We start from the raw sequence: 72,089 nt of genomic DNA, 5'->3' as shown, positions 1-72,089 counted from the left end.
GTCATCGACTGGTGTTTTACCATGGTGAAAACCAAAAGATTCCCCGCTCCCTCCGCCTTCCCGTAGATTGCATTGCCTTTCAGCCATTTCGCCCCCTTTGCTTCCTCTCCCCATTGCTTCTACCTGGTGCCATGGCGGCGCAGCAGATCACAGAGTCCAAGGTGAGGCTCCTGACATAGGAGCTCCATGCCAAGGATGCGGAGCTCAGGGCCAAGGATGTGGAGCTCCGTGAGCTCAAGGAGGAGAAGAGTGCCATGCTCCTCCCGTATGTGCGGGAGTTCACGGAGCTTCAAAAGCGGCTGGCGTCCACCACAAAGATGCTCGAGGCGTCGGCGGCGTTGCTGCAGAAAGCGAGAGATACGATAGGTCGTCAGGGGAGCCGGCTGGAGCGCGAGCGAGCCGATCGTGACGAAGTCCAGGATCGCTTGAGCCACTTGGTGAACCAAGTTGCCACACACGTGTTGCGGCTGCACGATGCCTACCGTTGTGCCAGCGCGATGATGTCGGCCATTGGGCAAAACCCATTCGACCACCCGGTCGACTTCAATGAGCTACGGCTTCCTGACCTGGTCTCCTTCTTCACCTATATCTCCGAGGAGCTGAGCCGTCTCCACGTGATGGTGGGGGCTGAGCTGGACAAGGAGGGTGAGGGAGTCCTGGATTAGGGGGTCTCCGGACAGCCGGACTATATCCATTGGCCGGACTGTTAGACTATGAAGATACAAGATTGAAGACTTCGTCTTGTGTCCGGATGGGACTCTACTTGGCGTGGAAGGCAAGCTAGGAAATACGAATATGTGTATCTCCTCCTCTTTAACCGACCTTTTGTAACCCTAACCCTCTCCAGTGTCTATATAAACCGGAGGGTTTTAGTCCGTAGGACAACATACAATCATACCATAGGCTAGCTTCTAGGGTTTAGCCTCTCTGATCTCGTGGTAGATCTACTCTTGTACTACCCATATCATCAATATTAACCAAGCAGGACATAGGGTTTTACCTCCATCAAGAGGGCCCGAACCTGGGTAAAACATCGTGTCCCCTGCCTCCTGTTACCATCCGCCTTAGACGCACAGTTCGGGACCCCCTACCCAAGATCCACCGGTTTTGACACCGACATTGGTGCTTTCATTGAGAGTTCCTCTGTGTCGTCGCCGTTAGGCTTGATGGCTCCTACGATCATCGACGGCGATGTAGTCCAGGGTGAGACTTTTCTCCCCGGACAGATTTTTGTATTCGGTGGCTTTGCACTGCGGGCCAATTCGCTTGGCCATCTGGAGTAGATCGAAAGTTACGCCCCTGGCCACCAGGTCAGGTTTGGAAGCTTAAACTACACGGCCGATATATGCGGAGACTTGATCTTCGACGGATTCGAGCCCCTTCCTTGTGCGTCACACGGTCACGACGAGTACGATTTAGCTCTGCCATCAGACAGTATTCGAGAAATTGCACCGGCAGCCGCTCCGACCCTTAATTCGGAGCCAGTTGCGCCATCCATGGACGGGTGGATGGACCCCGCCACGGAGGCCTTACCCTCAGCGGCGATCGAGCCGAACATCGACCTTACCCTGCACGAGAGCCGTGTTGTCAAACTGCCGGATCCTTCTCCAGCCACGGACTGCGAACCGCTGGCACCCGTTCCTATCGAATGTGGCTGGGCGCCGATCATGGAGTTTACCTCCGCGGATATCTTTCAGCACTCGCCCTTCAGTGATATACTGAACTCATTAAGGTCTCTCTCCTTGTCAGGAGGATCCTGGCCGAACTATGTCCGGCGGGACTGGGATGCGGACGACGAAGAAATTCGGGGCCCACCCAGCACCCACTTAATAGCCACTATCGATGACTTAACCGACATGCTCGACTTCGACTCCGAAGACATCGACGGTATGGACGACGATGCGGGAGATGAAGAGGAACCACTACCCACAGGGCACTTGACATCCACCTCATCATACAATATATACATGGTGGATACATCCAAAGAAGGCGATGGCGACGAGACAGTGGAGGATGACCCCTCCAAGAAGCAACCCAAGCACCGACGTCAACGGCGCCGCTCTAAGTCCCGCCAAAGCAAAAGTGGTGATACCGGCACAGGAGGTAATAACACTCCGGATAGTGCCGAAGACAACAACAACCCCCTCCAGCAAGAGTTAGAGTAGGAGAATGGAGGAGGCAGCCCTCCTGAGAGAGCGGCAGATGGAGAGGCGGAGGATGATTACTACATGCCCCCTCCTAAGACGAGGCAAGCCTCGGTGATGACGAATTCGCCGTGCCAGAGGATCCCATCGAACAAGAGCGCTTCAAGCGCCGGCTTATGGCCACGGCAAATAGCCTTGAGAAAAAGCAGCAGCAGCTTCAAGCTGATCAAGATCTGCTAGCTGACAGATGGACTTAAGTACTCGCGGCCGAGGAATATAAACTCGAGCGCCCCTCCAAGAGTTACCCAAAATGCAGGTTGCTGCCTCGACTAGAGGAAGGAGCGTATGACGCGGCTGATCGGCCACCTCGTGGCCGTGATAGAGAGGCATTCCAGCCAAAAGCTCAGCCTGCACCCCGACGCCATTCAAATAAAAAAGCATGGGGAAACACACGAGACCTACGAGATGTATTGGCGGACAAAGAAAAACATGCAAGATCGATCTACGGATCACGAGGGTGTTCCACTATGCGAGACGATAAACGTCACGCCGGATACAGTAAAAGTAAATCGGCCGGGACGAACACAGCGGGCAAGACCCATCCGAGCTACGGCGCGATATAGCCCAATATAGAGGCGCCGCACACCCCTTATGCTTCACAGACGAAGTAATGGATCATCAAATCCCAGAAGGTTTCAAAACCGTAAATATTGAATCATACGATGGCACAACAGATCCTGCGGTATGGATCAAGGATTTCCTCCTCCACATCCACATGGCCCGCGGTTATGACTTACACGCCATCAAATACCTCCCACTAAAGCTCAAAGGACCAGGGTGGCATTGGCTTAACAGCTTGCCAGCAGAGTCCATTAGCTATTGGGAAGATCTGGAAGCCGCATTCCTCGACAACTTTCAGGGCACTTATGTGCGACCACCAGATGCCGATGACTTGAGCCACATAATTCAGCAGCAAGAAGAATCGGCCAGGCAATTCTGGACTCGGTTCCTAACAAAGAAAAATCAAATCATCGACTGTCCGGATGCAGAGGCCCTAGCAGCCTTCAAACACAACATCCGCGATGAGTGGCTAGCCTGGCACCTTGGTCAGGAAAAGCCGAAATCTATGGGAGCCCTCACGACACTCATGACCCGCTTTTGTGTGGGAGAAGACAGCTGGCTGGCTCGTAGTACCAAGGACGGCAATAGTAGGTCACGTCACAACAAACATAAGCGCCACATTAATAGAGATAATACTGAAGATACAGCAGTCAATGCCGGATTCAAAGGCTCTAAACCAGGTCAGCGGATAAAGCCATTCAAAAGAAGCACTACGGGCCCGTCCAGTTTGGACCGTATACTCGATCGCTCATGTCAAATACACGACACCCCCGACATGCCATCCAACCACACCAATAGAGATTGTTGGGTATTCAAGCAGGCTGGCAAGTTAATTGCCGAAGACAAAGATAAGGGGCCACATAGCGATGACGAGGAAGAGCCCCGGCAGCCGAACACCGGAGGACAGAAGAGGTCCCCCCCACAAGTGCGGACGATGAACATGATATACGCAACCCACATCCCCAAGAGGGAGCGGAAGCGTGCGCTCAGGGACGTATATGCGCTGGAGCCAGTCGCCCCAAAGTTCAACCCATGGTCCTCCTGTCCGATCACCTTCGATCGCAGGGACCACCCCACTACTATCCGTCATGGATGATTTGCCGCACTGGTCCTAGACCCATCATTGACGGATTTCACCTCACTCGAGTCCTTATGGACGATGGCAGCAGCCTGAACCTGCTTTATCAGGACACAATGCGCAAAATGGGTATAGACCCCTCATGGATGAAACCCACAAAAACAACCTTTAAAGGCGTCATTCCAGGTGTAGAGGCCCATTGCACAAGCTCAATTACACTGGAAGTGGTCTTCGGATCCCCGGATAACTTCCGAAGCGAAGAATTAATATTCGATATAGTTCCATTCCGCAGTGGTTATCATGCATTGCTCGGGCGAACCGCATTTGCGAGATTCAATGCGGTACCGCATTATGCATACCTCAAGCTCAAGATGCGAGGACCTGGGGGGTCATTACAGTTAATGGAAACACTGAGCGCTCTCTTCGAACGGAGGAGCACACTGCGGCCCTCGCAGCAGAAGCGCAAAACAGCCTCTCAAGGCAATCCACCAGTTCAGCATTTCAAGACCCGGACACCTTCAAGCGCGCTCAAAGTAATCGGCAACTAGACCGCCTGGCACAATCTGAGCTCGCGTAGCAATGCAGCCCCCACCCCAGTCCCAGCCAAACGGCGAAATCCGTGCCATGTGTACATAATTACGCATTAAAAATACCATGGGCACAGGTCGGGAGGGGGGCACAACTACGGCACGCCCCAAGACGTGGCTTAAACCGCACTAGGGGCTTCCGGCTTTGCTATTTTCTCTTTTCAGGAATTTAATCTCTGGAAACCCTGTCTCGCAGCATGATTGCCGAACACATGATGCAGCAACCAAGGAGGCACAAAGCTAAGTCACACCACGGAACTCCCAGATGGATTACGATAACGAGTGAAATATTTGCTTTAATACTATTCCTCAGCTTGCCCTTGGAAGGGACATAGTCCCACTTTTTGCTTATCGCACTATCTGTATCATTCTGCTTTAACGCACCTTTTTAAATAAAACAATGCATAACATTACGACTATTATTGCATTCTATGGCTAAGTGAGAGTGATAAAGCATTATTAGTCCGGTTGCCTTGTTCGCTGTGCTGAGCACCTCCCTCGAAGGACCCAAAAATGGGAACAAGAGTGCTCAGGTTTATCCCGAACACCCCAGCACTCGCGGCATGGGGGCAGAAACCGAGGACTAGCCATCTCTCAGATTGGATAAACAGCCAAACAGAAGGTAATATTTTAAATTCAAACAAGCGTTGCATAGCGCATATGAAACAAGTTTTCATCATACAGGATCACACGAGCAAGTTTATTCAAATATTACATATTTGGAACATTCATCCGCTACAAGAGGGGCACCCTTCAGGACAACCTCGTAATAAATTTCGGGGGTGCGATGCTCCTTGCCCTGCGGCGGTCCTTCCTTGATCACCTTCACGGCGTCTAGCTTGGCCCATTGCACCTTCACACGGGCGAAAGCTTGGCGTGCACCTTCGATGCAGACGGACCGCTTGACGACTCCCAGCCATGGGCAGGCATCCACAAGCCGCCTCACCAGGCCGAAGTAGCTGTTTGGAAGGGCGTCGCCAGGCCACAGCCAGACTATAAAGCCCTTCATGGCCTGTTGGGCCGCCTTGTGTAGCTCAACCAGCTGCTTTAGCTGGTCGCTCACAGACACTAGGTGTTCGGTCCCAGTATACTGGGCCGAGAACAACTTCTTCGTTGAGCTTCCATCCTTGGCCCAGTAAAACTTCGCGGCATCCGACACGCTGCTGGATAAATCTGCGAATGCTCCTGGAGAGCTCCGGATTCAGGTAAGTAACCGGTAATTTACTTTTACATGCTTGCTTTGCATATAGAATGCCTTACCCGCCACTATTTTCTTCATCGCGTCGATCTCCTGGAGGGCCTTTTGGGCTTCGGCCTTGGCACTCTTTGCGCTCTATAGGGCCACGGCAAGCTCAGACTCTCGCCTCTTCGAGTCAAGCTCCAACACCTCATGCTTCGTCATGAGAGCCTGGAGCTCTTGCTGCACCTCGCGCACCCGAGCCTCTTGCCTTTCTCGCTCGGTGCGCTCCTTGGCCGCTTTATCTTCGGCCTCGGAAAACACTTGCTTTAGGGTCGCCACTTCGGTCGTGGCCCCTGGCAAATTCATGATGATCATGTCATTTTGCAATCGCATTCCTTTTATACATATCCAAAGACTAGGTACTACTTACCTTTGTTCTCCTCGAGCTGCCTCTCGGTAAGGCCGAGCTCGTCCTTGGACCCTTTAAGGTCCTGCTTCAGTATGGCGACCTCCGCAGTCAGTGCGGTAGAAGCCAGCAGCGAAGCCTGCATATGCATATTGACATACTTATATTAGACTCCTGCGATATTGTTTGATCCTCTGTTCGGCTTTTCTTTGTGAACACCGAACAGAGCATCAGGGGCTACTGTCTATGTGGTAATATTTTTCCTATATTTTCAACACGTACCTCAAAGCCTGTTAGAAGGCTGGCACAGGCTTCAGTCAGTCCGCTCTTGGCGGACTGAACCTTCTAGACCACCGCACTCATAATACTACGGTGCTCCTCGTCGATGGAAGCACTGTGAAGCGCTTCCAGCAGATTGTCCAGCGCCTCTGGATGGACAAAGGTCACCGGTACAGGCGTCTTGCCCCTCTTGGAAGGAGGCCGCCTACCCGAGTCCGGAACGACTGGAGCTTCTGGCGCGGTGTTCGGCTGAGGGCCGAACTCGGAGCCCTCAGGGGCCTTGTCCCCTCTGCTCCCAGAGTCCGGAAGGTCGCCTTGAGGCGCCTCTGGGACTGTCTCCCCTCGACTCGGTGCCACTTGAGACAATACATCGGCATTGTCCGTAGGGCCAGGGGAGGTGGCGGTCGGAAGTGGATCGCTATCCATATCCGACGAGCCCAGGGAGCCGTCCGATGATACATCGATACGGGCTCGTGGCAGTGTGCTTAATCATATTCGACGTTAGGTGAAGCAGTGCGACAAAGGAATGCTATGAGTTACTCTGGTATCCGAATACTTACGACTTCCCCAGGGGCTTGGCCCTGGGCAGCCACTCGTCTTCGCCATCGGCGGCGGTGGTAGAACTGTCCGGAAGGAGAGTCCTTCCCTTCTTGGACCCTTCGGCCTCCCCAGTTGGGGCGGCCTTCCTTTTCTTGTTTCCCCTGTCTGGAGGGGGAGCATTTTCTTCTGCCTCCTCGTCTTCAGGGGAGGAGTGCACCTTAGAGTCATCAGATGGTTAGTCCGATGACGCCTGGCGTCGGGAACTCTTTCAGGTTCCCTTGGCCTTCTTGGTCTTCTCCAGCAACGTGTAAGGAGCCAGAGTCAGCATCTTCGCCAGGAGAGCGTCTGCTGGGCCTTCGGGCAAAGGAGCCAGACAGTCGATTTGTCCGGTCGTCTCCTGCCAGTCTTGTGAAAGGTACGGGAGCTTAGATCCCGCATAGAGTCAAACTATGAAAAACAAGTATCATGTAAAAGGTAAAACAGCTTACCGCACTGGCTTGGCGCTTCCGCTGAATCCGCGATCCTCGATAGTGGAAGGGGGAACCTCGACACCCTTGAATATCACCTTCCAGGAATCCTCATGTGTTGTGTCGAAGAGCCTGTTTAGAGTTCGGTGCTGGGCTGGGTCGAACTCCCACAAGTTGAAAGCCCGTTGTTGGCACGGGAGGATCCGGCGGATGAGCATGACCTGGACTACGTTGACGAGTTTGAGCTTTTTGTTCACCATGTTTTTAATACATGTTTGGAGACCGGTCAGCTCTCCTGAATTACCCCAGGACAAGCCCTTCTCTTGCCAGGAGGTGAGCCGCATGGGGGTGCCAGATCGGAACTCGGGGGACACTGCCCATTTAGGGTCACGCGGCTCGGTGATGTAGAACCACCCCGATTGCCACCCCTTTATGGTCTCCGCGAAGGAGCCCTCGAGCCATGTGACGTTGGGCATCTTCCCCACCATGGCGCCTCAGCACTCAGCCTGGCGGCCGCTCACTACCTTCGGCTTGACATTGAAAGTCTTCAGCCATAAGCCGAAGTGGGGCTTGATGTGGAGGAAGGCCTTGCACACGACGATAAACGCCGAGATGTTGAGGATGAAGTTCGGGGCCAGATCGTGGAAATCCAGGTCGTAGTAGAGCATGAGCCCCCGGACGAATGGGTGGAGAGGGAATCCCAGTCTGCGAAGGAAATGGGAAAGGAACACTACCCTCTCATGGGGCCTGGGGGTGGGGATGAGCTGCCCCTCTTCTGGGAGCCGGTGCGCGATGTCGTCGGACAGGTATCCGGCTCTGCTCAGCTTCTTGATGTGTCCCTCGGTGACGGAGGAGACCATCCACCTGCCTCCCGCTGTGGACATGGTTGGAGAAGGTCGAGGTGGGAAATGCGAACTTGGGCGCTGGAGCTCGAGTATGCAAAAATGGATGGGCAAAGGAGGAAGAAGGCATGGATGAAAAAAGGTGAATCCTTATCCCTTTATATGGGCGGACAGAACTATGCGTCCCCACTAGCCTGGTAAAACTGGCTTATCCCCCAAGCGCCATAATCGATGGCGCAGTTGGGTTACCCACGCCCGTATTGATGAGAATCCCGTGATAAGGGGACATGTTCTCTGCTTTGACAAGACATGTCAAAAAACTGCCTCGCGTTATGTGTGGGGCTAGTTAAAGGAAACTGTTCGAATAATCACCGGGCCGTGACATAATGTCGTGTTGCCAAAACAAGTCAGCAAATTAGATTTGCGGAAATATTATTCTCTCTGAGGTGGTATGTGGAACTTATTTTGCAGGGTCGGACACTATCCTTGTATTCAAATTCTTCTGTGGTATATTCGGAGGACGAACCCGGCTTGCAATGCCAAAGACAATACTGCGCGCCGGACTCATCGTCATTGTAGCCTGGTTCAGGGGCTACTGAGGGAGTCCTAGATTAGGGGTCTCCGGACAGCCGGACTATATCCATTGGCTGGACTGTTAGACTATGAAGATACAAGATTGAAGACATCGTCTCGTGTCCGGATGGGACTCGGCGTGGAAGGCAAGCTAGGCAATACGGATATGTGTATCTCCTCCTTTGTAACCGACCTTGTGTAACCCTAACCCTCTCCGGTGTCTATATAAACCGGAGGGTTTTAGTCTGTAGGACAACATACAATCATACCATAGGCTAGCTTCTAGGGTTTAGCCTCTCTGATCTCATGGTAGATCTACTCTTGTACTACCCATATCATCAATATTAATCAAGCAGGACGTAGGGTTTTACCTCCATCAAGAGGGCCCGAACCTGGGTAAAACATCGTGTCCCCTGCCTCCTGTTACCATCTGTCTTAGACGCACAGTTTGGGACCCCTTACCCGAGATCCGCCAGTTTTGACACCGACAGAGGGGTTGCGGGCTGCCGTCACCGTTGCTGGGCGAATCCTTTCAGGGCTCCGTCACCGGAATCCACTCGTGCCATTGGACGCCGTCTTTGACGAGCTGGCTCCCGTCGACCGGGAGCGGGCTCTGCGGGCGGTTGCACCCTGCATCACCAACCTCATGCGCCCCGAGAAGCAGAGGGACTTCGGTGGTGTTTAGGCGCCCTCTGCATGGGCATGTCCATGTCTCGGTGCAACATGACCGTTGGATCAAACTCAGATGGTGCAGATCAGTCACTGTAGCGCAAAGCGTGTGGGTGTGCTTGGTTGCATTCTCATCTCAATATAGTTGTTTCCTGTTCATGTATTTTTGTCAACCTACTAGTGTGGACTCATGCACCCTTCATGCACTCTGCCAAACACCCACAAGTGGGTCGAGAAGGGAACTTTTGCTCCCATCCTGTGCACCCTTCATACACCCTGCCTAACACTATTCGTGCTTCATATGGTTCATGTTTCGTGGAGTACTGTAGCACCATACTCTCCGTGCGCTGTGGACCATTTTGTTAACATTGATCTCACTGTTCATTCTCGACCGGACAGTCGAAAAAGCGGTACTATGTTACATATAGGAGTAGTTGACATGCGCACAACATCATTTGTTAACGTCATATCTTACTACACTAGCAACAAGATTGTGTAGTACTGACGTATGAACCACTACACATGCCTAGTAGTAGGAGCACTATGTATGTTCAAGTGGCTGTCGTGTTTCGCACTCCTCCGTCGTAAGAGTGGAAACGCTTGCTGTAATCATTTTTTTCTTCAGAAAAATAGTGGACACGCTATACCATGCGGATCCTCCTCCAGCCATGCACTAAATTATTCACTTTCGCCGACATGTGGGACATCCAGCACCTGGGTCCACCAGCCATGCACTAAATTACTCCGTAGTAGAGTGATGGTAGACTACCCTGATCAAACCACTGCAATAATGACCAATGAGCCATCAAATCACAAAACCCCCTCCTTTCCAAAAGTAAGTTGGATGGACGAAGCAACCATCATTTCACTCTTCTCTCTCAGCTTCCTCTCTTGAAGAAAACCCCCACTCACTTCGCTTCTCCCTCATCTCGTTCCTCCTTTCACTCTTCACTCTCACCTTCCTCTCTTGGATGGACGCCGGAGCACGGTCCGACATGATGTCGATGGCTCTGGCCAAAACTATCGAGGCTCATGGTACGAAGAAGCGCAAGCACCCCGCCGAGACTACCGCAGACAAGCTCAAAGCACCCCGCCCTGTCCAAGCCCCCCTCTCCGGGACCCCTCATTAAGCAAGTCCAGGTAATGTCTCTTGTTGACGATCTTTTTCTTGATCTTGATCATGTTTTTTCATCTAACATGCAGTACTAGTACTGGCAGTACAACTTTCTGGGTGATCTTGCATGTGATTTTAGTGTGCCAAATGACGGTTCTAAATTCCTCTTTTGAACAAAACATGCGAGAGGTTGACACTGATTTCTTATAGATTACTTTCAACTACTCCCTCTGTCCCAAATTTCTTGTCTTAGATTTGTCTAGATACGGATGTATCTAATACTAAAATGTGACTTGATACATCCGTATCTAGACAAATCTAAGACAAGAATTTTGGGATGGAGGGAGTACTTTATGATCATCAATGCTACCTTTTAAGAGGGTATATTTGCCTCAGTAACTTGTGTTATGGATATTGCATGTAATCCCTCTGCTCTCATGCCTTTGAAGACATGTTCTAGTGTCTTTGTTCACTCATTTATGTGTATATATGTAGTCATATATGGAGTATAATATCGAAAATCATCTTATATTTCTGAACGGAGGTGGTAAAAAAATATGGTTTCTGTTTGAATTAGTACCAGGTCCGCGGTGGAGATGAAGTTCTCAAAGTCATGCCGTTTGAACTGGAAGACCTGATGATGAGTTCTACTGCTGAACTATCCAGCTGTTGTCCTTGTCGCCACATGTCCTGAACTAGTGTTTTCCTGTAGCATTGTTGTCAGGCGTGTTCTCGAGGCTGTACTTGACCATAACAATTTCCTGGCTGTGCCTTTGATTACGAAGGGTGTGGTTCTTGTAAAGCTTACCAACAAATCTAATGCGGCCTGTCTTCATCATCATGTTTATGTGTGGAAAGACAACTCTGTTAGGTTCTCCAAGGTTGACAAGATGGTGATGGTGCATGTAGACATCTCACATGAAGTCCATGGCCTAGTCAGTTATGAGGGGTTCATCCCGTAGGTCGGTGGCAAGAAATAGTCTGCAGAGTTTAGTTAGTTCAACTTTGCTTGCCTCTAGTAAGTACTATTGTTCAGCACTTGATTTGTGTTTGTGAACCCTGTATTGTTTATTAGTACTGCCGCTTTTGGTGTGTGGTCAATCCTGATAATGGTCTATGTTAATGTCTGTCCTCTCAATTCAGTCTGTATATTTTGAATTATACAGATCATATTTTTTGTGAGGACGGTTTATCAATTATGGTTACACTCCAATATCTATATGCATTGCAGGGTTTATCGCACCCACCAGGATTTCCAGTCCCATGGATGTTCGGTCCATACAATTTGTCACGACCTTTGGACTGTCCTGCTTGTGGGAGTAGGCGGGGCCCCTGCATGCCACACATAGTTGGACTATCAATCTTCAGTTTAGTACTTCAACATAGTGATTTCCTGGTAAGGATTCACTCGTGTCACATCAAGTAAATCTTATTGATTTGCTGTCTAAATATTATTGAATTAATGTCATGTTTTCTTTCTTTTCCTGCAATTTGACGATGCAGATTTTGCCATGTGACATTCATCACAGAATAAACCGTTTGGTTTGCTCTACGATGGCTATTTTTTCAGGTTTCACTTCTTATGTCGTGTCAGTAATGAAGGCACTATGCATCACTTATATTACTGGAAAAAATTGGATCAGTCTGTTGTCTGAGTACAAGCTGAATCCCTATGATGAACTGCAATTTGGTTTAACAAAAACGCCACAATTAGTCCTTCTCGCATTTAAAAGAAATGAAGAAAAAAACTGGATCACGGTCACGGATCCTAGTCAAGTTAGAAAGCTGACCATAGTAGACCAGACACGATCACCGCTGTCTCGCACAGATCGAGCACAAGCAGTTTCTCTAGCACTTATAGTGGCAGTAGCTCAGTCTGATGCAGCTGAGGATTGGGCACCGACCGCGTCAGCGGATCAGTCTGATCTACCAGAGGATCGGGCATCGACACCGGCACCTGCTCCGACACTGGCACCAGCTCTACAGGGAGCACCATCTCCGGCAGCAGCAGCAACTTCGGCACTTGCACCAACACTTGCACTTGCATCTGCACCGGCCCGTGCAGTTGCACCGGCAACAGACTAGGCTGCAGTTCGCACTTCATATACCAAAGTCTTTACAAAAACCTACATGTCCACCTTCTTGGTAAGCATTGGCCGCCCAAGTGCTTCGTTCTTTTTTCTTTCCATGTTGTTTCACATGATTCACTGTGTTGATCTAAATGTTTGGGTATGTCTTCTTGTTTGCAAACAGAGAATTCCGAGAGCATTGAGGGAGTCATTCAACAATCCGGGCGACGGCGGCCAAGTTTCTCTTACCATGCGCAGCCTTGGTGTGAATGAACCCACTCAATATACCGTAAGTACAAAGGATGGTCGCATGATGATTGATGCTAAAGGATGGTCAAGGTTCAAATCTAAATCATATCTTGCGGTAGGGAATGATGTCAGAATCGAAATTTCTCGGCAAGGAGAGCTGGTCCAAATCAACTTTGAAATTCTTCAATAGCAGCACGCAACTGCCGAACTGATGTATCCCTCGAGAGATTTTGATGTAATAATCTGGCATGGTGAAACAAGTGTCCTGTGTGTATAAGTAGTACGACAGTATTATTTATCACATGGTATATCGTTGATAGATTTGCAACTCTAATTGCTAGTTAGGAACTGTCGTTCGATTTCATTCCAATAGCTGTCGTGCTTTATTCAATTTTGTGTATTCGCCTTGCGACAACATCTAAAACCAGCGCCGTACCGATCGCTTGCAATATGAAAAGCGCTGAGGTAGAACCTATGGGCCCCCAAACATGCAGGGTCAGCCTGCGGCCCAAAGTCCAGAACCGTGAGCCTATCTGAGTATTATATTCTCAGTTGAACCCCCATAAAAAAGCTGAACCCCAATAATGCCCATGCGTTGCAGAGGGAGTATATTTCTCGGAAAGGTGAGCCTATGATATAAAAGATTTGTATATTTCTTTACAGAGTGAGTATCTCTCTGTCAAAAATATATTTATGTGTAACTAGTTACTCCTGTCTTTCTACTTCCTTTCGCTGATATGTGGGGCAACCGGCAACGGGGTCCACGTGCCATATGCACAAATTAGAGTGCACAACTTCACGGTATACACACCCCGGTCGTAGCACCGCAGCAATGCCTAATGAGCCGTCAAATCACAACCCCCCTTTCCAGCTGTAGAAGTAAGCGGGACGGACGAAGCGGCAATATTTCACTGGGCCTGAATCCCCTTCTCCCTCATCTGCTTGTTCAGAGAAAAACCCCTCTTGGCGATTGCATAGGGTGTTCTCATGGAGAACTAGGTATGAATTCTTCATCCATCCCCGATAAATCCAAGTCCCTTGGTCGCAAGTAATCCTAGGATGGCAGCCGCCGCCGTTGATGCATTTTTCTTCCTACTGAATCTAGTGTGTTTCATTTGCGGTGCCCAAAGTGCGAGTACCCTACAGGTTTCTGCGCCCTCGGCGACAAACCACACTTGTTCCTTCTCATCCTAACACAACATTTTGAAACGCGCATAGTACGTTCCTAGAATCCTCTTTTCTATCCGGGAGGGTGGGGATTTTTTGAACATGCTGTGTTCTCATATTATTTTTCCTGCAGTGTATTATTTCTCTGCCAGAACACATGTACTCAAGATGCTCGGCCTTGCCATAACTGAATACACTAGTTTAATGGTCACAGTGAAGACAAGCCATGGATATAAGTTCCGAGTTGGGTTCATGAACCAAGAAGATTTCTGCTTTTTTATGGCCGAACATGGATAAACTTTCTCAAGTGTTACGGACTGAAAGTTGGCGCACGAATGTTGATGGAAATAGCAGAACCTGGTCTAATCTTCACTGCGATCTTCCACCTCGACGTCTTTCCAATTGTTCATCCATGTTAGTTTTGTATCTGGTTCTTGCTTGTTGCCTCGATTACTTCTTAATCCACCTACTCTGTCTAACTAATCACAATTTAAGTTTAGAAGTAGCAACGAATCTCTCACGAAGATGCTACTTCTAAGTAATATTTTCTCATAATTGGTGGCACGTGTAGGTTTTTTCAGAGTTAAGCAGTCTGCTCATTTGTTACTCTATAATAACTCGATTGTTACTAATAGCACTGGAGTTGACTGGATCGACATCCACAAGTTCCTCCACTTTATTGATCGTCTTGAGGTCCTTGTGGGGCGTTTCAATGGTAGAAGGCCACGTTGGATATGTGTGCCACTGCTGCACTCGTTGAACAGGTCCAACTGTGTCGAGAAACTTATGGTACGAGCTGTTTTCTGTTATATATGTTGTTCTTAAACTATTGCTTATACACAGTTTTACAGCTGTGATCTTCTTGAAACAGGAACTGCCGAGTTCTATTGTTCCTATACAGATGCCTAACCATGGTCGGGTTAGACATGCGCTTGGTCACAACATGATGTTTATGTCGACCTACTCAATTCCCCTTGGAGGTGAAAAGATACTTATTCATGGGTGGTCTCAAATAATAAAGGCCCGTCCATCTTGGAGAATAGGCTAGAAGATTATGTTCATGCTTTTCCATGGCTCTAAAGAGAATATCTGTTTATTGACCACGTTGCGAGATGAAGCCGCTTTTAGAAGGTTGTGGATGCGCGGGGTGTCGCCTGGGCCTTGTCCGGGGGCTTGGCGGCCTCACCCTTGGTTAACTGTAGGCAAAGTAGCACCGTTCGAGGCGTGCTTTGTACGGTTGAACCTGTATAAGTACTCATACTGCTCTCAGCTTTGGTTGTTAAGTGCCCCTGCTGGTTTCAGTTAAGGTTGTTAAGTACTCCTGCTACTTTTACAGTCTGTCGTGTTTCTTCAGTCCTGTCTTCCTCCAGCCGCCAAAACCAAACCAACGCCGGTGGGGCCGCCTGCTTCCGCCTCCCACAGTTGGCTACGCCTCAGCGCACGCATCGCCGCCCCACCGTCTCCAAAATCGTTAACGCCGACGTACTCCACGCGCTTTGGTGCGCTCGCCGCAGCGCCGCCCTCTCGTATTGTCAACATGGTCAACAAACAACAAGAATCGGCAGAAGTACGTGGAGAGGATGACAATAGGGGCCCACCACGTCAGCGTATGTAAAAATAAAATGCTTCCTCCTAGTGTTTTCCTGACATCTAGGACCCACGACATTGTGAGCGTATATAGTCAATAGACAAGAGAACAACACAAGATCGGCTGACACCTGGGACGTAGCTACTCGAGCAGTATTTTTTTGTTTGGTATTGTTGAGACGGAGTAGGGTTTGAACTGGGCTGTGGCCCGTCTAGCCCGAGCTTATATTTTATGTTCACCATGTGACCAGCCCAGCTATTTTTTCTTTGTGAAAATGAGCCCATTTTATTTTTTCTGAAGAATACTTATTTTTCTATGCCTTGATGGGCTGCAACTCTTTCAAGACGCTTGCAAATCTTGAAAGTAGTATGAAATGGGTTGTAAATATAAAAACAGATGACAAATTGGCAATTACTTTATAATTTCTGAATTTTTTCACATTTCAGATTCCTATTTCACTAGGCATTAACCTAATTTTAATATATCTTCAAAGTGCTTTAAATCTGGCTCGACATTTCGGTATTAAAAATAGTTTGGAACCCACAGAAATATGCAAAATTGGCCCTGGCCAACCAAAAAACGACTGCAATAAATTGCATAAGAAGTTTCCATGAGCTATATATAAATTATTAAAAAAAAGAGGGAGTTGTCTGACTTGTGGGCCTGTTTAGTTGATGCGTATGCAAGATTTTTTTAGTTATTATATACGTCAACAAACGATTCTAGCAGACATAACCGTTGGATGTCAATCCAACGGCCATCGTGTTTCTTCAATCTCTGATCTTCTTGCTCAAGCCGCCAAAGCAGTGCCGGCGGGACCGCCTACTCCCGCCTCGCGTGGCTGGTTGTGCTGCCGCGCAGGCCTCAGCGCCCCTACTACTCCCACCGCTGGCCAGGGCATCCCTCTACTCACCCACACCCCCTGTTATTCTGCAGCAACGGCAGCCTCACACCGCAGCCGAACCGGTGAACCCTCGTACTCCTCTCCGCGCGTGCTTCCACTGCCACGTCTTCCCTGGCTCCACGTCGTCCCTTCCTAGGCCTCGCCAACGTCCACCGCCATGGTGCTCTGGGTGCGGCATGGTCAATGTGGTCAACGACCGACTTCCATCGGAAGAGTACTGTACGTGGAGAGGCTGACAGCTGGGTCCACGGCAGCCGCAAGGAAGTGCCTCCTTATTACGCGGAAAATAATTATTCCTCCACTGAACAGCAGGGACCAACCGGACGGGCCACCAGTATTTCGCGAAAAAAATGTTTCCCCCTAACTGCTGGGATCCATAGGACGGGCCACCGTATTTCGTGAAAAAAACGTTCCCCCTGCTGTCAGCTCGGACCCACCGGAAGTGCCTCCTTATTACGCACAAAAAAATGAATACCCCCTGCTAGCTGGGACCCACCTTGGTGGGAGGCTAACTTGTGGGCCTACTAAGTTGACTGGGATGGAGGCCTTTGTCAACTTTAGTCAATATATGAACGATTCTAGCTCCAGTGACCGTACGATGTCCATCCAACGGTTGTAGTGCTTCTTCAACCTCTGGTCTTCTTGCTCCAGCCGCCCAAAGGAGCGCCGGTCGTGTCGCCTGCTCCTGCCGCCCATGGCCGGATGTGATGCCGCAGAGGCCTCACCGCCCCCTACTACTCCCACCGCTGGCTAGGCCATCCCTCTACACATCCACACCCCCTGTTATTCTGCGGCGACGGCAGCCTCACACTGCAGCCGAACGAGCGAACCCACATACTCCTCTACGTGTGGGCATCCACTGCCGCGTCTTCCCCGGCTCCGTGTTGTCCCCTTCCTAGGCCTCGCCGAAATCCAACACCCTAGTGCTCTCGGCGCGGTGTGGTCAACATGGTCAAGGAATGGCTTCCATCGAACGTGGAGACGGGTCACCATGTACATGGAGGCGGAGGCCAAGGAAGCACGTGAAGATGGCATCGACCTGCTGGAAGAGGGCCGGCTGTTAGCCCTCAGCCGGTCCGCCATCTATCAGCAGGTTCTGCGCCGCTACCACAGCCGGAAAGTCAAGCCAAGGTCCTTCCAAGAGGGTGATCTTGTGCTCCGGCTGATCTAGTGAACAGCCAGCCATCACAAGCTCTCAGCCCCTTGGGAGGGCCCCTTCGTCATCAGCAGAGCTCTAGGCAATGACTCCTACTACCTAATCGACATGCAGAAGCCGAAGGAAAGCAAGAAAGATGATTCCGACAAGGAGTTGGAATGACCATGGAACGCCAATCTCCTCCAAAGATTTTACAGTTAAAAAGCAGTATGTATCACGCTAACTTTTGTACTAAGTACGAGACAAAGGGTCCCCCGAGGAGCACTCGGGGACTACCCTTTTTTATCTATGGTTAATGGGTAACATGCCTATGAATATGTTACTAAATTTGTCTTTTTGTCCGGCACCAGGCCAGACCAGTCGGCCCGGGGACTTGCCGCTTTAAGTTATATATAAAGTTCTGCCTGCAGTCAGACAAGTAGTGTGCCGGCACCCAAGCCCCCTCTTGCCAAAAGTCGCAGCTCGAAGAATCGACTGTCCGACTGGTTAGAGTCAAGGGCAGGAAAGGATGCCCACACAAAAAACAGCTAGGGACCAACGAACTAATATAACGCGAGCCGGAATCCTGCCCCGCCAGCCGGCTACTAGAGCAGTCGGCTGGCCGGCTTCCCATTCACCTTGCTACAATCTAAGAAAGCTCGAGTACTTGCCTTCCCAAAACAACCGAGTCCTTCTCCAGCCACAGACTGTTGAGCAGATGTCCGGCTAGGAAGACGGCGGCCAAGGAAAGGCGGCGAAGGAAAAAGCCGAAAGAATGAAAAGCAAACATGAAGGGAAGCCAAACACATGCATAATATTTACACAAAAGACCTTCGAAAGGCCAGCATTCGACATAGTCTGAATACACCCCCAATGGGTGGAACTGCCCAAATTTAAAGATTGTTCAAAAGAGTAACAAGCAGGAAAGAAAGGACGACGGATCAAGCCAGGGGAACGACAGGCGAGTTGGGCAGGTTGGTGGAGTCGGCGGCGCCGGCCGGAGGAGTGACCGGCTGGCGAGTCTCAGCATCGTTGTTAGAGGCACGATCGGGCTGAGACGGGCGGGTCGCTTCACCATTCGGCGCAGCGTCTTCATCATCCTCTCCCTCTTCCCCTTCGCCCTCATCACTTGAGGCAATCTCCTCCGCCGAGTCCTCACCTTCGGCTGGGTTCAGCCCGAACCACTCCTCCGGCTGAGCGACGCCGGTGTCATCCACCTCAGGAGCAAAGGCGCTGGTGTCGGTATACTCGGCGATCGCCGAGGCGCGCTGGATGATAGCCGGCCGCACCACCTCCAGCTCCTCGTCAGCCTCCTGCCGCCTGGTGCTCAGCTGGTCCAAGTTCAGCCCAGGATACCAAGCTCAGACGAACTCCAGTGCCCGCCTAGCGCCGGACCAGGCCGCTAACGCCTACCAAGCCTTGAAGCGGCCGACTGCGACCTCCAGCCAGTCGGCGGTCCAACTTGGGGTGCGCGGGATCACCTCACCGGGCCAGAGGGCGGCCTGCACTTGCGCCCCGGCGCGCTGAAGACGGCGGAGCATGCGGTGGGACAACTGTAGGCGGGCTTGAAGCACCAGAAGCTGCTCCTCAAGCGACCGGCTGGCACCCGGTGCAACCTCGGCTCCCGCCTGCCGTCGCGCGTCGCGATAGGCCTCGATGGCTTGAGTGGCGGCAGCAGAGTAACCGGGAAAGTAATCTGCACAAAGAAGAAAGTAGTGGCACAAATTCAAAGGATAAACCAGATAGTAGGAGGCAGGCAAACAAACGACGAAGATGGCGGCTCACCGTCGATCAAATCTTCTACCCGGCTATAGCCTTGACTCAGCGCCTGCCTGGCCTCGTCCCAGTTCACCGCCTCGGTCTCATATTCGGCTTTGAGGGCGGCCTCGCTATCCTGCGCCTCCTTCAGGGCCGCCTTGTGGCTCTCCTCCTGGTCGGCCATCTTCTTGGCCAGGCAGTTATGCTCTTGAGCCAGGGCGGCGCACTCGGCCTCCTTGGCGCGAAGGGCGGTCTGGGCTCCGCTCAGCTGGCTCCTCAAGTCAGCATTGGCCCCTGTAGATATGAAGAAAGAAGAAAAGATCCAACCCGACTACTCAGCAGTCGGCCCAAATCTCAGGGACTACACCCAGTGGGTGCGCTGACGCGCCCCCACTTGAGACAAAAGATGAAGCACTTACTCCGGCTCTCAGTCAGATCGGTGGTTTTCTGATTCAACTCCTGGGCCTGGGAGTTGAAGGCAGCCGCGCGGCGGTTATGATACTCCTGCAGACGAGATAAGTGATACAAGTAAGAACAAAACGAAAATTAGAGTCTACCAAGAAGTTCCAAGCCGCCTGCTCAGCAGCCGACTCGGAACTCGGGGACTAAACCCAGTGGGTGCGCTGACGTGCCCCCACGGAAGAAATCAGGAGCAATCAACGAAAAACAGAAGGACTCACCCGGATCACCGTTCGCGTCGTGAGAAATTCTTGTGTGTACTACTTCAGTGCGGTAGCTTGAGCCTGAAGCCGGTTTCGGACGTCCTGCGCCGCCACATTCAGCACGGCCGTCCCACCGCCCGGCGTCCACCCAGACAAGCTATCGCTAGCCGCTTCCAGGTCCTAGGTCGGCTGGCTGGCGCTAGCGGCGTTGTGAGGATCTGGCGCTGAAGTCGCCTTCTCCTCGCGCCGACGGGACGGCGACAGGACCACAAGGTCCGCCCCGACAGTCGGCTCACCTCCAGCCAGCTGCGCGGGCGGCGCGTCGTACCGGCCACCTTGGCCCTTTCCAGTCGGCGGCGTCAGTTCCGCCTCCTTCCCCTTCGCCGGCTGGCCACGGCTGGTCTCCTCCATCGGGGGCACTGGAGTGTCGGGTGCCGCGGCACGAAGGGGGATGATGAGCAGTGGAGGTTGGTTCCGTTGGGCCTCCCCCTCCTCCTCCGTGGCCACGGCCTCCGCCTGGGCCTTGGAAGCCGCGTCGGCACGTGCCTCCACCGACTTCTCCCATGCCTCCTGAGCCGCCCTCCGCTCTTCTGCCTCCCACTCCTCCCGCGCTTCCTGCGCGTTTCGCTCTGTAGCTTCTAGGAGGCCGGCACGGGGATCCACACGGCAGGAGCTTGAGGACCCTCCCGCGGGTCCGACTACGGAGGCGGCAGGGGCCCGTTCAAGAGAAAGTGGGACCCTGTTTTTTAAGTCAAGAAGAAGGCTTAGAAAGATATCAACCGAAGAAGAAAAAGAAAGGCATAAGAGCGACAACACCTACGCTGAAACCGACTGCGGCTGCTTCACCACCTTGCGGAAGCGGGCCGCCTTCGCGGCCGCCTCATCCCGTTTGGTCGCCACTGCGGTACTCTTGGGCTTCTTAGGCCGACTTCTGAAGTGGGTTGACGCGGCCTGGCATTTCTACGCGCCGCCATGGGTAGCCGGCGCGGCGGATGGGCCCGCGCTTTGATGATGGGGCGCCGGCTGACGGCGCGGAACAACCTCAGCCTCGGCATCATCCAGCCAATCCTCGAAGGAGGCCCCGAGCCCAGAGCCGCCTGCCTCACCGCCCTCCCCTGCGACGTCTTCTTCCATGGTGGCCGCCCCCAGGTCCGGGTTGTCAACATTGTCCATCGTGCGGTCAGGGAGGAACTGGCGTTCCACCCCCGCAGGCCAGGTTGCCGGCGGAAGCATGGGATTCTTCCAAAACAAGCCGACTGGTTAGGAGTTGGCCATCATGAACCCGGCAACAAGGAAAGAAGAAAAGAAGAGAAACTTACTACCGGCGGAGGATTGGCGCGAGAGTACGACACCTTGCCGTACTGCCACTCCTCGGTGAGCTTGCAGTTGGAAATGTAGTTCACCATGTAAGACACCTCGGCATGAGGCATCTCCTTGGTGCTTAGCCAGCATGGATCGAAGTGGCCGCTCATCTGACAGATCATGTGAGGTCGGCCCTGAAGCGGGAGCACCCGATGCTCCACGAAGACGGCCACCAGGTCAGACCCGATAAGGCCCTCCGACTGGATCATCAACCGGAGCCGTGCAACGGAGGCGGCCCCACCCTGAGACAGCGACCTGGCCCGGAAGGACCATGAGGGCTGCCTCCCAGCCGGCGGTCCGGCTACATAAGGTGGCAGATTGACGAAGTCGCCTTGGGGAGCGATGTTCTTCACATAGAAGTAGGATTTCTACCAGAGCTTTACCGATTGGATCAGCGGGATGGGAGGAAACTAGTTGTTGTCGCTCGTCCTCTGCATGGCGATGAAGGCGCTGCATGGGGCGGGCACGCCCGCGACGATAGTGCCGAGCTCGCACTGAAAGAATTCTCCCCACAGTTCGAGGGTGGGGAGGACACCGAGAAAACCCTCGCACAAGGCGACGAAGGCCGACAGTAGCATCACCGCGTTCAGAGTAAGGTGATGCGGCTGGAGATGATAAAATTCGAGGATGGAGTAGAGAAACCCGCTCGCCGGTAGGCCGAAGCCGCGCAGGCAGTGCGAGCGGAGGATTACCCGCTCGTCCTCCTCCGGCGCCGGCGAGATCTCCCTCTCTGGCGCAAGGCGGACCCGCATGAGATCCGCGCCTGGCAGCCGCCGCGTCCGACGGAGGAAGTCGACGTGGTCATCGTGGACATTGGAGCCATCCCAAGAGCTCGACAACGCCATGGGGACGACGGGGCGATGAGAAAGGTGCGGCGAAAGAAAGGCGCACGACCCATCTACGATGAAGCGACGGCAAGCCAAGAAGATTGGCGGGAAGGCCGAGCGGCGGCAGGTAGCTGTCGCAGCGGAGAGGAGGAAGAAGAAGGAGGGGGCAGAGCGAGGGAGAGCGCACGAGCGTCTGGCGCTCCCCTCCTCTCCCCCTACTTATAGCCTCGTGCGGCGAAGCCAAGGAGGCATGGCGTGGGGGGACGTGGGATTAACTGCACCCACTCCCTCACGCCCCGCAATTATTGCGCCTTCACGGTGTGAGGAAACCACCACTGGGGCGCGCGCGGTCCATCCGGGCCACAGAAGATCCGCGCGTGGGCCGAGGCCCTGTAGTGGCGGGCCCCAGACTGCAGCGGCGTCCCGTCACGCGCGTGGGTTGGCATGTCCTTCCAGCCGCGGGGTGCCACGTGGCGCGCAGGCGACGAACGATCAGATTGTAGCCTGACTCGCTCGCCAACTGGAACCCGCCTTCAAGCTTCGAAATCTCTAAGAGATGGCGCGCCTAGTCAAAGTTGTCTCCCAATTCCCGGCCCCTCAAGATAGGAAGCTGACTGAGCTCCTTCTCTTTTTTCTGCCTCGGGGCCCAAACAGCTTCGGGGACTACTATTTGAGTAAATGACCACAGGTAGCCTAGCCGGCTTCCCCTAGCACTTCAGAAAAATTATAGGCCGATTGAGCCTCCAAGCTTCCAAGACATGGGGCCGCCTTCCCCCAGCAGGCTACCTCTCAAGCCGGCTGCGCAAAGGCGGCCCAACCCTGAAATCCTTGAGAATCAAGACCACGAGAAGGCCGACTTCAAGAAGCCGGCCATGAGAAGGCCGACTCCTAGGAGCCGGCCCCTCAGCAGGCGGCTAAGATCTTGCCCTCAAAGTCTGCACCCACATAACGGCGACAAGATGGGGTGTGGCTACAGTGAAGCCTGCCACCCCCGAATCCCGGGGCATGCATGGCTACAGTGCGCCGTACGGGGCGGCAATCACCCGTCTGGCGTGGCACTGTTGCCACGTTGATCGTGACGTCACCCACGGCGAGCGGTCAGTACAACCCGTGGGTGGCGGGCCCCCTCAGTCAGGGAGACCCCAAAGGCGGCCAGACATCCCACAGTCGGCCAGGGGTGCGGTCGGCTCCCGATAGCCGGCCAGCTCTCTCCCTCGAAGGAGGTGCCTCATTAAGGAGATAAGACAAGGTAAGGCTACAGTGATGGGCCGCCCCGCGGCGGCACTGTAGCCATGCTTACCAAGACAAAGCCCTCGTCACCAGAGGCAAGGCAATAGTAACCAGCCTCCGATAAGACTCCCGAGAGGTGGGGCCGGCCTGTCGACCAGAGGGCCGGCAGCAGGCGGGGCCTATCAGTCGGCGGGTCCATCGATCGGCGGAGAAGCCCGCCAGCGTAGACACAGACGGCTAGGGCCCGCGCTCCACCGGATTACCCTTGTACCCCTGGGGGTAGGCCTATATAAACTCCCTAGGGCGCCCATGCAAGGGGAGATCTCTCTCTGGATAGTTTTTAGACACCGCAGTGAGAGGAGGAGCAAGCAAGCCTTACCCCTCTTCATCCTTTCACCAAACAGCTCAAGGAGCCTCTTGTAGCTACTTGCCAATCTAGTGACCATGCGGAGACCCCGCAGAGCAGCAGTAGGGGTGTTATCTCCACGGAGAGCCCTGAAGCTGGGTATGATTCGCCGGCGTTCATGTCTTCGCCTTATCCCATTTCCAGGCACCGATGATGTTTTATTGGCTCCCACAATGATAAGCCACCCGTTGGCATATGTCGCACCAACTACCCGACAAGCGATATAGAGTACGCGGGCATGTCTCGTCCCCCGCCTATGACATCGAGGTCATTGACAGCGACACCCTGAGGCGGGCTGTGTCACAGGTTAAGTGGCCAACCCCCAACCCCTCAGGTTCAACCTCCGTCAATCGCATCCATGGCCCCGCCACTGATCTCCTCTGGCTCGCTGTCAACAATTTGCCATTCTACATCGCCATCGAGCCCCTTTCGTCATTTCTGAAGGACACATTCTGTGACACTGGCTTGGGATCCACAACTTCCAAGTCAGACCTCATCGACGGCGACCACGAGGAGGGCACCCTCTCCGGCTCTTCCAAGGGGAAAGAGCCCATCTGCTCTTCCAAGGGGAAGGAGCCCATCTGTGACAACATGGAGCGCATCCAGGGTCCGTGCTCTTCCCACGGGAACGAGCCCATCTGTGACAAGTGAGGAAACCCATGATTTGTTTCTTTCAGTTATTCACAATGTGATGCTCTATATGTGCAATTATTTACTGTGCGGTACATTTCATCAATCTAGTTTTAAACATACCAATAGGAATGCATATATTTGCATGTTGTTAAGCCTGTTATAGCTAGCATATGCCTCTTTTAAAAAAAATTGATTGTTCGGTTGTTTGTAGTTAGCATATGTTCAGTTTCTAATGCTATCTTTGGTTGTTCGTAGTATGCCTTGTTTATTCCAGTTATTCACAACATGATGTTCTATATGTGCAAATATAAACTATGTAGTTCAATTTCATCGGTACCAATTTCAACAATACCACTATGAATGACTACATTTGGTTGCTGCATCTTATAGTTAACACGCCTTTCCATTTTTATTTAACCATAACCAGTGTACTTAGACCGGCACAATACTAGTTTGAATGACCATGTTTGCTTGTTGTTAAATGTTAGGTCTGTAGCAGTTAGCACACCTTTCCACTTGTTTTGCTTTACTGGCGTGCTTAAACCTGCACACTGAAGCTATCTTTTGGAGATTATTTTGTCTGCCGTGTGTAATTTTGGTTGATGTTTAGCCTGTTGTGCTTAACATGCTTCTTGATGTACCTACACAGAACAATTTTGGGAACGACTGCTTTTTTCCGTCGAGGTTAGTTTCATCCCATGGCTTATATCTGCTCACTATTCAGGATATCCGTTGCTGGTACCATATAGGCCGGCGGCTGATAAGGGACTAATCGGTGAATCAGACTTTTAACTGAATATATCTGCAACCCATTTTTCCTTAGGTTAACTAGGGCCATATGTAATATATCTGAGGCTACATAGCAACATGCACTGTACTTAATGTCTAAATATGCAATCCTAGTCTACATAGCAACAAGGAAGAGTGTTACATTAATGTTCTAATGATGTCTAGATATACGTAGAAGAGCAGCAGCAGCAACAACAACAACAACACATCCATGTTTGGATACTCAACTTAGCTAGAGGTTAGAGTTAGTTTCGAGCTCATTACTAACCCTGAACTAACTCCATCCAAAGAGTTTTTTGGATGGCAGGATTAGATTGACAATAAATGCACTAGGAGAACTAGCTCCAATTAGCACCTCTTGGGTTGGATACAAGTTTTTTTGGGTGGGTTATAGATGCAACTAGCTCAAACTAGCCCTCATGTTTAGATATACTTTAGGGCTATTTGAGCCCGAACAAGCTCAAACTAACTGTAACCCGTGGATACAGTAGAAGATAATTTTTAAGAATGAACTAAACTCCTTCCGGCCCAAAATATAAGACATTAATTCATCAAATATGTGAGTATATTGGATGTTATAAGATACTCCCCCCGTTCCTAAATATTTTTTCTTTTTAGGGATTTCAAAGGGACTACCACATACAAATGTATATAGACATATTATAAAAGAGTGTTGTACTACATCATTGAGCCATTGTTGTTTAGCTTCTAATATTAACTTGGTGCTTTTAGGTACATATGTAATTAGTAAAGATCCGCGTTTCAACCCTTTTTGCGTATGGGGCAATGAGATATCGATGAACCAGCATCAAGTGAGGAAGCTGATAAAGATTGTTAGTAAAATGGGTCCAAAGATGGCAATTAAACTATTTGTTTACACTTTATCCAAGACAACAACGAACAGCGGGATGGTAATTAAGAACTCTGCAGCCTTCTTTTTACTGCCCATAATGAATTGTGTTAGATGACAATGTCTGAAATCTTATTCCTTTGCAGTGGTTGCCAAAGCAGATTACTCAAGATTACCTCTCAAACTACATGATTGGTGGGCATGCAAAGTTTAAGTTTTTCTACCAGAACACGATGATTATCTAGATGTTTTCATGAAGACCGTGAAGGATGGGCAGTCGACTATCACAAGGGGTTGGACTAGAGTCGTGCGTGCCTTCGGCATGGAGGAGGGCACAATATGGGCATTCTGCTTCACCTTGTTCAGCAACCAGAATATATTTCGCCTCTTTATTTACCATCCTTAATAGTACAAGTATACAACTGTGGTTCATCATTCTTTATTTGGTTCTTATGTAATTCTTGAACATATGTACCTATGCATCGAATAATGCATTGGTTGTTTGAACCTAATGGATATGTATAAAGCTGTAGCATGCATTCAAATTCAAATCCAAATCCGGTACAATTTGGAAAAGAAGCATTTAAATTACAGTGAAATTACGCTCTCCAGGTTGTTACGGCACACACGGTTGGTAAAACACAAACGTTTGTGATATGCACCATAATCTGAGATGGTTCACAGGGAGGATAGGTGTGCAGGCATGCACACAGTTGGCGTTTGCAAAGTGTGTGCGATGTCAGACAATATCACAAATGGTGCGGGCAAACTAAACGTTTGTCTTAGTTGCCTTATCGTACATGATTCTCAACAATGAAATGTTTCTGGTGAAGTATGCATCGTAAATGTTGCACCACAGAATAGCGTGTGTGATAGTTGTCGACTACGACGATGTTACGACGGTCCGACGTTTCGTAATCCTGTCCGACACTCGTAAGACGATTAGCTAATCTTCTTAACGGTGAACCGTTTGTGATGGACTGCTCATCATACATGTTCTATAATAGTGAACCATTTGTGATGGGTCGCGCATCGTAAACGTAGCACCACAGAATACCGATTGCGATGGAAATGCGAGCAGAAATGAGTAGGAGTACTATAGGGGCCCTATCCCCGACGGTTTCTGGGTCGTGTGGGAAGTACCCCCTATCGCCCACACTCACTTAGAGACGGTTCCAAATGCCTTCGCGGAAAGGGGTTTTAAACTGTTTGTTTAGGACCGACGTGCATCAGTGGTACTTCCTCTCAAAGGGAAGGAACTTCGGTAACACATCCTCGTCTTCACCGGCTCCACTCTTGGTTATATCTGCCCTTTACTCGTGCACGCTTATCTTGTGTTACATCCCTTGCTTGCTTGTGTACTTATTGTTGTTGCATCATATAGGTTGCTCACCTAGTTGCATATCTAGACAACCTACTATGATGCAAAGTTTAAATCTAGGTGAACTCGTCTCCGTAGTTGAGCGAGAGAATAAATAGTATAGGGCATTATCCATTATTAGGAAACTGTTTTAATGGTAGTAAGAATGTACAGCCATCTTTGAAGTGGACTTGGGAGTGGGAAGCATAAGGGATGAAGCCGGGGGTAACATGTCTGATGCGATCATACCAGCACTAAAGCACCAGATCCCATCAGAACTATGAAGTTAAGCGTGCTTGGGCGAAAGTAGTACTAGGATGGGTGACCTCCTGAGAAGTCCTCGTGTTGCATTCCATTTTTAATTATTTTTTTGCGCCTCATGAAAAACAGAACGCACGTGCGCGATATATAATAACACCGTTATCTTGTTTTTAATGTTTGCGATATGTTTTAGCTCGCAGCTTACTAATCACGCGTCAAGGGGGAGTTGGGGCGTGAAAAGCTCGTTCTGAAAGGGGTGTAAAATACATGTTGCTTTGGTATAGAGGGAGGGGTGGAAACCGTAGTAAACTCGTCTCCATAGTTGAACGAGAGAGTAACTAGTACATGGCATTACCCATTATTAGGCAACGATTGTAATGGTAGTAAGAATGTACATGCGTCTTTGTAGCGGACTTGGGAGAGTGAAGCATAAGGGTGTGATCATACTAGCACTAAAGCACCACATCCCATCAAAACTCTGAAGTTAAGCATGCTTGGACAAGAGTAGTAGTAGGATGGGTGACCTCCTGGGAAGTCCTCGCGTTGCATTCCCTTTTTAATTATTATTTTGCGCCTCGTGAGAAATAGAACGCATGTGCGCAATATATATTAACCCCGTTATCTTATTTTTAACGTTTAGGATATGTTTTAGCTCGTAGCTCAATACTCTAGCGTCTAGGGGGAGTTGGGGCGCAAAAGGCACGTTCTGAAAGGGGTGTAAAATACGTGTTGCTGCGGTATAGAGGGAGGGGTGGAAACCATGGTAAATTTGTTTCCGTAGTTGAGCGAGAGAGTAAGTAGTAAAGGGCACTATCCATTATTAGGCAATAATTGTAATGGTAGTAAGAATGTACAGCCGTCTTTGTAGCGGACCTGGGAGTGGGCAGCATAAGGGATAAAGCCGGGGGTAACATGTCGGATACGATCATACCAGCACTAAAGCACCGGATCCCATCAGAAATCTAAAGGGTAGTCCTCGTGTTGCATTCCTTATTAATTATTTTTTGCGCCTCGTGAGAAACAGAACGCGCGTGCACGATATATATTAACCCCGTTAACATATTTTTGACGTTTGCGATATGTTTTAGCTCGCAGCTCATTATTCATGGGTCTAGGGGAGCTGGGGCGCGAAATGTGCATTCTGAAAGGGTTGTAAAATACGTGTTGCCGTGGTATAGAGGGAGGGGTGGAAACCGTGGTAAACTCGTCTCCGTAGTTCAGCGAGAGAGTAAGTAGTATAGGTCATTATCCATTGTTAGGCAATGGTTGTAATGTTAGTAAGAATGTACAGCCGTCTTTGTAGCCAACCTGGGAGTGGGAAGCATAAGGGATGAAGCCGGGGGTAACATATTGGATGCGATCATACCAGCACTAAAGCACCGGATCCCATCAGAACTCCGAAGTTAAGCGTGCTTGGACTAGAGTAGTACTAGGATGGGTGACCTCCTAGGAAGTCTTCGTGTTGCATTCCCTTTTTAATTATTTTCTTGCGCCTCGTGAAAAATAGAACGCACGTGCATGATATATATTAACCCCGTTATCTTATTTTTAACATTAGCGATATGTGTTAGCTCGCAGCTCATTACTCACGCGTCTTGGGGGAGTTGGGGTGCGAAAAGCGCATTCTGAAAGGGGTGTAAAATAAGTGTTGTTGCGGTATAGAGGGAGGGGTGGAAACCGTGGTAAACTCATCTCTGTATTTGAGTAAGAGAGTAAGTAGTTTAGGGCATTATCCATTATTAGGCAACTGTTCTAATGGTAGGAAGAATCTACATTCGTCTTTGTAGCAGACCTGGGAGTGGGAAGCATAAGCGATTTAGCCGGGGGTAACATGTCAGATGCGATCATACCAGCAGTAAAGCACTGGATCCTATAAGAACTCTGAAGTTAGCATTCTTGGGAAAGAGTAGTACTAGGATGGGTGACCTCCTAGGAAGTCCCCGTGTGTAGCATTCCCTTTTTAATTATTATTTTTCGCCTCATGAGAAACAGAACGCACGTGCATGATATATATTAACCCCGTTATCTTATTTTTTATGTTTGCATTATGGTTTAGCTCGCAGCTCATTACTCATGCATCTAAGGGAAGTTGGGGCGCAAAAAGCGCGTTCTGAAAGTGGAGTAAAATATGTGTTGCTGCGGTATAGAGGGAGGGGTGGAAATCATGGTAAACTCGTCTTCGTAGTTGAGCGAGAGACTAAGTAGTATATGGCATTATCCTTTATTAGGCGACGGGTGTAATGGTAGTAAGAATTTACAGTCGTCTTTGTAGCGGACCAGGGAGTGGGAAGCATAAGGGATGAAGCCGGGGGTAACATGTCGGATGCAATTATACCAACACTAAAGCACCAGATTCCATCAGAACTCCGAAGTTAAGCGTGCTTTGGCGAGAGTAGTAGTAGGATGGGTTACCTCCTAGGAAGTCCTCGTGTTTCATTCCCTTTTAATTATTATTTATGCGCCTCGTGAGAAACAGAACTCAAGTCCTCGTGTTGCATTCCCTTTTTAATTATTTTTTTGCACCCCGTGAGAAACAGAACGCACGTGCGCGATATATATTAAGCTTGCCATCATATTTTTCACATTTGCGATATGTTTTAGCTCGGAGCTCATTAGTCACGCCTCTAGGGAGAGTTGGGGCGCGAAAAGCGCGTTCTGAAAGGGGTGTAAAATACGTGTTGCTGCGGTACAGAGGGAGGGGTGGAAACCGTGGTAAACTTGTCTTCGTAGTTGAGCGAGAGAGTAAGTAGTATAGGGCATTATTCATTATTAGGGAATGGTTGTAATGGTAGTAAGAATGTACAACCGTCTTTGTAGCGGACCTGGGAGTGAGAAGCGTAAGGGATGAAGTCGGGGGTAACATGTCGGATGTGATCATACCAACACTAAAGCACCGGATCCCATCAGAACTCCGAAGAGAAGTCCTTGTGTTGCATTCCCTTTTTAATTATTATTATGAGCCTCGTGAGAAACAAAATGCACGTGTGCGATATATATTAACACCGTTATCTTATTTTGGACGTTTGCGATATGTTTTAGCCCGCAGTTAATTACTCACGCATCTAGGGGGAGTTGGGGTGCGAAAAGCGCTTTCTGAAGGGGTTGTAAAACATGTGTTGCTGCGGTATAGAGGGAGGTGTGGAAACCATGGTAAACTCCTCTCAGTAGTTGAACGAGAGAGTAAGTAGTATAGGGCATTATCCATTATTAGGCAACAGTTGTAATGGTAGTAAGAATGTACAATCGTCTTTGTAGCAGACCTGGGAGTGGGAAGCATAAGGGATGAAGAAGGGGTAGCATGTCGGATGCGATCATACCAGCACTAAAGCACCGGATCCCATCAGAACTCTAAAGTTAAGCATGCTTGGGTGAGAGTAGTACTAGGATGGGTGACCTCCTAGGAAATCCTCGTGTTGCATTCCCTTTTTAATTATTTTCTTGTGCCTCATAAGAAACATAACGCACGTGCATGATATATATTAACCCCGTTATCTTATTTTTGATGTTTTCGATTTGTTTTAGCTCGCAGCTCATTACTCATGTGTCTAGGGGAGTTGGGGCGCGAAAAGCGTGTTCAGAAAAGGGAGTAAAATATGTGTTGTTGCGCTATAGAGGGAGGGGCAGAAAGCGGTGTAAACTCATCTCCTCAGTTGAGTGAGAGAGAAAGTAGTATAGGACATTATCCATTATTAGGCAATGGTTGTAATGGTTGTATAATTGTCTTTGTAGAAGACCTGGGAGTGGGAAGCATAAGGGATGAAGCCAGGGGTAACTTGTCGGATGTGATCATACCAGCACTAAAGCACCGTATCCCATCAGAACTCCAAAGTTAAGCGTGCATGCTTGGGTGAGAGTAGTACTAGGATGGGTGACCTCCTGGGAAGTCCTCGTGTTGCATTCCCTTTTTAATTATTATTTTCTGCCTCTTGAAGCGTGCTTGGGCGAGAGTAGTACTAGGATGGGTGACCTCCTCGGAAGTCCTCGTGTTGCATTTCCTTTTTAATTATTATTTTCCGCCTCGTGAAGCGTGCTTGGGCGAGAGTAGTACTAGGATGGGTGACCTCCAGGGAAGTCCTCGTGTTGCATTCCCTTTTTAATTATTATTTTCCGCCTCGTGAGAAACAGAACTCATGTGCGCGATATATATTAACCTCGTTATCTTATTTTTGACGTTTGAAATATGTTTTATCTTGCAGCTCATTAGTCACGCGTCTAGGTGGAGTTGGGGCACAAAACGCGCGTTCTGAAAGGGGTGTGAAATATATGTTGCTGCGGTATAGAGGGAGGGGTGGAAACCGTGGTAAACTCGTCTCCGTAGTTCAGCGAGAGAGTAAGTAGTATAGGGAATTATCCATTATTAGGCGACGGTTGTAATGGTAGTAAGAATGTATGGCCGTGTTTGTAGTGGACCTAGGAGTGGGAAGCATATAAGGAATGAAACTGGGAGTAACATGTCGGATGTTGATCATACCTCCACTAAAGCACCGGATGAAGGAAATATGCCCTAGAGGCAATAATAAAGTTGTTATTTATATTTCCTTATATCATGATAAATGATTGTTATTCATACTAGAATTGTATTAACTGTAAACTTAGTACATGTGTGAATACATAGACAAACAAAGTGTCTCTAGTATGCCTCTACTTGACTAGCTCGTTAATCAAAGATGGTTAAGTTTCCTAGCCTTAGACATGTGTTGTCATTTGAAGAATGGTATCACATCATTAGAGAATGATGTGATGGACAAGACCCATCCGTTAGCTTAGCACTATGATCGTTTAGTTTATTGCTATTGCTTTCTTCATGACTTATACATGTTCCTCAAAATATGAGATTATGCAACTCCCGAATACCGGAGGAACATCTTGTGTGCTATCAAATGTCACAACATAATAGGGTGATTATAAATATGCTCTACAGGTGTTTCCGGTGGTGTTTGTTGAGTTGGCATAGATCGATATTAGGATTTGTCACTCCGTGTATTAGAGAGGTATCTCTGGGCCCTCTCGGTAATGCACATCACTATGAGCCTTGCAAGCAATGTGACTAATGGGTTAGTCACGGGATGAGGCATTATGTAATGAGTAAAGATACTTGCCGGTGACGAGATTTAACTAGGTATGATGATACCGACGATCGAATCTCGGGCAAGTAACATACCGATGACAAAGGGAACAACGTATGTTGTTGTGCGGTTTGACTGATAAAGATCTTCGTAGAATATGTAGGAACCATTATGAGCATCCAGGTTCCACCGTTGGTTATTGACCGGAGATGTGTCTCAGTCATGTCTACATAGTTCTCGAACCTGTAGGGTCTACACGCTTAATATTTGATGACGATATGTATTTTGAGTTATGTGATTTGATGCACGGAAGGTTGTTCGGAGTCCCGGATGAGATCATGGACATGACTATGAGTCTCGAAGTGGTCGAGACATAAAGATTCATATATTGGAACACTACATTTAGACACCGGAATGGTTCGGGTTGTTTCGGATAAGTTTCGGAGTACCGGGGGTTACCGGACCCCCCCCCCCGGGTAGTTATTGGGCCTCATGTGCCTAATGGTGGGAGAGAGGAGGCATGCCAAGGTGTGGCGCATGCTGCCCTAGCCCAAACCGAATTGGACTAGGGCTAGGGGGCCGGGCCCCCCTTTTCCTTCTCTTCTTCCTCCCCTTCCTTCTTCTCCTACTAGGACTAGGAAAGGGGGAAACCTACTCCTACTAGGAGTAGGATTCCTCCCCTTGGGTGTGCCCCTTGTGGATGGCCCTCCTCCTCCTCCCCTCTTTTATATACGGGGGAGGGGGCACCCCATAGACACACAAGTTGATCTTTAGCCGTGTGCGGTGCCCCCCTCCATAGTTTTCCACCTCGGTCATATTGTCGTAGTGCTTAGGCGAAGCCCTGCATCTGTAACTTCATCATCACCATCAACAGGCCGTGGGTAACATGTTGGATGCAATCATACCAGCACTAAAGCACCAGATCCCATCAGAACATCGAAGTTAACCATGCTTGGGCGAGAGTAGTACTAGGATGGGTGACCTCCTGGGAAGTCCTCGTGTTGCATTCCCTTTTTAATTATTATTTTGCGCCTCATGAGAAATAGAACGCACATGGGCGATATATATTAATCCCATTATATTATTTTTGACGTTTGCAATATGTTTTAGCTCGTAGCTCATTACTCACGCGTCTAGATGTCTCACATGTTGGCAAAAGGATGAACAAATCTCACGTCAACAAAAGAGTGGAAGAACATAGGGCATGTTTGGTTCCCATCCTAAGGTTGTCACGTCTAACCTTAGTCATGCCACAACATCTTAGACATGTGTTTGGTTCATTACCACACTTGTGGCTTGCCACCCTTCTCTAGTTATATGGTCCACATGTCATAGGCTTAGTTATTTGCCAAATCTTGCCAAACTTGTGGTGGCCATAGCCACAATTTTTTTGGCAGCCACACTTTGCCTAAGGTTAGTTGTGGTAAAGGGGCTGTTTGGTTCTAGGCCTAGCATTGCCACACTTCAACACACATTTTTGCTAAGCTTTCCTAAGGTTAGTTCATCAAAATGAGAGCCACAAGTTGGCAAGCCTAAGGGAATCTTACCATATTTTGTGTGTATATGCCATGTGGGGTCCAAGTGTGGCTTGACTAAGGTGTGGCTTGAAACAAACACTCATCTCATAGATTCTACGTGGTGTGGACATGAACCAAACATCATCATAGATTCCCGACGACCGAGAAGGAGCAAGGAACCTCGCGGTATAGCATCTGCACTCATAATATTTTATATTATTCAGCGACATAAAATCAACCAAATCTCTCGTCTACCTGGTTCACGCGTTTTCCCCTGTTTTTTGCTGCCTGCCCACCTACAGAACTGCTGCACGACAGCCAATTCCTCTCGAAACACCTAGGGAGCTGGTTTAACCGAACAAGTCTAACTTGTTTTAAGTGGGTACATTGCCATGGCATCGAAAGGATGTGATAGCTGACTCTGGCAAAATAATTGACTACAACGTTGGCATACATGAGCATGGGGCCCACTTGTCAGCATATTGGACAGAGGAAGGAATGCAAGACAAAATGGAGCGCGGAAGGGTGCAAATCGATTGGCTCATGTGTGATGACCACTAGAGCAATCCACTCAGATTGTACTACGTTAAAAAATTCGCGCAAACACGGCCGGTTATACTGTGAGTAGGTTACCGTGCACTTGGCTCTTCGCCTCTTCCGGAAGTCGAAACAATGATGATGGTACTACAGTATAGATACTTCTGCCAATCTAACACCGAATGAACTGCTACACGTCCACCGTCTATACACTATCGTAAAGCAAAAGCTTCTCCTTGTCCTCCGTCATTCAGTGCGTGCACGATTCATGTTCCATTGAGAAAACTAGTATGTATACACGTGCAATGCATGTCTTAATAGTATTGTTCCTATGATTCTAGTAAGAAACATATAGTACTCTGCGCTGAATTCAAAGTAAAATAAATATTGCTAGTGTATGTATGAAAATTGGTAACTGACATGATACAAAGTTTGTGAACTAATGACACCCAGAAATTTCCCTAGGGAAAACATGAATATTTACGTGGACCCACAAATTGTTTGCTTTTGTTTCTCCTCTCAAACCATACATCTCTAGTACTCTCGGACAAGGGCGGAGACAGGATTTGGGTATGAGGGAGGCAAAAAATTAATGTTCACAAATGTTACGGAACATAACGATATACTAAGTCTCGTGATAGCATTGATGACAAATCATCATAATATATATTTGGAACTATGAAAGAATGTTACATATCTGTTACTCCCTCAGTTTTTATATACAAGGCCACAAACTAATATTACAGGTACCAAGGTAGAAACTAATGGCCACTTAAGCCAATGTTGCAAACTAGTCTTTTCTCCTCGCTTGACGTGTTAATAAATGTATATTTTTTCTCCAACACACAACAAGACCACTCTCTCACTCCTCGTTGGTTGATTAATGCGATGCATTAAAACCAACCTTCTCACCCTCACATGCATGCATTGGGTATTAATGTCCTCGGTTCCTAGTACAAGGCAAACCTCATAAATTTTATCTCGATTGGTGTTAGTGGCCTTGTAAAGATGCAAATTGTAATTTTGATAGTGGCCTTGTATACAAAAATGGAGGGAGTAACTTAATTTGAGCTCTACAATGACAAGTGTTGAACAAGTTGATAATGTCAAACTCACAACTATTTTTCTTTACAATCATACAATGTCAAAGAAAATTGTATATATTCTATTTCAAAAACATGTCTTGAAGATAATTGGAAGATAATTAAAGCAATTTAGCATTTATCATCAGTGTTTTTTGCCGCTGTTAATTCTTCCATGTGGTGATTTTTGTCATGAATTATAAAGTGGTGGTTTTCTGCTAATAAAATCGCTATTGTGGTGGTCTTTTGCATTTCACTTGGTTGCAACAGAAAACGCCCCAAATGGTCCAACCGAACATGCACGTGGATGAATCAATCTATCCGACCAATCAATATTGTCCAATGTCAAAACAATAGTTAGCCACATCTACATATATGAGCTGCTAGGCTTTGGTCTTCTCTATATTCGGTGTAGTTGGTTCCATGAATACATTTTTATTTGGACTAATGATGCAATTAGTTGCGGCCAGTAGCGGATGTATAGTATACATCTCACTAAAATGTTCACTTGTCTCCGCCCCTGTCTCGGCTGTTTGCCGGACGCACTGGCACATGCAACATGGCGAGAAGAGGGGAGGTGTGACGCGATTGTTCCAGACACGAGCAGATGCATCTGCGGGCTACTGTTCCTTGCAAATCCTTTCAGTCTCAACCATTAGATTTATGAGACCAATGGCTAGGATTGATGCCGATGAGACAATTCAAAACTCGTACACTATATAGTTGTATAGATATAGATAATGTTGTGTACGTGCCATCAAATAGAATAACTTAATTTTTAAAAAACGCGCCACCGCGTCATGATCGAACTTTGATTCGTCCACGCGTGGTTCCCATGAACAACTGATACGTCTCCAACGTATCTATAATTTTTGATTGTTCCATGCTATTATAGTATCTATTTTAGATGTTAAATGGGCTTTAATATGCTCTTTTATATTATTTTTGGGACTAACCTATTAACTGGAGGCCCAGTGCCAGTTTCTGTTTTTTTTGCCTATTTTAGAGTTTCGCACAAAAGGAATACCAAACAGAATCTTAACAGAATGAAACCTTCATGATGATCTTTCATGGACTGAAAGCAAACCAGGAGACTTGGAGTGGAAGTCTTGAACTCCGTGAGGCAGCCACGAGGCACGAGGGCACGCCTAGGGGATATGCACGCCCCCACCCTCATGGGCCCCACGTAGCTCCACCGACGTACTTCTTCCGCCTATATATACTCTTATACCCTAGATCGATCGCAGAGGGCCACGAAACCACTTTTTAACCACCGCAACCTTCTGTACCTGTGAGATCCCATCTTGGGGCCTTTTCCGGCGATCTGTCGAAGGGGGAATCGATCACGGAGGGCTTCTACATCAACACCATAGCCTCTCCGATGAAGCATGAGTAGTTTTCCACAGACCTTCAGGTCCATAGTTATTAGCTAGATGGCTTCTTCTCTCTCTTTGACTCTCAATAGAAAGTTCTCATTGATGTTCTTGGAGATCTATTCGATGTAATACTCTTTTGCGGTGTGTTTGCCGAGATCTGATGAATTGTGGGTTTATGAACAAGATTATCTATGAATATTATTTAGTTCTTCTCTGAATTCTTATATGCATGATTTGATATCTTTGCAAGTCTCTTCGAATTGTCGATTTAGTTTGGCCTACTAGATTGATCTTTCCTACAATGGGAGAAGTGCTTAGTTTTGTGTTCAGTCTTGCGGTGTCCTTTCCTAGTGATAGTAGGGGCATCAAGGCACGTATTGTATTGTTGACATCGAGGATAAAAAGATGGGGTTTATATCATATTGCTTGAGTTTATCCCTCTACATCATGTCATCTTGCTTAATGCGTTACTTTGTTCTTATGAACTTAATACTCTAGATGCATGCTAGATAGCGGTCGATGTGTGGAGTAATAGTACTAGATGCAGAATCATTTTGATCTACTTGACACGGACGCGATGCCTACATTCATAATCATTGCCTAGATATTCTCATAACTATGCACTTTTCTATCAATTGCTCGGCAGTAATTTGTTCACCCACCGTAATACATGCTATCTTGAGAGAAGCCACTAGTGAAACCTATGGCCCTCGGGTCTCTTTCTTATTCTATTGCATCTCTTTTATTTACATCTCATCTAATTTACTATTTTTCAATCTTTACTTTCCAATCTATACAACAAAAATACCAAAAATATTTATCTTACTATCTTTATCAGATCTCACTTTTACGAGTGACCGTGAAGGGATTGACAACCCCTTTATCGCGTTGGTTGCAAGGTTCTTGATTGTTTGTGCAGGTACTAGGTGACTTGTGTGTCATCTCCTACTGGATTGATACCTTGGTTCTCAAAAACTGAGGGAAATACTTACTCTACTTTGCTGCATCACCCTTTCCTCTTCAAAGGAAAACCAACGCATGCTCAAGAGGTAGCAAGAAGGATTTCTGGCGCTGTTGCCAGGGAGATCTATGCCAAGTCAAGACATACCAAGTACCCATCATAAACTCTTCTCCCTCGCATTGCATTATTTGCCATTCGCTTCTCATTTTGCTCACCCCCACTTCTAAAACGATTTTCAAAACCTTTGCCTTTTCTTCGCCCCTTTTCTGTTCACCTCTTTTTGCGTGCCTCTTGTGTGTTCGTTCGATTTCTTGCCATCATGTCTGAAACTGGGGAGGTTATCATTGCAAAGGATAATAGTAACGATGGGGGAAACTTTGATGCTTCTGATAATCCTCATGAAGAACCTACTATCTTACACACTAAAAAGTTTCAGATTGGTAGTGGTAATATTACTGGGAAAGGAGTTATTCAAGATTTCTTTACTTGTGCCAGTGCTTTGCCCACTATGGGTGGGTCTATTCATCATAGAACTAGTAGTGTTGCAGATGCTATATCTTTGCTCGTAGTTGATCTTGAAAGACAATTTATCCACATGCATCCTTTCATACAAAGGATTATTCTAGAATTTTCCAATATTCAGCATTCTTCTATTAAGCGAGCGGCTACCATCTTTTTAGCTCATGAGTTCAGGCCAATGAAATCTTTGCGCATTATAGGGTAGATGCTGGCCGTCCTCCCATGGAAGCAATCCTTTTTTATCAAGAAGACATAATGCGTTTACGATCTTGAGATCATGTTGCTTATAATGAAAACCTTAGAAAAAAGGTTCCTACCGATGTTCTAGTTGATAGGATTTCTGAACTTAATGATAATTTTCCTATTTAGAACAATGGGCTAGGTTTTACTCTTGAACAAAGGCTCATGACTTTTTTCTAAAAGAATTCTTATAATGATGAATTGGTTGTGCAATATGAGGGGCCAAAGGAGGAACCAATACCCCCCGAGCTTGATCTTGGGGACTTTTGTCCCATTAAATTTAGTCCTTTTGATTACTTTTGCTTGCCATGGAGAAAACTTGCTTCTGAACGTAGGGAGTATGAGATGAGTTTTCGCGATTTGCCTTATAATTATTATGGCAGCACCTAGATCTATTCTTGTTTTTATGGCTAGCTAGGGGCGTTAAACGATAGCGCTTGTTCGGAGGCAACCCAATTTTATTTTTGTTCTTTACTTTTTGTTCCTGTTTAGTAATAAATAATTCATCTAGCCACTGTTATGATTTTGTTTTTTATGTTTTAATTAGTGTTCATGCCAAGTAAAGCCTTTAGGATCTTCTTGGGTGATTGTTGTTTGATCTTGCTGATAAAAACAGAAAGTATGCGCTCACGAAAATAATTTTCATTTTTTACCAAAGAGCGACAAATTACAAATTCCAGCTCCAATTGATCAATATACAAATTGTCCTGATTTTTCAGAAATTTTGGAGTTACAGAAGTATTCGTAACCTACAGATTGCTACAGACTGTTCTATTTTTGACAGATTATGTTTTTGTGTGATGTTTGCTTATTTTGATGCATGTATGGCTAGTATCGGGGGGTATGAACCATAGAGAAGTTGTAATACAGTAGGTTTAACACCAATATAAATAAATAATGAGTTCATTACAGTACCTTAAAGTGGTGGTTTATTTTCTTATACTAACGGAGCTCATGAGATTTTCTGTTGAGTTTTGTGTTGTGATGTTTTCAAGTTTTTGGGTAAAGATTTGATGGATTTTAGAATAAGGAGTGGCAAGAGCCAAATATTGGGGATGCCAAAGGCACCCCAAGGTAAAATTGAAGGACAACCAAAAGCCTAAGCTTGGGGACGCCCCGGAAGGCATCCCCTCTTTCTTCTTCGTCTATCGGTAACTTTACTTGAGGCTATATTTTTATTCACCACATGATGTGTGTTTTGCTTGGAGCATCTTGTATGATTTGAATCTTTGCCTTTTATTGTACCACAATCATCCTTGCTGTACACACCTTTTGGGAGAGACATGCATGAATCGGAATTTATTAGAATACTCTATGTGCTTCACTTATATCTTTTGAGCTAGATAATTTTGCTCTAGTGCTTCACTTATATCTTTTTAGAGCACGGAGGTGGTTTTATTTTATAGAAATTATTGATCTCTCATGCTTCACTTGTATTATTTTGAGAGTCCTTTAGAACAACATGGTATTTTCCTTTGGCTATAAATTAGTCCTAATATGATAGGCATCCAAGATGGGTATAATAAAAACTTTCATATAAAGTGCATTGAATACTATGAGAAGTTTGATTACTTATGATTGTTTTGATATATGAAGATGGTGATATTAGAGTCATGCTAGTTGAGTAGTTGTGAATTTGAGAGATACTTGTGTTAAAGTTTGTGATTCCCGCAGCATGCACGTATGGTGAACCGTTATGTGATGAAGTCGGAGCGTGTAGTTTGATTCCTTATTAGTGGCGGTCCGGGATGAGCGATGGTCTTTTCCTACCAATCTATCCCCCTAGGAGCATGCGTGTAGTACTTCGTTTCGATAACTAATTGATTTTTGCAGTAAGTATGTGAGTTCTTTATGACTAATGTTGAGTCCATGGATTATACGCACTCTCACCCTTCCACCATTGCTAGCCTCTCTAGTACCGCGCAACTTTCGCTGGTACCATAAACCCACAATTTACCTTCCTCAAAACAGCCACCATACCTACCTATTATGGCATTTCCATAGCCATTCTGAGATATATTGCCATGCAACTTTCCACCATTCCGTTTATTATGACACGCTCCATCATTGTCATATTTCTTTGCATGATCCTGTAGTTGACATCGTATTTATGGCAAAGCCACCATTCATAATTATTTCATACATGTCACTCTTTAATCATTACACATCCCGATACACCGCCGGAGGCATTCACATAGAGTCATATTTTGTTCTAAGTATCGAGTTGTAAGTAAATAAAAGTGTGATGATCATAATTATTAGAGCATTGTCCCAGTGAGGAAAGGATGATGGAGACTATGATTCCCCCACAAGTCGGGATGAGACTCCAAACGAAAAATAAAAAAAATGAAAAAAGAGGCCATAAGAAAAAGGAGAAAAGTCCCAAATAAAAATAAAAAAATGAGAGAAAAAGAGAGAAGGGGCAATGCTACTATCCTTTTTCCACACTTGTGATTCAAAGTAGCACCATGATCTTCATGATAGAGAGTCTCCTATTTTGTCACTTTCATATACTAGTGGGAATTTTTGTTATAGAACTTGGCTTGTATATTCCAATGATGGGCTTCCTCAAAATGCCCTAGGTCTTCATGAGCAAGCAAGTTGGATGCACACCCACTTAGTTTATTTTTGAGCTTTCATACACTTATAGCTCTACTGCATCCGTTTCATGGCAATCCCTACTCACTCGCATTCATATCTATTGATGGGCATCTCCATAGCCCGTTAATACGCCTAGTTGATGTGAGACTATCTTCTCGTTTTTGTCTTCTCCACAACCACCATTCTATTCCACCTATAGTGCTATGTCCATGGATCACGCTCATGTATTGTGTGAAGATTGAAAAAGATTGAGAACATCAAAAGTATGAAAGAATTGCTTGGCTTGTCATCGGGGTTGTGCATGATTTAAATATTTTGTGTGATGAAGATAGAGCATAGCCAGACTATATGATTTTGTAGGGATAGCTTTCTTTGGCCATGTTATTTTGAGAAGACTTGATTGCTTTATTAGTATGCTTGAAGTATTATTATTTTTATATCAATATTAAACTTTTGTTTTGAATCTTTCGGATCCAAACATTCATGCCACAATAAAGAGAATTACATTGATAATTATGCTAGGTAGCATTCCACATCAAAAATTCTATTTTTATCATTTACCTACTCGAGGACTTGCAGGAATTAAGCTTGGGGATGCTTGATACGTCTCCAACGTATCTATAATTTTTGATTGTTCCTTGCTAGTATATTATCTGTTTTGGATGTCTAATGGGCTTTAATATGCTATTTTATATTATTTTTGGGACTAACCTATTAACCGAAGGCCCAGTGTCAGTTTCTGTTTTTTTGCCAATTTTAGAGTTTCGCAGAAAAGGAATACCAAACGGAATCCAAACAAAATGAAACCTTCGCGATGATCTTTCTTGGATCAAAAGCAAACTAGGAGACTTGGAGTGGAAGTCTGGAACTCTGTGAGGCAGCCACGAGGCAGGAGGGCGCGTTCAAGGGGGAGGTGCACCCCCTCCCTCGTGGGCCCCATGTAGCTCCACCGACGTACTTCTTTCACCTATATATACTCTTATACCCTAGATCGATCGTAGAGGGCCACGAAACCACCTTTCCACCGCTGCAACCATCTGTACCCGTGAGATCCCATCTTCGGGCCTTTCTCGGCGATCTGCCGGAGGGGGAATCGATCACGGAGGGCTTCTACATCAACACCATAGCCTCTCCGATGAAGCATGAGTAGTTTACCACAGATCTTCGGGTCCATAGTTATTAGCTAAATGGCTTCTTCTCTCTCTTTGATTCTCAATACAAAGTTCTCCTCGATGGTCTTGGAGATCTATTCGATGTAATAGTCTTTTGCGGTTTGTTTGCCGAGATCCGATGAATTGTGGGTTTATGAACAAGATTATCTATGAATATTATTTGGTTCTTCTCTGAATTCTTGTATGCATGATTTGATATCTTTGCAAGTCTCTTCGAATTATCGATTTAGTTTGGCCTACTACATTGATCTTTCTTGCAATGGGAGAAGTGCTTAGCTTTGGGTTCAATCTTGCGGTGTCCTTTCCTAATGACAGTAGGGGCAGTAAGGCATGTATTGTATTGTTTCCATCCAGGATAAAAAGATGGGGTTTATACCATATTGCTTGAGTTTATCCCTCTACATCATGTCATCTTGCTTAATGTGTTACTCTATTCTTATGAACTTAATACTCCAGATGCATGCTGGATAGCGGTCGATGTGTGGAGTAATAGTAGTAGATGCAGAATCGTTTCGATCTACTTTACACGGACGTGATGCCTATATTCATAATCATTGCCTAGATATTCTCATAACTATGCACTTTTATAATAATTTCTTGGCAGTAATTTGATCACCCACCGTAATACATGCTATCTTGAGAGAAGCCATTAGTGAAACCTATGGCCCCCAGGTCTCTTTCTTATTATATTGCATCTCTTTTATTTACACCGCATCTCGTTTACTATTTTACAATCTTTAATTTCCAATCTATACTACAAAAATACTAAAAATATTTATCTTACTATCCTTATCAGATATCACTTTTGTGGGTGACCTTGATGGGATTGACAACCCCTTTATCGCATTGGTTGCAAGGTTCTTTATTGTTTGTGCAAGTACTAGGTGACTTGTGTGTTGTCTCCTACTGGATTGATACCTTAGTTCTCAAAAGCTGAGGGAAATACTTACACTACTTTGCTGCATCACCCTTTCATCTTCAAGGGAAAACCAACGCATGCTCAAGAGGTAGCAACAACTACGTACTACACTCGCCAAATTATCTGATGAGCTTCCTCTTCATACAGAAATGAGCTCACTGTGTACCCGCGCATGAATGTTAGGGAAAGAGGCAAAGAGTACCTGCGTCGGTGCTTGCACCTCTTCTCTTCGTGCTTGTATTCCTTTTTTCGGGTGATTCGTGCACGTACTCCACCTACGTTCGTGACCGTTGGTGAGTCTCTGCTACTATACTTAACTCCATTTTCTTGCATGACATGTGGACCTGGATGCTGGATGTCCCACGTGTCGACAAAACTTAGAAGAATGCTTTCGACGACCAAGAAGGAGCAAGAAACCTTGCGGTTGAGCGTCTGGACTCTTTATTATTCGGTGATATCAAATCTACCCAATCTTCTCCATAGTAGACCGGAAGAGTCTGAAACACGGCAGCCCAGTGTAGTTACATCATACATGGACAACCCATGCTATCACCATATTTCTTGGCCTCCGTGTGACACCTAGCTCTAGTAATCCACCAGCCTGTATCGCTTCTCGATCCTCCTCTCTCTCAAAATGCGGCGGGTTGGCAATTTTGCCGTCTATTGAGGTCGGTTCACTCATCACATGTTAGCGACGTGCCAAGAGCATTCTAAAAATATATTGTACTCTATTGTTATGCCAAGAAGAGGATGCGCTTTGGCTGACAAACCAAATGAGACAGTCGTGTCGTGTCGTGAGTGGGTCCAGTTTCTCGTTTTGAACTTGTTTGGTGTAGTAGTAACACTTGGTTTTGACTATTGATGAGTAACATTTTATATAAGGCCTAATGTATTCTTCGAGGTTGCCTTTGACTACTGATAAGATTTTATATAACTTGAAAACTATATGATTCGAAGATCCTTTCATGTTCTGTTTCAAAAAAAGATCCTTTCACGTACGAATTTGACGATATGCTTTGAGCAACTTGCATGTCCTATACTGCTCTTGTTTGGATACTCTAACTTAGCTAGAGGTTAGACTAACTCATGACAAACCCTGAACTAACTGTAGCCAAAGAGGGGTTTGGATGACAGGGTTAGATTGACAATAAATGCACTTGATGGCGAGAGAAAAGTGATTTTCTATGGGCCTCACGATAACTAGCTCCAACTAGCACCACTTGGCTGGCGGGATAGAGGGAGAAAAGTGATTTTTCAGTGGGCCCAATGAGAACTATCTCCACTTAGCACCTCTTGGGTGGGATAGTTTTTTTTGGTGGGTTTGGTGAAACTTGCTCCAATTTAACCCTCACGTTTGGATACCTTAGGGCTATTTGCGCTCCAACTAGCTCAAACTAACTCTAACCCATGGATCCAAATAGGGCCAAAGTTAGTCTCGAAAAACGCATTAAGCCCTAGATACGTGGACAGACGGAGTACATGATACAAGCAAATGCTCACCATTATTGGTAGTTCATTCGTTAGTTTCGATTTTTGATTCAGTTGTTGTGCTGCTACCGTCCAATATTCGCGTGTGGTTGCTTCTAGAATAATAAAAAATGAGGTAGTACTTACTGTGGGAAAGGTGAAGTGATGGTTGCTTCGCCCAAGCAACTTATTACTCTGGGAATATGGGAGTACTAGCGGATTCAACAAATAGAGAAATGATGATTGCTTCGTCCGAGAAACTTACTATGGTGAAGGTGGGGCTCTATGATTTGACTGCTCACTAGTCATTACTACTACGGCGCAATGACCGGGGTGAATCTTTCCCTACAGTTGTGCACTCAATATTGTTGCATGGCAGGTGGAGCCGGATGAAGGATGTCCCACATGTCGGCGAAACGAAGTTGAATTGTTTCTGGCATTGCTATCAATCCTTCAGGATTTGTTTATATGTACGCATAATTTTAATGAAATTGTACTGTGATGCTATGAATGTTTTGACTTTGGTTCCCGCAGGAAAAAAAGGTCTCAACATAGGATTCATGTGTCCTCTTGCCTCAAGATTGTCTCGTTACAACATTCCATCAAATACAAATGAAACTACCATGGCTACTATTGCATCTCAATGGTTCGCAGATCAGCGCCAATATTCACATCACAACTGAAGACAAAGTTGTGAGAAGGTGTACAAATAAAGAAAAATATATAATTGATCGATGTTGTTCGTAGGCATGGCTCCATTTCCAAGGCACAGTGTTCATTGGTTGGCAGCTAGTTTCACCCAGCTCCGTAGCGAAAAATGAGGTGTATGGAGGATATCACAATCCGATCATTTTATGCAGCTCCACTAAAATCGAGCTGATCATCCTTGTTTGCAAAGATATTCAGTCAGTGTGATTACAATAATAGTGGAACTAGATGATGAAACATAACACACACAAATAGAAGCCGATCACCTCTGCGATCTCTCTTTAGGACTAACTACTTGTTGGAGAAGATTATGCACAAAGTTGGATGAGGAGGATAGCAAAATCAATCTCCCTTTCTGCAGTCCCACAAAAGTGTAAAAATGTTGCCCGTGTGACATTTTGGCGGAACTTCACAAAACACTCTTAAGAAAAAAATTATTTGTGCAGTTCACCAAAAGGTCGCAATAGCAATGAGGTGAAATGGATAGCCCTGTTTGCAAAAGGAGGAAGAATGGAAACAATTACTGCCCAATAACACGAGTTAAAGACACATACGCAGACAAAAAAGAAGCATATTCCATGTAATAAGGGAAAGATGGAAAGTACGCCGGCCGAGATACGTTTTAAGCAAACAACTAGAGAAGATCCACATGCAGCAACGTGGGAAGATGGGAAGTGGAGCAAGGCTGAAGGAAGTTGTACCTGAGTCGTCGGGATGTAACTAGGAGTGCGCCGGCGGCCGGGATCTGCCCATACTGCGGCAGCGAGCAAGTGGTGAAGGCCCTACCGCGCCGGAGCTTGGTCAGAGAGAACGACGGGTACCGCTGATGTCGCTTGAAGCTACGTCGGTATTTCCCCAAAGAGGAAGGGATGATGCAGCACAATGGCGGTAGGTATTTCCCTCAGATATGAACCAAGGTTATCGAACCAGTAGGAGAACCAAGCAACACAACATAAACATCACTTGCACACAAATAACAACTTCTCGCAACCCGACGTGTTAAAGGGTTGTCATTCCCTTCCGGGGTACGTCCCCTGAAGATAGGCAAACGGACGTGAGGTAAATTGGTAGTAGATTGATAGATCGAACGCCAAATAAATAAATAAGAATAAATTTCAGCAAGGTATTTTTGGGTTTTTTGGTTTAATAGATCTGAAAATAAAAGCAAGGAAAAAGTAGATCGCAAAGGCAAATATATAAGAAAGAGACCCAGGGGCCGTAGGTTTCACTAGTGGCTTCTCTCGAGAAAAATAGCAAATGGTGGGTGAAAAAATTACTGTTGGGCAATTCACAGAACTTCAAATACTCATGACGATGTCCAGGCGATGATCATTACATAGGCATCACGTCCAAGATTAGTAGACCGGCTTCTGCCTGCATCTACTACTATTACTCCACACATCGACCGCAATCCAGCATGCATCTAGTGTATTAAGTTCATGGAGAAACCGAGTAATGCCACAAGAACGATGACATGATGTAGACAAGATCTATCTATGTATTGATAGACCCCATCGTTTTATCCTTAGTAGCAACGATACATACATGTCGGTTCCCTTTCTGTCACTGGGATCAAGCACCGTAAGATCGAACCCACTACAAAGCACCTCTTCCCATTGCAAGATAAATAGATCAAGTTGGCCAAAAAAACCCAATATTGGAGAAGAAATACGAGGCTATAAGAGATCATGCATAAAAGAGATCAAACAAACTCAAATACTTTCATGGATATAAAAAGAAAGATCTGATCATAAACTCAAAGTTCATCGATCCAACAAACACACCGCAAAGGAGTTACATCATATGGATTTCCAACAGACCATTGTATTGAGAATCAAGAGAGAGAGAGAGAGGAAGCCATCTAGCTACTAACTACGGACCCTGAAGGTCTACAAAGAAATACTCACGCATCATCGGAGAGGCACCATTGGAGGTGGTGAACCCCATCCGAGATGGTGTCTCTGGTGGTTCTAGACTTTGCAGCGGCTTGATGAATATTTCGTCGACTGCCCTAGGATTTTTGGAATATTGGGGTATTTATAGAGCAAAGAGGCGGTCTGAGGGGCACCCGAGGTGGGCAGAACCCACCAGGGCGCGCCTGGGCCTCCTGGCGCGCCCTGGTGGGTTGTGCTCCCCTGGGGGCACCCCTCAGGCACAACCAGGGCCCGTTGTGTTCCTTCTGGACCATAAAAAATCTTCGTCAAGTTTTGTGGCATTTGGACTCCGTTTGATATTGATTTTATGCGTTGTAAAAAAACATGGAAAAAATAGCAACTGGCACTTGGCACTATGTCAATAGGTTAGTACCAAAAATGATATAAAAGGACTATAAAATGATTATAAAACATCCAAGATTGATAATATAACAGCATGGAACAATCAAAAATTATAGATACGTTGGAGACATATCAGCATCCCCAAGCTTAAGTCCTACTCGTCGTCGAGTAGGGAATTGATAAAAACATAATTTTTCATGTGGAATGTTACCTAACGTGTCATATCATATTCTTTTCTTTATAGCATGGACATTTGGACTTTTATATTGTTCAAAGCAATAGTCTAGTTTTGACATGATAATTTAAATACTAGAGCATACCAACAAGCAACCATGTCTTTCAAAATATCAACACTAAAATAAGTTATCCCTAGCCCATCATTCTCAACCATTGATCCATTCATGAAACACACTCGCATATTAGCTACACCCAATACTCAAGTACGATCATATTGCCTCCTACACTACTGCAGGATGCTGCTAACGCGGCACTACGATCAGACACCCTTCGACGAAACTGTGTGCGATGCCATAATCGCAAACGGTGGTGTAAAAAAACTTTCAAAAAAGGTGCAAAACATTTGCGATGGAGGATGCATCAAACACGGTTCAGATTTAAGTTGCGTGTGCAATTCAGGGCATACGGTTTAGTCCACATAACTGTTTGCGATGAGGAGGAACAAAAGAAACGGGCAGCCAGATGCAGGTGTGTGCGATATACAACAAACGGTTCACGAACTATTTGTGATTAGGCATAACAAAAGAAATGGTCAGCCAGATTCAAGGTGTGTGCGATATACGGCATGCGGTTCACCCTCATGAATTGTCTGTGTTGAGACAAGAGAACAGAAACGGTTCAATATAACAAGATGTGTGTGATACGCGGCAAAAAGGTATGTAATCAGAAATGTGTGCGAAGACCAATAATAACACAGACGGTTGTTGCTAATAAGGCGTGTGTGTTGTGCCATGGGATTGCATAGAGAACAAAAACATTATATACACACTTATAAGGACATGGTTGCATAACCAAATTAAACATCCACTTACATAGGTGGCTACTACAACCATGGCATTTGCACACACCAAAGTAAACTATTACATGCATAATTACATAGGTGGCTACTACACACATGGCATTTCCACACACCAATAAAGTAAACTATATATTACATGCATGATTAACTAGCATAAATGATCATCTCATCATCATTTACTTCTTGTGACGCATGCTCTACTTGTGGCTCAATTCGGGCTCGTCGATTTGGGTAACGAGGCACTTCCTCATGTCAGCGATCCTCCTGTGCATCTCGTAGCATGTGTAGATGCTCTTGGCCGCGAACATGAGGTGAGGTTCATCCAGTTGCCGCATCCAGGCCTTGTGCCAGGATAAGGGACTTGTTCTCTAGGCATCCTGCTTCATCTTTTCTTTGTAGGGGTCGATGATGGCCGAGGCGAGTTCGACCAGGGAGTCCTGCCCGTGCTGCCCCAGACCCTGTAGTGGTCATGAATATAGCAGTTGAACATGCAAGAAAAAGCTGTACACAAGCCGACCGCGCCGACGGACGCGAGCAGAGCATGTCGCGGCGCCTAACGGCAAGCACATCATGCTCCGGCGCCTAATGGCAGGATAGACCTTCACTCAAGCCAATCAACATGTGTTCAAAAAACAAAAACTATCAAAAAGTAATGAGATAGACACTGGCAGCATAACTTATAAATTGACATATGGAGTACTAGTTATAGTGATGCATATAATTAGGCAATAAGAAAGATGAATCCATCAATGTACGGCCTCCTCCTCCTCAACTCTGTATCCCGGGCCACCGACCGGCGGCTAAGGAGCGGCGGCTTTTGTGGCGAGATCAAGGTGCTTATCAACAATGGCATCCAATAGTTCCAGCCGGTTGAAGAAGGCCAATGTCGTAGCATCCTCACTGGCCTTGTAGATAATTATGTAAATGATTCGCTCGTACACATGGATGTGTAGGTCGACGGTTTCTTGCAGGGCGAGGCGCCTTGCGGCGAGCGCGACATCCAGGTGGACATTCTTCGTGGCATCGGCAGGCAGTCGCAGGGCCACCAGTGCTTGAAAGAGGTTCCGACCATGGAGGACAATTAGGGCGCCAGGCAATCAGGATCCCGGGCGCGCGGGCTTGAGGAGTACGGTGATGTCGTCCATGAGCTTTGTCCATGTCAAAACCGGCGGATCTTGGGTAGGGGGTCCCGAACTGAGCATCTAAGGCGGATGGTAACAGGAGGCAGGGGACACGATGTTTTACCCAGGTTCGGGCCCTCTTGATGGAGGTAAAACCCTACGTCCTGCTTGATTTATTCTTGATGATATGAGTATTACAAGAGTTGATCTACCACGAGATCGGAGAGACTAAACCCTAGAATCTAGCCTATGGTATGATTGTGTGTTGTCCTACGGACTAAAACCCTCCGGTTTATATAGACACTGGAAGGGACTAGGGTTACACAAGGTCGGTTACAAAGGATGAGATATACATATCCGTATTGCCTAGCTTGCCTTCCACGCCAAGTAGAGTCCTATCCGGACACGAGACAAAGTCCTCAATCTTGTATCTTCATAGTCCAACAGTCCGGCCAAAGGATATAGTCCGGCCGTCCGGAGACCCCCTAATCCAGGACTCCCTCAGTAGCCCCTGAACCAGGCTTCAATGATGATGAGTCCGGCGCGTAGTGTTGTCTTCGGCATTGCAAGGCGGGTTCCTCCTCCGAATACACCACAGAAGAATTTGAATACAAGGATAGTGTCCGACCCTGCAAAATAAGTTCAACATACCACCATAGAGAGAATAATATTTCCACAAATCTAATCTGCTGACTCGTTTTGGCAACATGACATCATGCCATAGCCCGGTGATTATTCGAGGCGGTTTCTTGACACGTCTTGTCAAAGCAGAGATCGTGTTCCCCTTATTACAGGATTCTCATCAATACGGGCGTGGGTAATCCAACCGTGCCTAGGACTCCTAGATTTTAGGCATGTCCCAAACAGACATGGGGAGGACGTTTGATATTCACCCTCTTTATAAAGGGACAAGGCTTTCACTTTTTCCCTCCCGTGCTCAATTGAATCCTTCCCCCGCCTCGAGTTCTAACACCCAAAGCCCAGGTCAGGCACTTCGGATCTCCAATCATGTCCGGATCTAGCCTCCAGGGCCGGTGGATGCCTTCCTCTGTCATGGAGGAGGACATCAAAAAGTTCAGGGAGGCCAGATATCTAACTGCCGAGATTTCACACAGGCTGCCCGCCCGAGGGCAGGTCATCCCTACTCCCGAAGCCAACGAGAGCATCGTGTTCATCCCCCACTTCCTCCGAGGACTAGGCCTTCCTCTGGATCCCTTTGTCAGGGGTCTTATGTTCTATTATGGGCTGGATTTTCACGATCTAGCCCCGGATTCCCTCCTACACATATCGTCATTCATTGTCGTTTGTGAGGTCTTTCTCTGCATTACCCCTCACTTCGGCCTATGGCTCAAGACCTTTGACGTGAAGCCGAAGATAGTTGAAGGGAAGCACGCAGCATGCGGAGGCGCTCTAATAAGCAAAATTGCTGTCGCTTCATGGCCGAAGGGTTCCTTTCCAGAGGTATCTGGATTATGGCAACGGGAGTGGTTTTACATCACAGCTCCCAGAAGTGCCAAGTGGGTAGCTGCCCCTGCTTTCTGCTCGGGCCCTCCACCACAACTGATGTCATGGATTAGCATAGGGCTAAGCTGGGGTCTAGCCAAGGACGTGCCTATACTGCAGAGCCGCATTCAAGATCTCTTCGAAGGAGATTTCAGTCTGGTTATGGTGGTGCAAGTTATGCTGGTTCGTCGAGTCCAACCATGCAAATGCAGGCCCCTCCGCATGTGGGAGTTCAACCTAGAAGGACCGAGCACTATTCAGAATATCCTTCGCCTGACGCACGAGGAGATGTATAAATCATTCTTCAGACCCCAAATAGAGTGTCCGGATACCACCGAGGACGTGGGCCTGAGTAGCAACCGCACCGCTGACCAGGTAAATAATCCTCTATCCGAACACACCTTCTTCCATTTATCATGACGTCATTCTGAGAAATCGCTCTTCGACTAGGTCTGGCTAACAAAGGCGAAGATGATTCAGTGTTCGGCCCCCTTTCCTGAGGGTTTGGACAATCCGGTACTGGAAAAGATGCTCGAGCTAGCGCCTTGCCCGGAGCCCTCAAAGGAAGATAAAGGAGGGAATAATGAGGGCGAAAGCGGGCCCCAATCGCTACCAATTCCAACAGAGGGAATTTGCGCCTCCGTGCGGGAGGATAACCAAGGGGAAGATTCTGACCTTCTCTCGCTACGGGGAAGGAAGAGGACTGCCTCTAAAGATCCAAAAAACAAGGCTTCCAAACGGGAGAAGAAGTCTCCAACAGAGGGTCCTGCCTTGGGGGGTGCTCTTGCCGCACAAAGTCCGCGCGGGGATCAGCCCTCTAATGAGCCTTAAGTGATCAAAAAAATTCTTAATAGTAAAGATATTCTACCTTACTTCCGAGGAAAATAACCGAAGCGTTTATCTTGCAATTCGGATCTTAGCCCTTCTCAACAGAGCTTGTCTTCAGGGGATCTTCTTCCGGAGATGATGGAGAGCGAAACGCCTCCCCCGGACTCCCCCGCTCAAGAAGCGAGCGACCTTGAAGTGTCGTCACAGAGGGCCTCTCCGGATCCGGTGAGGCCAGAAGATAATCCTATAGTCACCTGAAGTCCCCAGCATCCGGCTCTTGAAGAGGGCAAATAAAGGAGTTCGGCGCCGTCTGGTATGCGGTCGGACGCACTGAGGGATCTGCTAAAGCGAGCGACCATCTCGGAAGAACACCGTACGTTGATGGGTACGGTGATGGAAAGGATTTCGTCTGCCGAAAGCGGGTTGCATGACGCCTTTATGAGTATACTAACGGGCTTTGAGGTACATAAAATGATGTACATTTGTGATAGTACCGCACATTTTTAGGTGTGCCCTGTGTAGATAGTAGCCCCTGAGACTCTGGTTGTCGCCGAGAATGGTGGCAAACAGAGGATCGTGGTCCGAGGTAATAACCATACCACTTTATGTATAGGTGGTGGAAGCTCCGGTGGCTAGCCGGACTAATGAGTTTGCCAAACTAAAGCGGCAAGTGGATGCGGTAGATGCCGACATCGAGCTTGTTAACAAGCGACTTGATGAGACACAGGGTAAGTGATGTTTTCTGGTGAATGTCACATAGTAAGAGCAGCGTGATGCCAGTATCTTTAATATGTTTTGACTGCAGATGGAGCTTCCATCATGGAGATCCTTCGGGCGGAACTTGCCCGAGCCAAAGAACAAGCAAGGAGTAGTAATGCAGCTGCTTTCAAGGCAGCCAAAGAGTGAAGAGCCGAGAAGGCCGCGCATTGCGAGAGCAAAGAGAACATGGCCAAGATGGCTGTAAAGTTAAAAGACACTGCTGACCGTTGCTAGTTCCTTGAAGAAGAAAACCGAGCGAAGGCGACGGACCTCGAAAAGGCCACGATGGCAACCAAAGACACCCGCTCTGCCATGAGAGCGAAGAAGGAGCTACGTGAAGCCGGTGATATTGTGGCTGGGAAGCCCTTTTTGCTGCGGAGGAAGTTTGGAGCTCCGCGGTATGCCCCTCTTGGTCGGCTGTGGAGTTCGGCAGACGCATATCTGGATTTGACGGTGAGTGTTGTCAATGCGGACGAATACTTCCGAGATCAAACAGATCGTGAAGTGGACAAGATATTTTGGTCGTAGTTTAACGTTCCAGAGCGTCCGCTTCCACTAACTGATCAGCTTGCAAAATGGGCCGAACTCAATAGATTGTCCAGACTCGCCATGAGGTCCGTCGTAGATCATCTGTGGCTGGAAAGGCCGAAGCCGAACAGCTATTTCAGCTTAGTGCAACAGTTCCTTGGTGCGGTGCCGTGCATCAATGCGATGAAGAGGTCGGCGTGCATAGAAGGCTCGCGGATGGCTCTTGCCCGTGTCAAAGCATATTGGGCGGAGATGGATGCTACCACTGTTGCGGCGCAGGGTTCGGCCATAGGCCGAGTGGCTGCCGAGCACTATTTTGAAGAAGTTCTTGAGGGTGCTCGTTTGATAGAGGCCTAGTGCTCGAAGAATATTATGTTTGAGTGACATGTATTCCCATTGTAAAAGCAATGTTTTATTAAATTTATCAAGGTTGTATTTATACTTTTGCCCGAAGGTAATATGATGCCTCCTGTGCGACCATTTACGTATATATATATATATATATATATATATGTATATCCTGAAAGATTACAGTCGTCGGCTTCAGCCCCCTCGCATATAATGTGGGGGTGTTCGCAGAAGACGCGTGTTCACAATTAATCCAACGTCTTGGTCCTTCTAAGGAGGTGATAGCGTAGCGAACTAGGCAACCGGACTATAATGCTTTAACACTTTCACTTAGCCAGAGGAGTTTGACAGTGGGGCTACTATGTAGCCCCTGGTGGCTCCGCACTCACCCGAATTCGGGGTGCGTACATGCCTGGCCGGGAAACAGCCCTTCGTTAAGGCGGAGGAATTCTAAGATTACGATAGGTCATCGAGTGGTTGACCAGTCTCGCGCTATATCATGACAGTCAGTTTTCGGCTTTCGCTACTGAGGTGCTTGTCCGGATGAACCAGGGCACAATCGCAGTAGTGCTCCTGGTGCCGCCTTAGCCGGTAGAGTGGAATGTAAGGCAGCAAAACACAGGAGCCGGGCAAACCCAACATTTGACCAAAGACATGATTCGGAGCTGATGCATATAAGGCTGCTACCTATGGAGCTTGCGTTGGATTTCCCCGAAGAGGAAGGGATGATGCAGCAGAGTAGCGTAAGTATTTCCCTCAGTTTTTGAGAACCAAGGTATCAATCCAGTAGGAGGCCACGCTCAAGTCCCTCGTACCTGCACAAAATGATAGCTACTCGCAACCAACGCGATTAGGGGTTGTCAATCCCTTCACGATCACTTACGAGAGTGAGATCTGATAGATATAATATTTTTGGTATGTTTGGTATAAAGATGCAAAGTGAAAAGTAAAAGGCAAAGTAAAAAGCAAAGAAAAATTAAAGTGATGGAGATTAATATGATGAGAATAGACTCGGGGGCCATAGGTTTCACTAGTGGCTTCTCTCAAGAGCATAAGTATTCTATGGTGGGTGAACAAATTACTATTGAGTAATTGACAGAATTGAGCATAGTTACGAGAATATCTAGGCATGATCATATATATAGGCATCACATCCATGACAAGTAGACCGAAACGATTCCTCATCTACTACTATTACTCCACTCATCGACCGCTATCCAGCATGCATCTAGAGTATTAAGTTAAAAATACAGTAACGCTTCAAGCAAGATGACATGATGTAGAGAGATAAATTCATGCAATATGAAATAAACCCCATCTTGTTATCCTCGATGGCAACGATACAATACGTGCCTTGCTGCCCTTCTGTCACTGGGAAAGGACACCGCAAGATCGAACCCAAAGCTAAGCACTTCTCCCATGGAAAGAACTACCAAACTAGTTGGCCAAACCAAACGGATAATTCGAAGAGACTTGCAAAGATAACAAATCATACATAAAAGAATTCAGAGAAGATTAAAATATTATTCATAGATAGACTTGATCATAAACCCACAATTCATTGGTCTCAAAAAACACACCGCAAAAAGAAGATTACATCGAATAGATCTCCACGAGAGAGGGGGAGAACTTTGTATTGAGAAGAATCCATCTAACTACTAGCTATGGACCCGAAGGTCTGAGGTAAACTACTCACACTTCATCGGAGGGGCTATGATGATGTAGAAGCCCTCCGTGATGACGGCCCTCTCCGGCAGAGCTCCGGAACAGGGCCCAAGATGGGATCTCGTGGATACAGAAAGTTGCAGCAGTGGAATTAGGTTTTTGGCTCCTGTTCTGATTGTTTGGGGGTACGTAGGTATATATAGGAGGAAGAAGTACGTCGGTGGAGCACCGAGGGGCCCACGAGGCAGGGGGAGCGCGCTAGGGGGGGCGCCCCCCACCCTCGTGACCGCCTCTCTGATGCCTTGGCGTAGGGTCCAAGTCTCCTGGATCACGTTCGGTGAGAAAATCACGTCCCCGAAGGTTTCATTCCGTTTGGACTCCGTTTGATATTCTGTTTCTTCGAAACACTGAAATAGGCAAAAATCAGCAATTCTGGGCTGGGCCTCCGGTTAATAGGTTAGTCCCAAAAATAATATAAAAGTGGAAAATAAAGCCCAATATAGTCCAAAACAGTAGATAATTGTAACACCCTCGATGCGACTATAGCTCCCACGTTTCGAGGCACGACTTAGAGACATAATCGCATTGAAGGCATATGTCGCAAGTCAGGCAATCATCACAAACATCCCAAGTAATATAGATAGTAAAAGGGATAACATAGTTGGCGTACACTCGCCACGTCAATCAAGTACATAAATAACATTACATCATCCAAACACTCATGGCCCGTCTATGGCGCCAAAATGAAAGACAACACAACATGCGACACGGTCCCGATCACCCCCAACAGGGCACCACTACTGATCATCAGGAAAGGAAACATAGTAACATTGAGAGTCCTTGTCGAACTCACACTTGAGCTCGAGCTTGTCACCTGGAGCGGAATCATCAGGCCCTGCATCTGGTGTAATAGTAATCTGTGAGCCCCAGGGACTCAGCAATCTCGCTCCCTCGCGATCAATACTATTTAAGCTTAAAAGGTAAGGTAAGGTAAATATATATGTGGAGCTGCAGCAAGCGACTAGCATATATGGTGGCTAACTTATTCGCAAAAGAGAGCGAGAAGAGGGGGCAAAGCGCGAGCGAGAAACTAGAGAACAACCTGCGCAAGCATTACTCCAACACCGTGTTCACTTCCCGGACTCCGCCGAGAAGAGACCATCACGGTAACTCACACTGTTGATTCATTTTAATTAAGTTATGGTACAAGTTATCTACAACCGGACATTAACAAATTCCCATCTGCCCATAACCGCGGGCACGGCTTTCGAAAGTTCAAATCCCTGCAGGGGAGTCCCAACTTAGCCCATGACAAGCTCTCACGGTCAACGAAGGAATAGACCTCCTCCCGAGACGTTCCGATCAGACTCGGTATCTCGGTTCTTCAAGACACTTCAACAGGTTAAAACAAGACGAGCAACACCGCCCGAATGTGCCGACAAATCCCGATAGGAGCTGCACATATATCGTTCTCAGGGCACACTCAGATGAGACTAGCTACGAGTAAAACCAACCCTCAAGTTGCCCCGAGGTGGCCCCGCAGGCAGCTCAGGTCGGACCAACACTCAGAGGAGCACTGGCCCCGGGGGGGGGGGGGTTTAAATAGGATGACCCTCGGGCTCCGGAAACCAAAGGGAAAAAGAGGCTAGGTGGAAAATGGTAAAACCAAGGTTGGGCATTGCTGGAAAAGCTTTAAACAAGGCGAACTATCAAGGGGTTCCCATTATAACCCAACCGCGTAAGGAATGCAAAATCCGGGAACATAACACCGATATGACGGAAACTAGGGCGGCAAGAGTGGAACAAAACACTAGGCGAGAGGCCGAGCCTTCCACCCTTTACCAAGTATATAGATGCATAAAGATAACATGGCAATATAATGATATCCCAACAAGTAAATAAATGTTCCAACAAGGAACAACCTCCAATCTTCACCTGCAACTAGCAACGCTATAAGAGGGGCTGAGCAAAGCGGTAACGTAGACAATCAATGGTTTTCTAGGACATGGTGGGTTAGAGGTTGGACATGGAAATTTGGGAGGCTTGAAAGCAAATGGTAGGCATCGTAGCATTGGCATAGCAAAAGAGCGAGCAAACTAGCATAGCAAAGATAGTAGTGATTTCGAGGGTATGATCATCTTGCCTGCAAAGCTGTCAGAGTTGACTAGATCCTCGAAAGCAAACTCAACGAGCTCCTCGTTAGCGAACTCTTCTCCTGGCTCTACCCAAACAAGACAAACAAGCAACAAGGACACAAGCAACCACGTGCAAGGATGAAACAATATGGTGCAATGATGAAATGCTATGCGGGATGCGATGCGGGATGCATATGCAAGATTTGACAAGTAATGCATGAACCTAGCCTCAACATGGGAATCCAAGTGTGCCACTGGAAAGATGAGATGAAATCGCTTGAAAACGATATAAAGAACGCCTGAATCGGAGTTACAGTTTGGAAATGGCAAGTGATTCAAATATGACACCGGTCTGCGATTAACAGCAAGTAGCCAACTAAATGCAATGAGATGAACATGCTACAGCACCCAAACATGGCAAAAAAATACATGGCAGGGATGCCTTCAAGATGCTTGACAAAAGTCTAGCACTGAGCTACGGCCAATTCATCCATTAACAGGTTCAAACAAGCATGGCAAAAATGCATATGGTAAACAGATCTCAGACTTAGTGAAATTAAAACTTGTTTGAAATTTCAGATCAGGTAGCACTCTTTGGAGCAACAAAACTACATGCTACAGGACCTGAACATGGCAAAGTAAAACATGGCATGGATTTACTCAAAAATCTTAACAAAAGTCCCTTAGTGACCTTGAGCCAAAAGGGATCAGAAAACACATTTGCAAGCATGCGAACATAGCAAAAGCATAATCAGTTTTCAGACTTAGTGAAAACTGGCACATGCTGAAACATAACGCAAGTAGGCATGTTTACGAGCTCGATGCACTCACTATAGTGCAAGTCATGAAAATCTAAGCATACATCTATCAAGAACACACAAAATGCAAGCTAGACATGGCAAGAGCAATAGAATAGCATGCACGGATCAACTACAACATCATCGGCAAAATTGCAAACAAGTTGACAATCTGCCCAGATTCACAAAGTAGCAAAAGTAGAGCTCGATTGACTCAAGCTAGGGTGCTTCATAAATGCAAACAAAGACATGGATGGATAGAGCACCACAAGATTAATAAAACATCCTTACTGACCATCCTCAAAAGAGGCACGGATCACTAGGAAACAATATGAACATATGACAACATGAGATAAACAGCTCAAGGACTTAGTGGAAATGCTAAGTCCCTGAAATCAGAATTACCAAGTGCCTCACTTGGCAAGCTTGTGCTAGTCACCACACACATCACAAAAAAACATGGGTTGCACCTCTGGAAAGATGACAAAATCCTTAACAAAACATATGTAGAGCATCAGGGCATTTCATGCACACAATAATCATGGCAAAAATGACAAATGTCTAAATGGAGTAGCAGATCTGACAATTATCTCAAGTAGCCTCCTTCTAACAGCATTTCGGGCATCAAGATGAACTCAAATGAAAATGATGCAATGGAATGAAATGATGTAATCTCTGAGACGAACATTTTGATATGCTATATGCCCAAATCGGAGCTACGGATGCAAAGTTACAACAGGTCAAAGTATGCAACATGAATCTGAGAGAGGGGGAGAAAGTCAACCCTCGGGTTAGGGTTTTCAGATTGGATCTGGATCGGGGCACGCGGATCGAGGTTCATCGCCGGGGCTCGCCAGAGGAAGAGGACGCCGGGGCTTCGGGCGCCGGTGACCGGGGCGACGAGGGGCGGAGGCGGCGGCGGCCGGTGCACCGGCCGGTGCGGCAGCGGGGCGAGGTGGTGGCCGGCACGGCGGACCGGGTCACCGGCCTCGGGGAAAGAGGCGGCGGGAGGCGAGGCGCCTCGGCGGCGGAGGAACGGGCCGCGAGGGCCCGGATCGGGCTCCGCGGGCCTCGGCGCGGGGACGGCCGGCGACGGCCACATGGCGTGACGGGAGAGGACGAGGGGACGGCGGCGGACGTGTCCGGCCCGGACGGACAATGTCCGGCACGGCGGGAGGGGTGGATCTAGGGTTTTTCGGGAGGAAGGAGAAGGAGATTTTTGGGGGTTCTTTAAACAGGCATAGAGGGAGCTAGGAGAGTCCAAATGAGGTGCGGTTTTCGGCCACGCGATCGTGAGCGAACACTCTAGATCATGGATCAGGTTTATGTGGGTTTTTGGGCCAACTTGGAGAGGTGTTGGGCTGCAACACACACGAGGCCTTTTCGGTCCCTCGGTTGACCGTTGGAGTATCAAACGAAGTCCAAATGATACGAAACTTGACAGGCGGTCTACCGGTAGTAAACCAAGGCCGCTTGGCAAGTCTCGGTCCAATCCGGAAATGTTTAATCCCCATACACAAAAGAAAGCTAGAAATGGCTACCGGAGGAGAACGAAGCGCCGGAATGCAAAACGGACAACGGGGAAAATGCTCGAATGCATGAGATGAACACGTATGCAAATGCAATGCACATGATGACATGATATGAGATGCATGACAACGATAACAACACACGGAGACAAAGACCCGAACCCGAGAAAATAAAATAACTTAAGGCCGGAAACGACAAGCGTTGGAATACATATTGGGAAAGCCATATCCGGGGTGTTACAACACTCCACCACTACGAAAGGATCTCATCCCGAGATCTAGGACTGAAAGAACGTCGGGTACTCAGAATGAAGGTGATCCTCACATTCCCATGTAGCTTCATGGTCGGAATGGTGTGACCACTGGACTTTGAGGAACTTGATTGACTTGTTGCGAGTCTTGCGTTCAGTCTCTTCAAGAATAGCAACTGGGTGCTCACGATAGGAGAGATCTTCTTGGAGCTCAATGTCCTCGAAGTTGACGGTGCGGTCAGGAGTCTTGAAACACTTTCGAAGCTAAGAGACATGGAACACATCATGAACATTTGCAAAGTTTGAAGGAAGCTGAAGTTGATAGGCGAGATCGCCTCTCTTGCTGACAATCTTGAAAGGTCCCACATATCTAGGGGCAAGCTTCCCTTTGATACCGAAGCGACGACTACCTTTCATAGGAGAGACGCGGAGGTAAACATGATCTCCGATCTCGAAAGCCAAATCACGGTGCTTACTATCATAGTAGCTATTATGACGCGATTGGGCTGCTTTGAGGTTATCTCGAATGACTTTGCACATTTCTTATGCCTCTGTGATTAAGTCATTTCCAAGAAGCTGATGTTCACCGGTTTCAGACCAGTTGAGAGGGGTACGTCACTTCCTGCCATACAGAATTTCAAATGGGGCCTTGCCCAAGAATAAGATCAATATCCGAGTTACCAAGAACCATTGGAGATGCCAGAAACTTGAAATCACCCATCATGATAGAAATATCCGGAATCATCATACTAGAACTCAGACGCTTAGCCGGAGAGACAACTTGCATAGCTCTAGGTAAAGCCTTAGTACTAAAATTGTTCTCCGATGCAAATGGGAATGACATGAAGGAATGCGATGCACCAGAGTCAAAAAGTACTTTTGCAGGAATATCATTAACAGGAAGGTTACCCGTGATGACATCTGATGAATCCTCTGCCTGAGCTGCATTCATCAAGTTGACCTTGGCATGCTTGGGGTTATGCTTAACCACAACTGTACTTGCCGATCTCACAGGAGGAGGAGGAGGAAGAAGACGCCTCTGGTTGAGACACTTGTTGGCATAGTGACCCTTCTGTTGGCACTTGTTGCACGTGACCTCTGAAAGCGGACGGTGGTACGGAGAACTTGATCTTGGAGCTTGAGATGATGTCTTGTTCTGAAAGCCAGGGTCGGGTGGATGGGAAGAACCACTGCCACCTTTGCTCTTCTGCTGATACGGCTGACGAAACGGAGGAGGAGGAAGCCAATACTTCTGCTGCTTGGCCACTTGAGTAGAGGAAGAAGGAGTAACATCTCTGACTCGCTTCTTGGAAGCATCACACCTCAGTTGAGCGGCCTCTTACTTCAGTGCCATGTTGTAGAACTCATCATACCTCAAGGGCTCAAAGAGAACAAGAGCGAGCTGAATTTCTTCTCTGAGGCCACCCCTGAACTGGTATATCATGCTCTTCTCATTAGGTACGTCCTTCTTGGCAAAGGAGGCGAGCTTCTGAAACAACTTGTTGTAGTCATAGACAGACAAAGAGCCTTGCTTCAGGTTGCGGAATTCCTCACGCTTACTTTCAACCATGCTCTGAGGGATGTGGTGAGCTCTGAAATCTTGACGGAATTCATCCCAAGTGATCACACGTCCACCTCTGGAATCCTTGTACTGCTGGAACCATTCTACAGCTTGATCTTTGAGTTGGAAGGAAGCGAACTTGACGAAATCTTCAGGCCTGACGTTATTGCACTCGAAATGCTTGCACAGATCCACGAGCCAATCGTCAGCATCGGTTGCCTCAACATAATTTCTGAAAGTCTTTGGCCCATTAGCAAGGAACTGGTTGAGTGTAGCAAAGTGATTCTTATTGTTGCCTTGATTCCCTTGGTTGCCTTGATTGCGCTCTTGGAGAATTTGCATGATCAACTGTGTGTTTGCATTGGTTGCGGCCATCACAGCTTGCCATGCCTCCGGAGGAGGTGGAGGTGGTGGCGGATCAGGATTCGGAGTCGTGCGTGTTAGAGGAGCCATCCTAAAGAGGTTGACATCCATTAGCACATTGATAGACAAATATTGAAGTTGAATCCAACGGAATGAAAATTGCAACATAAAGTCTTCACATCCGAACAAAATGAACGAATGCATTCCTCTTGAAATGGTCACATATCCATAAATTGAGAAGCCACATAGAATTAAGGTAGAGAAATAAATCAACAAGGTACGGATCAAGAACGAATACTCGGTAAGAAATCCCAATTTCAAACCAATATTCATGGAAGAAGAACTAGGGCTACAAGAATTCTCGATTATGGAGGTGAAAAAAAAGGGTTCGCCGTAAAGGGTTACGTCGATGCAAGTTTTCACACAGATCTGGATGACTCTAAGTCTCGATCTAGATACATATTGAAAGTGGGAGCAATTAGCTAGAGTAGCTCCGTGCAGAGCATTGTTGACATAAATATTTGCAAAATACTTACGGATCTGAATGTGACAGACCCGTTGACTAAGATTCTCTCACAAGCAAAACATGATCACACCTTAGTACTCCTTGGGTGTTAATCACGTAGCGATGTGAACTAGATTACTGAATCTAATAAACCCTTTGGGTGTTGATCACATACCGATGTGAACTATGGGTTTTAATCACATGGTGATGTGAACTATTGCTGTTAAATCACATGGCGATGTGAACTATATTATTGACTCTAGTGCAAGTGGGAGACTGAAGGAAATATGCCCTAGAGGCAATAATAAAGTTATTATTTATTTCCTTATATCATGATAAATGTTTATTATTCATGCTAGAATTGTATTAACCGGAAACATAATACATGTGTGAATACATAGACAAACAGAGTGTCACTAGTATGCCTCTACTTGACTAGCTCGTGAATCAAACATGGTTATGTTTCCTAACCATGGACAAAGAGTTGTTATTTGATTAACGGGATCACATCATTAGTTGAATGATCTGATTGACATGACCCATTCCATTAGCTTAGCACTCGATCATTTAGTATGTTGCTATTGCTTTGTTCATGACTTATACATGTTCCTATGACTATGAGATTATGCAACTCCCGTTTGCTGGAGGAACACTTTGGGTGCTACCAAATGTCACAACGTAACTGGGTGATTATAGAGGAGCATTACAGGTGTCTCCAAAGGTACATGTTGGGTTGGCGTATTTCGAGATTAGGATTTGTCACTCCGATTGTCGGAGAGGTATCTTTGGGCCCTCTCGGTAATGCACATCACATAAGCCTTGCAAGCATTACAACTAATATGTTGGTTGTGAGATGATGTATTATGGAACGAGTAAAGAGACTTGCCGGTAACGAGATTGAACTAGGTATTGGATACCGACGATCGAATCTCGGGCAAGTAACATACCGATGACAAAGGGAACAACGTATGTTGTTATGCGGTCTGACCGATAAAGATCTTCGTATAATATGTAGGAGCCAATATGGGCATCCAGGTCTCGCTATTGGTTATTGACCGGAGACGTGTCTCGGTCATGTCTACATTGTTCTCGAACCGTAGGGTCCGCACGCTTAAGGTTTCGATGATAGTTATATTATGAGTTTATGAGTTTTGATGTACCGAAGGAGTTCGGAGTCCCGGATGAGATCGGGGATATGACGAGGAGTCTCGAAATGGTCGAGACGTAAAGATTGATATATTGGACGATTATATTCGGACATCAGAAAGGTTCCGAGTGATTCGGGTATTTTTCGGAGTACCGGGTAGTTACGGGAGAAGTAATGGGCCTTGATGGGCTTTAGTGGGAAGAGGAAAAAGGCTGCTGCGCCCCCCCTCCCCTCTAGTCCGAATTGGACTAGGGAAAAGGGGGCCGGCCACCTTTCCTACTCCTCCACTTCCTTCTCCCTTCCTCCCCTCTTGATGGACTCCTACTAGGACTTGGAGTCCTAGTAGGACTCCCATCCGGGCCGCACCAATGGCCTTGGTCGGCCTCCTCCTCCTCCATCCTTTATATACTGAGGCAAGGGGCACCCCATAGACACAAGTTGATCATTGAGATCGTTCCTTAGCCGTGTGCGGTGCCCCCTGCCACCTCGATCATATCGTTGTAGTGCTTAGGCGAAGCCCTGCGTCGGTAATACATCAAGATCGTCACCACGCCGTCGTGCTGACGGAACTCCTCCCCGAAGCTTTGCTGGATCGGAGCCCGGGGATCGTCATCGAGCTGAACGTGTGCTCGAACTCGGAGGTGCCGTAGTTTCGGTGCTTGATCGGTTCGATCGTGAAGACGTACGACTACTTTCTCTATGTTGTGTCAACGCTTCCGTTGCAATCTACAAGGGTATGTGGATCAGACTCTCCCCCTCGTTGCTATGCATCACCATGATCTTGCGTGTGCGTAGGAAAATTTTTAAATTACTACGTTCCCCAACATAGACCTCCTCCCGAGACGTTCCGATCAGACTCGGTATCTCGGTTCTTCAAGACACTTCAACAGGTTAAAACAAGACCAGCAACACCGCCCGAATGTGCCAACAAATCCCGATAGGAGATGCACATATCTCGTTCTCAGGGCACACTCAGATGAGACTAGCTACGAGTAAAACCAACCCTCAAGTTGCCCCGAGGTGGCCCCGCAGGCAGCTCAGGTCGGACCAACACTCAGAGGAGCACTGGCCCGGGGGGGTTTAAATAAGATGACCCTCGGGCTCCGGAAACCAAAGGGAAAAAGAGGCTAGGTGGCAAATGGTAAAACCGAGGTTGGGCATTGCTGGAAAAGATTTAAACAAGGCGAACTATCAAGGGGTTCCCATTATAACCCAACCGCGTAAGGAACGCGAAATCTGGGAACATAACACCGATATGACGGAAACTAGGGCGGCAAGAGTGGAACAAAACACTAGACGAGAGGCCGAGCCTTCCACCCTTTACCAAGTATATAGATGCATAAAGATAACATGGCAATATAATGATATCCCAACAAGTAAATAAATGTTCCAATAAGGAACAGCCTCCAATCTTCACCTGCAACTAGCAACGCTATAAGAGGGGCTGAGCAAAGCAGTAATGTAGCCAGTCAACAGTTTGCTAGGACATGGTGGGTTATAGGTTTGACATGGCAATTTGGGAGTCTTGAAAGCAAATGGTAGGCATCGTAGCATTGGCATAGCAAAAGAGCGAGCAAACTAGCATAGCAAAGATAGTAGTGATTTCGAGGGTATGATCATCTTGCCTGCAAAGCTGTCAGAGTTGACTGGATCCTCAAATGCAAACTCAACGGGCTCCTCGTTAGCGAACTTGTCTCCCAGATCTACCCAAACAAGACAAACAAGCAACAAGGACACAATCAACCACGTGCAAGGATCAAACAATATGGTGCAATGATGATATGCTATGCGGGATGCGATGCGCGATGCATATGCAAGATTTGAAAATTAATGCATGAACCTGGCCTCAACTTGGGAATACAAGTGTGCCACTGGAAATATGAGATGAAATCACTTGAAAACGATATAAAGAACGCCGGAATCAGAGTCACGGTTTGGAAATGGCAAGCGATTCAAATATGACATCGGTCTGCGATTAACAGCAAGTAGCCAACTAAATGCAATGAGATGAACATGCTATAGCACCCAAACATGGCAACAAAATACATGGCAGGGATGCCTTCAAGATGCTTGACAAAAGTCTAGCACTGAGCTACTGCCAATTCATCCATTAACAGGTTCAAACAAGCATGGAAAAAATGCATATGGTAAACAGATCTCAGACTTAGTGAAATTAAAACTTGTCTGAAATTTCTGATCAGGTAGCACTCTTTGGAGTAACAAAACTACATGCTACAGGACCTGAACATGGCAAAGTAAAACATGGCATGGATTTACTCAAAAAGCTTAACAAAAGTCCCTTAGTGACCTTGAGCCAAAAGGGATCAGAAAACACATTTGCAAGCATGCGAACATAGCAAAAGCATAATCAGTTTTCAGACTTAGTGAAAACTGGCACATGCTGAAACATAACCCAAGTAGGCATGTTTACGAGCTCGATGCACTCACTACGGTGCAAGTCATGAAAATCTAAGCATACATCTATCAAGAACACACAAAATGCAAGCTAGACATGGCAAGAGCAATAGAATAGCATGCACGGATCAACTACAACATCATTGGCCCAGATTCACAAAGTAGCAAAAGTAGAGCTCGATTGACTCAAGCTAGGGTGCTCCATAAATGCAAACAAAGACATGGATGGATAGAGCACCACAAGATTAATAAAACATCCTTACTGACCATCCTCAAAAGAGGCACGGATCACTAGGAAACAATATGAACATATGACAACATGAGATAAACAGCTCAAGGACTTAGTGGAAATGCTAAGTCCCTGAAATCAGAATTACCAAGTGCCTCACTTGGCAAGCTTGTGCTAGTCACCACACATATCACAAAAAAACATGGGTTGCACCTCTGGAAAGATGAAAAAACCCTTAACGTAATATATGTAGAGCATCAGGGCATATCATGCACACTATAATCATGGCAAAAATGACAAATGTCTAAATGGAGTAGCAGATCTGACAATTATCTCAAGTAGCCTCCTTCTAACAGCATTTCGGGCATCAAGATGAACTCAAATGAATATGATGCAATGGAATGAAATGATGTATTCTCTCAGACGAACATTTTGATATGCTATATGCCCAAATCGGAGCTACGGGTGCAAAGTTACGGCAGGTCAAAGTATGCAACATGAATCTGAGAGAGGGGGAGAAAGTCAACCCTCGGGTTAGGGTTTTCAGATCGGATCTGGATCGGGGCACGCGGATCGAGGTTCGTCGCCGGGGCTCGCCGGAGGAAGAGAACGCCAGGGCTTCGGGAGCCGGTGACCGGGGCGACGAGGGGCGGAGGTGGCGGCGGCGGTTGCCGGCCAGGGCAGCAGGGTGCCGGGCGGCGGGGCGAGGTGGTGGCCGGCGCGGCGGACCGGGTCACCGGCCTCGGGGAAGGAGGCGGCGGGAGGCGAGGCGCCTCGGCGGCGGAGGAACGGGCCGCGGGGGCCCAGATCGGGCTCCGCAGGCCTCGGCGCGGGGACGGCCGGCGGCGGCCATGTGCCGCGACGGGAGAGGACGAGGGGACGGCGGTGGACATGTCCGGCCCGAACGGACAATGTCCGGCGCGGCGCGAGGGGTGGATCTAGGGTTTTTCGGGAGGAAGGAGAAGGAGATTTTTGGGGGTTCTTTAAATAATCATAGAGGGAGCTAGGAGAGTCCAAATGAGTTGCGGTTTTCGGCCACGCGATCATGATCAAACGCTCTAGATGATGGAGCAGGTTTAGGTGGGTTTTTGGGCCAACTTGGAGAGGTGTTGGGCTGCAACACACACGAGGCCTTTTCGGTCCCTCGGTTGACCGTTGGAGTATCAAACGAAGTCCAAATGATACGAAACTTGACAGGCGGTCTACCTGTAGTAAACCAAGGCCGCTTGGCAAGTCTCGGTCCAATCCGGAAATGTTTAATGCCCACACACGAAATAAATCTAGAAATGGCCACCGGAGGAGAACGAAGCACCGGAATGCAAAACGGACAACGGGGAAAATGCTCGAATGCATGAGATGAACATGTATGCAAATGCAATGCACATGATGACATGATATGAGATGCATGACAACGATAACAACACATGGAGACAAAGACCCGAACCCGAGAAAATAAAATAACTTAAGGCCAGAAACGGCAAGAGTTGGAATACATATTGGGAAAGTCATATCCGGGGTGTTACAATAATATAGCATGGAGCAATCAAAAATTATAGATACGTTGGAGACGTATCAGGCATCCCCAAGCTTAATTCCTACTCGTCCTCGAGTAGGTAAATGATAAAAAGATAATTTTTGATGCGGAGTGCTACCTGGCATAATTTCAATGCAAATCTTCTTAATTGTGGTATGAATATTCAGATTAGGAAGATTCAAGACAAACTTTCATATTGACATAAAAATAATAATACTTCAAGCAAACCAACAAAGCAATTATGTTTTATTAAAGTAACATGGCCAAAGAAAGTTCATCCCTACAAAATCATATAGTTTAGTCATGCTCCATTTTTGTCACACAAGAATTCTCTCATCATGCACAACCCCGATGACAAGCCAAGCAATTGTTTCATACCTTAAGAATTTCAAACTCATAAACTTTCACGCAATACATGAGCGTGAGCCATGGATATATCACTATGGGTGGAATAGAATATAATGATGGGGGTTATGTGGAGAAGACAAAAAGGAGAAAGTGTCACATCAACGAGGCTAATCAATGGGCTATGGAGATGCCCATCAATTGATGTTAATGCAAGGACTAGGGATTGCCATGCAACGGATGCACTAGAGCTATAAATGTATGAAAGCTCAACAAAAGAAACTAAGTGGGTGTGCATCCAACTTGCTTGCTCACGAAGACCTAGGACACTTGAGGAGGCCCATTGTTGGAATATACAAGCCAAGTTCTATAATGAAAATTCCCACTAGTATATGAAAGTGATAACTCAAGAGACTCTCTATATGAAGAACATGGTGCTACTTTGAAGCACAAGTGTGGAAAAAAGGAATAGTAGTATTGCCCCCGTTTTTTGGGCCTTCTTTTTTTTCTTTGGCCTTTCTCCTTTTTTGGGACAATGCTCTATTGAATGATGATCATCACACTTCTATGTATTTACGACTCACTGATTACAACTCAATACTAGAACAAAGTATGATTCTATATGGATGCCTCTGGCGGTGTACCGGGATATGCAATGAATCAAGAGTGACAAGTATGAAAAAATTATGAACGGTGGCTTTGCCAAAAATACTATGTCGACTACATGATCATGCTAAGCAATATGACAATGATGAATGTGTCATGATAAACTGGATGGTGGAAAGTTGCATGGCAATATATCTTGGAATGGCTATGGAAATGCCATAATAGGTAGGTATGGTGGCTGTTTTGAGGAAGATATAAGGAGGTTTATGTGTGAAAGAGCGTATCATATCACGGGGTTTGGATGCACCAGCGAAGTTTGCACCAACTCTCGATGTGAGAAACGGCAATGCACGGTACCGTAGAGGCTAGCAACGATGGAAGGGTGAGAGTGCATATAATCCATGGACTCAACATTAGTCATAAAGAACTCATACTTATTGCAAAAATCTACAAGCCATCAAAAACCAAAGTATTACGCGCATGATCCTAGGGGGATAGATTGGTAGAAAAATACCATCGCTCGTCCCCGACCGCCACTCATAAGGAGGACAATCAAATAACACCTCATGTTTCAAATTTGTTGCATAACGTTTACCATATATGCATGCTACGAGACTTGCAAACTTTAACTCGAGCACTTCTCAAATTCAAAATTACTCTACTAGCATGAATTTGATATTACTACCTCCATATCTCAAAACAATTATCAAGCATCCAACTTTTCTTAGTATTCAACACACTCAAAAGAAAGTTTCACAAATCTTGAATACCAAGCATGTTATTATTAAGCAAATTACCATGCTATTAAGACTCTCAAAATAATTTAAGTGAAGCATGAGAGATCAATAGTTTCTTTAAAACAAATCCAGCACCATGCTCTAAAAAATCTAAGTGAAGCACATAGAGCAAAAAATATAGCTCAAAAAGATATAAGTGAAGCACATAGAGCAAAACTACTTAGCTCAAAAAGATATAAGTGAAGCACATAGAGCATTCTATAAAATTCTAATTCATGTATGGCTCTCTAAAACAGTGTGTACAGCGAGGATGATTGTGGCACACTAACAACCAAATACACAAATGATAAGAGACGCTCCAAGCAAAACACATATCATGTTGGTGAATAAAAATATAGCTCCAAGTAAATTACCGATGGAAGTGGACGAAAGAGGGGATGCCTTCAGGGGCATCCCCAAGATTTGACTTTTTGGTGTCCTTGTATTATCTTGGGGGTGCCATGGGCATCCCCAAGCTTAGTCTCTTGCCACTCCTTGTTCCATAATCCATCACAAGAATTCATCCAAAACTTGAAAACTTCACAACACAAAACTTAAAGTAGAAAACTCGTGAGCTCCGTTAGCGAAAGAAAACAAAAAACCACTTCAAGGTACTGTAATTAACTCATTCTTTATTTATATTGGTGTTAAACCTACTGTATTCCAACTTCTCTATGGATTATAAACTATTTTACTAACCATAGATTCATCAAAATAAGCAAACAACACACGAAAAACAGAATCTGTCAAAAACAGAACAGTCTGTAGTAATCTGCAGCTAGCACAATATCTGGAACCCCAAAAATTATAAAATAAATTGTTGGACGTGAGGAATTTATCTATTAATCATCTGAAAAAATAATTAACTAAATATCGCTCTCCAAATAAAAATGACAGCAGTTCTCGTGAGCGCTAAAGTTTCTGTTTTTTACAGCAAGTTCAACAAGACTTTCCCCAAGTCTACCCAATGGTTCTACTTGGCACAAACACTAATTAAACACAAAAAACACAACCAAAACACAGGCTAAATAATTTATTTATTACTAAACAGGAGCAAAAAGCAAGGAATAAAAATAAAATTGGGTTGCCTCCCAACAAGCGCTATCGTTTAACGCCCCTAGCTAGGCATAAAAGAGAAGATAGATCAAGGTATTGCCATCTTTGGTAGGCAATCCATAAGTGGCTCTCATGATAGTTTCATATGGCAATTTTATTTTCTTTCTTGGAAAGTGTTCCATGCCCTTTTTTAATGGAAATTTAAATCTAATATTCCCTTCCTTCATATCAATAGGGCAAGAAGGATTGGAATCTATATCAAGAACAATGAAATCTATGGGAACATAATTTATATTTGCAACAATAAGAACATCATTAATCCTTCATAGTAGAATCCGCAAGATGCAAGTTTAGAGAGCAATCATCAAAATTACAGAAATCTAGCAAATCACACAAAGTTTTGGGGATAGTGGAGACACTAGCACCCAAATCACACACGGCATAAAACTCATGATCTTTAATTTTAATTTTAATAGTTGGTTCCCACTCATCATAGAGTTTTCTAGGGATAGAAACTTTCAACTCAAGTTTTTCTTCATAAGATTGCATCAAGGCATCAACAATATGTTCGGTGAAGGCTTTCTTTTGACTATAAGCATGTGGAGAATTTAGCACGGATTGACACAAGGAAATACAATCAATTAAAGAGCAACTTTCATAATTAAATTCCTTGAAATCCAATATAGTGGGTTTAGCAACATCTAGATTTTTATTTCTTTCAATCCCACTTTCATCGATTTCATCATAAAGATCTAAATACTCCGAATTTTTAGAACGCCTTCTAGGTAAAGGAAGATCATATTCAGTTTCATCAAGACTCATATTGCAAAACAAAGATTTAATAGGAGACACACCAATAAC

The 72,089-nt window shown here is 46.7% G+C and overlaps 5 non-coding genes and 3 pseudogenes across 5 annotated transcripts; all 8 read left to right on the top strand.

The window, feature by feature from the left end:
- Positions 1-27,724: 27,724 nt before the first annotated feature.
- On the top strand, positions 27,725-27,843 carry LOC123108824 (5S ribosomal RNA). Its single transcript, XR_006452157.1, has one exon. It is a non-coding gene; the product is annotated as a 5S ribosomal RNA (ribosomal RNA).
- Positions 27,844-28,183: 340 nt separating this feature from the next.
- On the top strand, positions 28,184-28,302 carry LOC123109031 (uncharacterized; annotated as a pseudogene).
- An 800-nt stretch (positions 28,303-29,102) lies between these two features.
- LOC123108745 (5S ribosomal RNA) lies at positions 29,103-29,221 on the top strand. The gene has a single exon (XR_006452071.1). It is a non-coding gene; the product is annotated as a 5S ribosomal RNA (ribosomal RNA).
- Positions 29,222-29,586: 365 nt separating this feature from the next.
- Positions 29,587-29,706, top strand: LOC123109080 (uncharacterized; annotated as a pseudogene).
- A 365-nt stretch (positions 29,707-30,071) lies between these two features.
- On the top strand, positions 30,072-30,190 carry LOC123109029 (uncharacterized; annotated as a pseudogene).
- An 863-nt stretch (positions 30,191-31,053) lies between these two features.
- Positions 31,054-31,172, top strand: LOC123108850 (5S ribosomal RNA). Its single transcript, XR_006452187.1, has one exon. It is a non-coding gene; the product is annotated as a 5S ribosomal RNA (ribosomal RNA).
- A 356-nt stretch (positions 31,173-31,528) lies between these two features.
- On the top strand, positions 31,529-31,651 carry LOC123108994 (5S ribosomal RNA). Its single transcript, XR_006452335.1, has one exon. It is a non-coding gene; the product is annotated as a 5S ribosomal RNA (ribosomal RNA).
- A 2,056-nt stretch (positions 31,652-33,707) lies between these two features.
- LOC123108921 (5S ribosomal RNA) lies at positions 33,708-33,826 on the top strand. Its single transcript, XR_006452268.1, has one exon. It is a non-coding gene; the product is annotated as a 5S ribosomal RNA (ribosomal RNA).
- The last annotated feature ends 38,263 nt before the right edge of the window (positions 33,827-72,089 follow it).

Source organism: Triticum aestivum, chromosome 5A (assembly GCF_018294505.1).
Source record: "Triticum aestivum cultivar Chinese Spring chromosome 5A, IWGSC CS RefSeq v2.1, whole genome shotgun sequence".
NCBI classification, from domain to species: Eukaryota; Viridiplantae; Streptophyta; class Magnoliopsida; order Poales; family Poaceae; genus Triticum; species Triticum aestivum.
The sequence above is the reverse complement of the archived record's forward strand: the minus strand, read 5'-3'. Positions and strand labels throughout refer to the sequence as shown.